At 45.2% G+C, this 70,801-nt stretch overlaps 2 protein-coding genes across 12 annotated transcripts; one reads left to right on the forward strand and one right to left on the reverse strand.

Moving 5' to 3' along the window:
• Positions 1 to 379: 379 nt before the first annotated feature.
• On the forward strand, positions 380 to 14,362 carry MOG (myelin oligodendrocyte glycoprotein). Of its 11 annotated transcripts, XM_010381655.2 has the most exons (9): positions 483 to 674; positions 2,841 to 2,939; positions 2,995 to 3,188; positions 8,020 to 8,133; positions 9,475 to 9,495; positions 9,693 to 9,713; positions 12,324 to 12,440; positions 12,744 to 12,764; positions 13,214 to 13,878. In XM_010381655.2, the coding sequence occupies exons 2-9, from the start codon at positions 2,908 to 2,910 to the stop codon at positions 13,225 to 13,227; spliced, it is 534 nt and encodes a 177-aa protein (XP_010379957.2). In that variant the 5' UTR covers positions 483 to 674; positions 2,841 to 2,907; the 3' UTR covers positions 13,228 to 13,878. The 11 variants fall into 11 exon arrangements, with proteins under 11 accessions (XP_010379958.1, XP_010379950.1, XP_010379953.1 ...); XM_010381648.2 differs by having other exon boundaries at positions 447 to 674; positions 2,841 to 3,188; positions 13,214 to 14,362; XM_010381651.2 differs by lacking the exon at positions 12,324 to 12,440 and adding an exon at positions 12,217 to 12,264 and having other exon boundaries at positions 469 to 674; positions 2,841 to 3,188; positions 13,214 to 14,362.
• Positions 14,363 to 14,501: 139 nt separating this feature from the next.
• Positions 14,502 to 19,374, reverse strand: ZFP57 (ZFP57 zinc finger protein). Its single transcript, XM_010381646.2, has 4 exons — positions 18,921 to 19,374; positions 17,980 to 18,106; positions 17,432 to 17,533; positions 14,502 to 15,777 (listed from the first exon to the last, which is right to left on the reverse strand). Exons 1-4 carry the CDS (start codon positions 19,341 to 19,343, stop codon positions 14,621 to 14,623), a joined length of 1,809 nt encoding a protein of 602 aa, XP_010379948.2. The 5' UTR covers positions 19,344 to 19,374; the 3' UTR covers positions 14,502 to 14,620.
• Between the last annotated feature and the right edge of the window lie 51,427 nt (positions 19,375 to 70,801).

Raw genomic sequence — 70,801 nt, forward strand, 5'->3', positions numbered from 1 at the left:
CAGAGTTTGGATTTGCGATAGAAGAAAGGGAGGTTAGACATCAAGAAGAATGGTCTGGTGATGACAGTTGTGAGATAATAGAAATAGGAAAAAAAAAATCTGTTTTCTTTCTTTTTTGAAGAACCAATCATACTTTCTCTCTTTTGACTAATTGGTAGGGCTAGGGTGGATTCGAGGAACCTTATGTATTCCATAAACGAGCCTCTCCCTGCGGTCCTGTAAGTGATCCTTCCCCACCGATTAGCCCCTGCAAGACCCTTCAAGGGTTGGATCTCCAGGAGGGCGTGGGGGAGGAAAGCCCAGTACCAGGCAGCCTCTGCTCCATTGCTCTGTGGGGGGTGGGGAAGGCAAACCCTGGTCATCCCCTCAGTCTGTAGACCTTTTGTGTGAATGCCTGGCAAGGGTGACGTGGGGCTGTTTCTGCGGGCACAGCTGCAGCACTTACTGGAGTGGAGGCAGGGCCCAGGCAGCACTACCCTCCCAGATCTTCCCTCGGGCTTTTCAGCAGTAAGGGGACATGCACCCCGAGGGCCTCCACTTGGCCTGACCCTGCTGTGGGGGCTTTCTGTCCCCAGGAACGGTGGAGATGGCAAGCTTATCAAGACCCTCTCTGCCCAGCTGCCTCTGCTCCTTCCTCCTCCTCCTGCTCCTCCAAGTGTCTTCCAGCTACGCAGGTGAGACATGTTTTTTTCCTGCCCTGGGGAGACCCTGAAAACAGAAAGGCTAGTTTCCTGGGTCTTAGCTCCTTCAATCATCCTCAAGTTGCTATATTATCTTTCTGAAACATAGACCTGCTGACATAGTTCCCTTCCTCAGAAACCTTCCGTGGGTGGTTCTTACAGCCTTCAAGATGGAGTCCAGACTCTTTTTTTTTTTTTTTTTTTTTTTTTTTTTTTTTGAGACAGAGTCTCCCTCTGTTGCTCAGGCTGGAGTGCAGTGGTATGATCTTGGCTCACTGCAACCTCAGCCTCCTTGGTTCAATCGATTCTCCGGCCTTGGCTCCTGAGTAGCTGAGACTACAGGCACCTGCCACCAAGCCCAGTTAATTTTTTTTTCTTTTTTTGTATTTTAGTAGAGACAGGGTTTCACAAATTGGCCAGGATGGTCTCAATCTCCTGACCTGCTGATCCGGCCACCTCGGCTTCCCAAAGTACTGGGATTGCAGGTGTGAGCCACTGCGCCCAGCCTAATTTTTTTTATTTTTAGTAGAGACGTGGTTTTACCATGTTGGCCAGGCTGTTCTTGAACTCCTGACCTCAAGTAATCTGCCCTCCTCAACTTCCCAAAGTGCTGGGATTATAGGCATGAGCCACTGCACCCGGCCCAGACTCCTTAATGTGACTAACTCAAGGCTTTCCTTGAACTAGTTCTTACTTGTCTTTTCACCTCTCAATTTGAGATAAAAGAATAGCAACCTCTTGGAGTTCCCATCAGGATTACATGAGATGAGATATGTAACATGCTTAGCAGTGTCTGTCCATAGTAAATCTCAAGAAATGTTTGTGGAATTATAATATCTTGTCATGTTTGAGACTTTGCTCTGCATAATCAGGCACCAGTAAGTTTTTTAAAGGAACCCGGCTGTCACATGCAGAGGGGAAATCAACAGAAAGATTCCCATCCTCAGGGAGCCACCTGACTGACAGAGGTACAGTGCATCCACTCCCCAGGTCTAGGGGAGAAAGCAGCTTTATCTCCTAGTAGCTCAGAGTCTGACTTGAGAAACACATCCACATGGAAAAAAACATGGAACTTGTTCAGGTCAGGGTCAAGGAGCCACAGTGAGGTGGAAGATACAGAAGAAGGAAGAGTGAAATAGAGCCATCCCCAGGGTGGAAGATCTCAGAGGAGAATTTGGGAAACAGTGTATGAACAAGGACTGAATAGTGAGAAGTGGTGGAGAGACAGTTAAAGTGGATGGAGTGACAAAAGCAAAACCTCTAAGCGTAGAATAGGCAGCAATTTGGCCAAGTCCTAACAGGGAGGCCCATGGGAAGATTCAACCTCAAGAGGCTGCACCACATTCCAAGAGGGAAACTTAAAGCCTAGACTGAAGAGTCAGAGATGGCTACAGTTGGCAAAAAGATGGGCAGATGCTGAGATGAGATGATTGCTAGAATGTTCTGTCCAGGATATTCACGATATCTCTATAACCAGAGACTTTTTTATTATTGTTGTTCTCAAGAAGGAAACTTGGGGCCGGGTGTGGTGGCTTACGCCTATCATCCCAGCACTTTGGAGCCAAGGAAGGCAGATTACCTGAGGTCAGGAGTACGAGACCAGCCTGGCCAACAGTGTGAAACCTCATCTTTACTAAAAATACAAAAATTAGCTGGGCGTGGTGGCAGGTACCTGTAATCCCAGCTACTCAGGAGGCTGAGGCAGGAGAATCGCTTGAATGAAATAGTGGAGGTACAGTCAAAAGGTGACATCTCCTTCTTTCTATAATTATATTTAGACATTTGCTTTACTTGCTTATTCACTAGGACCATGCGCATGTGTGTGTGTGTGTGTGTGTGTGTGTGTGTGTGTGTGTGTGTGTTTGCAGGGAGGCAGAGGTTGCAGGGAGGTGGAGGTTGCAGTGAGCCAAGATCTTACCACTGCACTCCAGCCTGGGCGACAGTGAGTAAGACTCAGTCTCAACAGTTAAAAAAAAAAAAAAAAGAAAGAAAGAAAGAAAGAAAGAAAGAGAAAAATTGCATTCCTCCCTGGATCTAGAATTTCATTTAAAAGTTGAGTGTCCTCTTCCTTCCCTGTTTTGAAGCAGCCCTTCCCATGACAGGCTTACTTGCCAAGGTTCCCTCTGACCTTCAGTCTCTTCCTTTTGGTGTCTTGGACAGGACAGTTCAGAGTGATAGGACCAAGACAACCTATCCGGGCTCTGGTCGGTGATGAAGTGGAATTGCCATGTCGCATATCTCCTGGGAAGAATGCTACAGGCATGGAAGTAGGGTGGTACCGGCCCCCCTTCTCTAGGGTGGTTCATCTCTACAGAAATGGCAAGGACCAAGATGGAGACCAAGCACCTGAATATCGGGGCCGGACAGAGCTGCTGAAAGACGCTATTGGTGAGGGAAAGGTGACTCTCAGGATCCGGAATGTAAGGTTCTCAGATGAAGGAGGTTTCACCTGCTTCTTCCGAGATCATTCTTACCAAGAGGAGGCAGCAATGGAATTGAAAGTGGAAGGTGAGTAGTGCCATATAATGTTAGGTATTAACTGTTGGGTGGCCAGGAACAATCATTCTCTCAATTAAGATGAGATACCTCAACCCAAACATCTCACTCCTGGGAATGAATTCCATACAAACGTACACATCAATAAGCAGAAACTCATATGCTTAGGGATGTCTGCTGCATCATTATTCAGAGTAGCGAGGAAATTGGGATCAAAGTCAACGCCTTTGAGTAGATCAGTGACTGAATAAACAATGGTAGCCATACTGTGAATAGTATGCAGGCATTAAAAAGATTATTTTAGCACTATGCCAGATGGTTTGGAGGCCTTCTATAAGGTATTGTTGAGTGATAAGAGCAAGCTGCAGAATGTAGGATACAAAAACAAAACCCTAGGGCGTAGTCGCAGCTACTCAGGAGGCTGAGGTGGGAGACTGGCTTGAGCCTAGGGGTTTGCAGATACAGTGAGCTATGATTGCACCACTGCACTCCAGCCTGGGTGACAGAGCAAAGACCCTTTGCCCCCACTCCCTACCCCTGTGTATAAAAAAAACAAAAACAAAAAACAAAACCCTGTATTTATGAGCACACACACACACACACACACACATGCCTGTGTGTGGTCCTAGTGAATAAGCAAGTAAAGCAAATGTCTAAATATAATTATAGAAAGAAGATGTCACCTTTTGGCTGTACCTCCACTATTTCATTCTGCAGAATTTTTTTTTTTTTTTTTTTGGGCGGGGGACGGAGTCTTGCTCTGTTGCCCAGGCTGGAGTGCAATGGTGCCCTCCACCTCCTGGGTTCAAGTGATTCCCCTGCCTCAGCCTCCTGAGTAGCTGGGATTACAGGTGCCCACCACCACGCCCAGCTAATTTTTGTATTTTTAGTAGAGACAGGGTTTCACCAGATTGGCAAGGCTGATCTTGAACTCCTAACCTCAGGTGATCCACTCGCCTCAGCCTCCCAAAGTGCTGGAATTATAGGCGTGAGCCACAGCGCCTGGCCTCAGAATTTCATTTTCAACATGTTTTGCATGATGGGTGTTTGGAGATTATTTTTTGCTCTATCTCAGGATGATTAAGATGTGGACAAGGTGAAGCAGATGGAGGTGGAGCTTTGAAAGTTAATCGCTATTTAATTGAAGAACTAAACTGCTTTGAGGGCCTTGGTGTCAGATCCTTTCCCTTTTCCTCCTCCCCACCTGCAGTGCAAACATCAGACAATTGATCACTATTGTATCTTGGGGGTGTGAGTGACCATTGCACTGCTGGGACCAGAAGACGGCATTGTATGTGGAACAACAAAGCACTACTTCTAGAGACTGCCTGCAGGGATATGGAAATAGCTTTGTGTGTCTCATAATGTTCTTCATACAGCTGTTTTCACTGGGGAAATTCTACTTGTCAAAAAGTTTGATAAAGAGAACCTCTCCAGTTTGCAGATTTTCTTGCTGCTCAACAACTTCCTAGCTCAGTAACTGCATCTCCCAACAAACTCTCTCAGTTTCACCACACCAAAAAAGGAAGACAAGCAGGGTGCAGTGGCTCAAGCCTGTAATCCTAGCACTTTGGGAGGCCGAGGTGGGTGGATCACCTGAGGTTGGGAGTTGAAGACCAGCCTGACCAACATGGAGAAACCCTGTCTCTACTAAAAATACAAAATTAGCTTGGCACATTCCTGTTATCCCAGCTACTTGGGAGGCTGAGGCAGGAGAATCGCTTGAACCCGGGGGGCGGAGGTTGTAGTGAGCCAAGATCGCTCCATTGCACTCCAGCCTGGGCAAGAAAAGCGGAACTCCCTCTAAAAAAAAAAAAAAAAAAAAGACAAAAAGAAAAGCATCTAAAGACTTTGCCTCAGGGGAGAAAGTTGTCTTTTGGGTTGCTACCCACATTCCAGCCTCCTGTTCCCACCTCTTAGTCTGCATGCCTAAGAATCTAAAATAAACTGTTTTACAAGTAAACAAGGGACACTTTGCCTAGGCTTGGGAGCCAGGAAGTTGAGACAAATTTAGGAATGAGATGAAGTAATGGTATTATTGCAAGTCTCAGGTGTAACTACCTCTGCTCTTTCTCTGAAGAGTTTCTAATCTCTCTTTTTTACTTATTTTTTCTTGTCATTTTTGTGATTTTATTACTAGTTGTCTCTAATCCTTTCTTTAAACTCTTCAACAAATGTCAGGCACAGCGGCTCACACCTGTAATCCCAGCACTTTGGGAGGCCGAGGCAGGCTGATCACCTGAGATCGGAGTTCGAGACCAGCCTGATCAACATGGAGAAACCCCGTCTCTACTAAAAACTACAAAATTAGCCGGGTGTGGTGGCGCATGCCAGTAATCCCAGCTACTCAAGAGGCTGAGGCAGGAGAATCGCTTGAACCCGGGAGGCAGAGGTTGCAGTGAGCCAAGATTGTGCCATTGCACTCCAGCCTGGGCAACAAGAGCAAAACTTCGTCTAAAAAAAAAAAAAAGAAAAAAAAACATACAAAGCAGAGAGAATATTATAATGAGCCTCCAAGTGCCTACCACCTTGCTGCAGCACTTGTCAATCCAGGGACCACCCACTTCACCAGCTCCCCACTCATTACCACCCTCCCCTACTCAATTACTGAGGTAAATCCTAGGCAGCATGATCATTTCTTTTTTTTTTCTTTTTATTTTGAGACAGGATCTGTCACTGTCACCCAGGCTGGAGTGTAGTGGCATGACCTCTGCTCACTGCAGCCTCTGCCTCCCAGACAGAAGCCATCCTCCCACCTCAGCCTTCATAGTAGCTGGGACCACAGGCAAACACCACCACACATTGCTAATGTTTTGTATTTTTTGTAGAGACTGGGTTTTGCCATGTTGCTCAGGCGGGTCTCAAACTCCTAGGCACAAGCAATCCTCCCACCTTGGCCTCCCAAAGTGCTAGAATTACAGGCGTGAGCCACTGCACCCAGCAAAGAACACTTTTTAAAAAATACGGTGGCTCAAGCCTGTAATCCCAGCACTTTGGGAGGCCGAGACGGGCGGATCACGAGGTCAGGAGATCGAGACCATCCTGGCTAACACGGTGAAACCCCGTCTCTACTAAAAACTACAAAAAACTAGCCGGGTGAGGTGGCGGCGCCTGTAGTCCCAGCTACCCGGGAGGCTGAGGCAGGAGAATGGCGTGAACCCGGGAGGCGGAGCTTGCAGTGAGCTGAGATCTGGCCACAGCACTCCAGCCTGGGTGACAGAGTGAGACTCCGTCTCAAAAAAAATAAAATAAAATAAATAAATAAATAAATAAATAATTAAATAAATAGGCCGGGCGCGAGGACTCACGCCTGCAATCCCAGTACTTTGGGAGGCTGAGGAAGGCGAATCACGAGGTCAAGAGATCGAGACCATCCTAGCTAATGTGGTGAAACCCTGTTTCTACTAAAAATACAAAAACAAAATTAGCCGGGTGTGGTGGTGGGCGCCTGTAGTCCCAGTCACTCAGAAGGCTGAGGTGGGAGAATGGAGTGAACCTGGGAGGCAGAGCTTGCAGTGAGCTGAGATCGCATCACCACACTCCAGCCTGGGCAACAGAGTGAGACTCCATCTCAAAAAAAAAAAAAAAAAACCCACAAAATAATAAAAATAAATACATAAATAACTACAATACTATTATCACATCTTAAAAACTCAACAAAAATTTCTTAGTATCATCAAATACCCAGTTTGTGTTCAAATTTTCCTGATTGTTTCATAAATATACTCTTACAGTTGGTTTCTTTTAGTGAGATTCAAACAAGACCCACCTGTTGACCTTTGCCCTTAGGGTTTCCCACGGTCTGAATTTTGTTGATGACATTCCCATGTTGCTATGTAATACGGTCCTCCATGCCCTGTGTTTTTCTGTAAACTGATAGATGTGGAAGTGCAATGACATTCGTGTTTGATTTACTTTGACAAGTATAGTTCATCAGTGATACTCTATACTTCTTGTTGATTTACATCTGGAGGCTAATAATGTCTGCTTTTCTCTCTCTTTTAATTATTTGTGAAAGTAAAAATATGGGGGGTTGGGAGAAAAAAACCCTTAAGTATGTACCCACTAAATCACATTGCTACAGGTAACTTCCATTAAGAACTTGAAAGTAAAGTTTGCTGCATTTTCCTCTAGGGAACACAATAATAGACAGGAGCCTTAGTCTACAGCTTAAAGGACTGTAATTATACCTGAGCAACCTTCCTGGACCAGTTTAACGTTATTGGCTGTGATGTATCCTTACCTTTGATGTCAATATCCTTACTTAGCTCCCTTAAAGCAGAGATCAAGATGAAAAGGGCTTCAGCTGCAGCATGGCACATGGAGATTAGAGCAGGGTTTTTGGATGCTGAGGAGCAGACCTAGAATGGGAAATAGATGGGAACCACAAAAGTGAAGGTCCCCCTCCCTCATTGCTCAACCTACTCCATGTCTGCACATCTGGTCAGTTACCAAATCCTGTGTAAGCTACCTTCCTTTTTTTTTTTTTTTTTTTTTGAGATGGAATTTTTCTCTTGTTGCCCAGGCTGGAGTGCAATGGTGTAATCTTGGCTCAGTGCAAACTCCAACTCCCAGTTCGTGCAATTCTCCTCCCTCAGTCTCCCAAGTAGCTGGGATTACAGGCGTGCACAGTCTTGACTTCAAACTACTTGTCATTCTAAATCAATAGCATTTCCTGGAAAAAAACATTTTTCTATCAAGGCTAAGCTCAGGGACCAATTCTGTGTCACCTTCTTTGAATCCTGATGATATTCATTTCTTTATTTGACCTGATTTGTTGGGCCCAGGCACCGTGCTGAGTGTTGAGAATTCAGCTCTGGGCAATGTCGGTCCTGCCTTTCAGATCCCTTCTACTGGGTCAGCCCTGGAGTGCTGGTTCTCCTCGCGGTGCTGCCTGTGCTCCTTCTGCAGATCACTGTCGGCCTCGTCTTCCTCTGCCTGCAGTATAGACTGAGAGGTACAAGGCGGAGGGTGGGTGGATCAGGATCCTTCCTTTAAATGAGCTGGCTTCTTGGAGTTACACCACTAAACATGTATTTGTGAGTGACTTCTGAGTTCAGAACTTCTTCTCACTACTGAGTGATAAAGAAAAAAAATAACTCCATGATGAAAGAGTTTTACATCTCACGAAATGCTTTCATATGAATAAGCAGACCCAGCTTTCCCTATGAGCTAACTATGGCATAGAGTAACCCCATTTTACAGAGGATACAACTGAGGCCAGGAGTAGTTCAGTGACTTACTCAGACCAATATAACTTGTAAGTGGTAGAGTTGAGGCTTCTGTATCATACCTAGCAGCTCCATGTGACTTGGGAGAGTGTGAGCTTCAAAGTCAGACAGGTCTATTAGGAGTTTTGAATAGATACTGAAGTGAAAGTCTCTGCTACACAGTAGGCATTCAAACATTGTTTCCTTCTCCATTCAACACTGAGGACTCAGGTTCAGCTGGTTCAGCTGCTGATGACGCTCCTCTTTTGTGCCTAGAGCTTTCATTCTGAGCCTTCTCCCCCTACCAAGTGTCTCCCCAATGCCAGAGCAGGAAGAGCCTTCACTCCTCCCCATACCCCACCCCTCATTTGTTACTAAGAGGAGAGGAGAAAGTAGCAAGGAGGGTATGGGGAATGTTTTTGGGGGATGGGTGTTGGTGGGATCAACAACAAAGTCCTTTCTGTCACCAAGATGCCTGCTTGTCTACTTCTCCCACATGAAAAAGGCCTTCAGCCCACATGGCTGAGCAGAAAGAATCTGAATGTTAGAGTCAGGCAGCCTGGGTTTGAATTCCATCTCAGGTACTGAACTATATAGCAAAATTCTTAGATTCTCCAAGCCTCAATTGCCTTGTCTGTCAAATAGAGAAAACATCCTCCCTCCTACATTGTAGGGAGGATAAAAGTCATGCAAAGTGCCTACTACAAATCCAGTCACCGAGTAGCTAGCTACTCACTAAATGTTCAGCTCCTCCTTCCTCATTCAGATGGGAAGTGGCAACGCAGTGGGCTGGAGCAGCACTATGAACTGAGAATCCAAAAAGGGGCGAAGAACAGCTGGGAGGTAGTAGATCCTTGTGCTGGTTTGGGGCATTGCTCACATTCTTTATTCGCTATTGTATCTAGACTATAGCTAGAGAAAGAGCCGCAACCCTTGGCTTTAAATCCAGTGCTCTTCCGACTCTCCTAAGGTTGTTTCCGGGCTGCAGAGAAATAGCCTGCACAAGGGGCCCAGGCGCTGGGTGTAGGAGGGTCCCCACCGGGAGTCAGAGCATGCAGGAACTAAAATGTTGCCTTTTTCTATTTTAGGAAAACTTCGAGCAGAGATAGGTGAGTTACAGTCATCCTTTCTCTCAATTCTTGCCTTTCGGTGTTTTGGCATAATGGAAATGGTCACGTTCTCGGACCATCTGTTCCTCTCAATACCCTGTTTTTCCCTTAGTTTCCCTTTCTCTACGGTGGGTGTGTCATGCCTAGAGCAAGTTTTAAGTAATTAAATAACAAAGACTCATTTGTTTCTCTTTCAGAGAATCTCCACCGGACTTTTGGTAAGTTCTGGCACATCCAGGCCCTCCCAGGTCAACTTGGCATTTCACTGTAGTTCCAGTCACCTGGGGGAACAAGGACCCCTGGCTCCTGGTTGGGTCCCTTCCTCTCTTTTCTTTCTTTAAAATAGAAGTCATTTGCATTTAGGATTGGTAAAATCATAATAAAAATACTCATGTACTATTTTTATGTGCCAGACACTATTCTAACTGCTTTACAAAAACGTTATCTTATTCTGCTTAACTCCTTATGCACATGATTTCTCTTTTCAGGAATATAGATCGTTTACACATAAACCTGATGTCTGGTTGGGGAGGTAAAACGAACAGAAAAACAAGACACAACTGTATCACCTGTACTTATATTTCAGGATGTTTCCATGAGTACAGAACATGACTAATCAGAGAAGACCTCATGGACAAATAGAAAAGCCACCAAGCCCCACTAGGAATTGACCCCCCAAGGACATGGTTTCTAGCCTTTTTGTTCACTGAAGTTCACCCAATGCCTAAAGACAATGCCAACAGAAGAGCACCCAAATATCTGTTAGATAAATGTTGCAGAAACTAGAAGGTGTCATTAGGTCACAGATGGTACCTTCTCTGAGCAAACTTCCTTCACAGCCCCTCCTCCCGAGCCTGTAGGTGACTCTAGTTTTGTTCACCTGGCACACAGAGTTCTAACCTACGATTTATAAAATTAGACCAGTTTGTGGAACACACACACACACACACATCTTGACACACCCAAAGAGGAGGAATAGTATTTGTTTTGGAGGACGTGACTATTAAAGGCCTTAACTCCTTTTTGTACCATGAATCTCTCTGACACTCCAGTAAAGTCTAAAGGACCCCTTTGCAGAATAATGTTTTTAAATATACACATAAAATAGAACACATAGGATTGCAAAAACAATCATTGTATTGAAATATAGCTATCAACCAATAATCACATTTGTGATACAGCAACATAAATGTTTCTTTCTTCCTTTTTTTTTTTTTTTTTTTTTTTTTTTTCAAGCAAAGTTTTGCTCTTGTCGCCCAGGCTGGAGTGCAATGGTGCGATCTAGGCTCACTGAAACCTCTGCCTCCTGGGTTCAAGCGATTCTCAGCCTCCCGAGTAGCTGGGATTACAGGTGCCTGCCACCACACCCAGATAATTTTTGTATTTTTAGTAGAGACTAGGTTTCACCAGGTTGGCCAGGCTGGCCTCAAACTCCTGACCTCAGGTGATCTACCCGCCTTGGCCTCCCAAAGTGCTGGGATTACAGGCATGAGCCACCATGCCCAACCATAAATGTTTCTTTAGCAAAAGTAATACATTAAGTAATATAGCAGCAAGTCTAGTAACCTGTAATTTCTTTCTTTCTTTCTTTTTTTGAGATGGAGTTTTGCTCTTGTAGCCCAGGCTGGAGTGCAATGGCACGATCTCAGCTCACTGCAACCTCTGCCTCCTGGGTTCAAGCAATTCTCCTGCCTCAACCTCCCAAGTTGCTGGAACTACAGGCCCAGCTAATTTTTGTATTTTTAGTAGAGACGAGGTCTTACCATGTTGGCCAGGTCGGCATTGAATCCCTGACCTCAGGTGATCTGCCTGCCTCAGCCTTCCAAAGTGCTGGGATTACAGGTGTGAGCCACCAGGCCTGGCCCAATAACCTTTAATTTCAAAATACTAATAAACATACACAGTATTTCAAGATTTCTGCAATAACTCCAATGGGAATGAAACGTATATGGCTTCCATTGGTAAGTCACAGGTACTGCTGATATTGTGGTTAGTTGTAACATGTTTTGCTTTGTTTTGTTTTTTCCAAGACAGCGTCTTGCTCTGTCGCCCAGGCTGGAGTGCAGTGGCAGGATCTCGGCTCACTGCAACCTCTGCCTCCTAGGTTCAAGCGATTCTCCTGCCTCAGCCTCCCTAGTAGCTGGGATTACAGGCATGCACCACCATGCCTGGCTAATTTTTATATTCTTAGTAGAGACAGGGTTTCACCATGTTGGCCTGGCTGGTCTTGAACTCTTGGCCTCGTGATCTGCCCGCCTCAGACTCCCAAAGTGCTGGGATTACAGGTGTGAGCCACCACGCCTGGCAGTTGTTACATTTGTTTTGTTTTGTTTTGAGATAGTGTCTCGCTCTGTTGCCCAGGTTGGAGTGCAGCGGCACAAACTTGGCTCACGGCAAGTTCCGCCTCCTGGTTCACACCATTCTCCTGCCTCAGCCTCCAGAGTACCTGAGACTACAGGTGCCCGCTACCATGCCCGGCTAATTTTTTCTATTTTTTAGTAGAGACAGGATTTCACCATGTTAGCCAGGATGGTCTTGATCTCCTGACCTCGTGATCTGCTTGCCTCGGCCTCCCAAAGTGCTGGGATTACAAGTGTGAGCCACTGTGCCTGGCCAGTTGTTACATTTTTAATGAAAGAAAATGTTAAATCCGGTTAATGAAAATAAGGAGGCAGTACTTTTCTCATCCAAGTTCATGGACTCTCTGAATTCTGTCCCCAGAGTCCTTTGGTGTTCTAGGATCCCAGGTTAAGGAACCAAAAAAGAAAGGTGGGTGGGGCATGAGGGGGGACACATGTTAACCCTGTTTGTTCTGGTGAATAATTCAGATCCCCACTTTCTGAGGGTGCCCTGCTGGAAGATAACCCTGTTTGTAATTGTGCCGGTTCTCGGACCCCTGGTTGCCTTGATCATCTGCTACAACTGGCTACATCGAAGACTAGCAGGTGCAGTGGCTGGGCAGCAGGCAAGACCACCAAATAGTGGGGAACCAAGTCAGCTTTGAATGGGAAGCCAAAAGAGAATAGAACCAGGGCTCAAGATTAGGGGAGCTGGGATCTCCTTATTCCTCTGTCCCCATGCCCAACCCCAGGCTCTTCTGAGAAACTGTGAAGAGAACCACTTACTGGACCTGTGGGGTCCCCCAGTGGAAAGGGCAGTGTGGGTCACTCCAAATATCCACAGGGAGGATGTGGGGAGGGTGCTATTCATCTTCCACTGATCATGTATTTGTTTCTTTTTGTTTTCAGGGCAATTCATTGAAGAGCTAAGTAAGTTATCTTCTCTCTCTTATAAGCGGAGAATAAAAAGCGAGGAAAGGGAGACAGAAGCAACAAGAGGGAAGAGGGGGGCTATTGAGAGATCACAGTCCCAGAGGAAAGGAGGAGCTGGAGAGCCTGGGTGGAGGGAAAACTCCTCCTGGGAGGTACAGGGGCAAGAGGCCAGCTGTTAGACACATTTACAGGTGGCAGAGAAGCTGGAGGCATTCCCATCTGCTGCCTGACGCATTCCTCCTTCACTGCCCCTAAGCAGGAACCCCACCCTAGCTGGTCTCATTGCCCATTCCACAGCAACTGCCCAGTGCCTCGCCTCTCAGACCAATCATTGAGGCAGGCATGGAGACAAGATGACCCCAAGGGCTTTTCTTCTCCCTAGTTCAATGGTTTTATGATACAAACTACTGACATAGATTTTTCAAGTTATTTTTTCCTTCTTCTAGGAAATCCTTTCTGAGTGATGTCACATCTTGGCAGGGGTGGAGGAGAGCCTGGTTGCCCAGGGATTGGTCCTTGGGGACATCTCATCCATCAAGTTGCATACTCACTGGCATCTTTGCTATGGGGACATTCCAATTTGCACTTTCAGGAACACTCTGAATTCCAACTAGAATTGATTTCCCTTCTTCTGTCATCTACCTTTTCTCTTCCTTTGTCTTCCCATTTTTATTATCCTTCTTTCCATTTCTCTCTCCAGTCTTCCACTTGGAAACCCTTCCTGGCTAAGGACAGGCAGGTGCCCCTCTCTCCATCAGAGGACACCTGTGCTGGAGAGCAACACAGATAGGATGGTCTCTGCCATGAACTGGAGGCCAGGAACCTCCTCACTGAAAATTACAGTATGATAACTTTGCAAATGGTGGTTGTTTCTTCCAAGACTCCAGCCCTGATTGCACAGAACTGAGAGGCATGTGAAGGGAAAGAAGAGGAAGAGTGTGAAACATTGAAGAGAGAGCTGAGTGAGCTGAAGAGTAAGGATATGGGTAGCCCCAACCCAAACCTGGAGATGGTGAGAAACCTACAGAATACTAGCCGGAGCTCCACCTTGTCTTGGTAGCCTACTAGGGAACTGGGGAAGCAAGAAATGAAAGCTGGGCAACATGCCTGCTTAGAATGTCTTCCTTTTACTTACACATCTTCCACAGGTCTCAGAATTTCCTTCCTCTCATCCTTTTTCTCCTGTCTTCATATCTACCAGAGTATCCACTGTTTATTCAACAACTACTACTTGATGGTCAGATACAAACAAACAAGCTAGGTGCTAATTAATAATGATATGAGTTTTGGTTGAGCACGGTGGCTCACACCTGTAATCCCAGCACTTTGGGAGGCTGAGGCGGGTGGATCACGAGGTCAGGAGTTCAAGACCAGCCTGGCCAACATGGTGAAACCCCGTCTTTACTAAAAATACAAACAATTAGCTGGGCATATTGGTGGGCGCCTGTAATCCCAGCTACTCAGGAGGCTGAGGCAGGAGAATCGCTTGAACCCAGGAGGCGGAGGTTACAGTGAGCTGAGATCACGTCACTGCATTCTAGCTGGGGTGACAGAGTAAGATTCTATCTCGAAAAAATAAATAAATAAATAAATAATAATACGAGCTTTCATATGCACACTTCTAACCCCTTTTCTTTTATATATTTCCTTCCTTATCCACTCACCTGTCTCCCTCTACTCCAGCCTCCTTACCCCAGAGGTCAGTCCTCAGGAAACCAAACACAAATAAAGACCTCAGTCAGAAAGACCATTTATTTATGTTTCAAGATGCTCACTGCCCCCTTTGTTTTGTCTCCTTTGCAGGCCTTCTCTCTTAGGCCTCTTCTCCTGAGGGTATGGATCCTGGGGGGAGATTATTCACCTCCATGCTTCCATTCCTCCCCAGCCATAGTAGGGGCATCATGAGAGAAGCCAAGCCACTGGCCCAGGATCACCCGGCATTTATGGTGGCTGCTCTGGCACAGTTCCTTGCCTTTATAGCCCCTCCAGTGATCCATAAGGCCCTCTTTCTCCCCAAAGGAGAGGTCACATATAGGGCAATGGTAGCTCTTCTGCTTCCAGTGGGTCTGCTGGTGTCTGACCAGCCTGGAAAATGAACTGAAAGACTTGCTGCAATGGAAGCAGTAGTTGGGCGGCTCTGTGAGGTGGGCCTTCTGGTGTCTGGAGAGAGAGGATTTCTTGCTAAAAGTCAAAGGACAATGCGAGCAAGAGAAGACATTGAGTCTCGAGGGCTTCACTGGATGCAAGTTGGATCTGGCATCCTGACAGGGGGTTCCAATGATGGGTGCCTCGGTCCTGGTCACAGGTGCTTGGTTCTTAAGTACAGATGGCTGGTTCTGGGCCACAGGACCCTCAGTTCTAAATATGGTTTCCTGAGACCTGGCCACTGGTGCATGGTTCACATCCACAAGCCCCTGGATGGACCTCTGGCTTCTGGCGATAGGTGTCTGTAATTCAGCAGGGGTGCCTGGAAGCCTCAAAGTACACTCCTGGTTTCCATCCACTGGCTCCTGGTTTTGGTGTATCTTCTGGTGGCGTTTGAGCTCAGACTGGTCCCGGAAGCTCTTCCCACACACGGAGCATGAATGGGGCCGATAACCCAGATGGACGCGGCGGTGACGACTTAGTCCAGAAGCATCACAGTAGGTCTTGTCACAGAGCGTGCAACAGAAGGGCCTCTCACCAAGATGCATGCGTCTGTGATAGCTGAGGGACTTGGGGCTCCGAAACAACTTCCCACACTGGCTGCAGCTGTTAGTCAGTTTAGGATTGTGAACAAACTGGTGGCTATAGAGGTAGGAGCGCCTGCTGAAACACTTGCCACAGATGTGGCAAAAAAAGGGTGGCCCACCCTGGGATGCTTGAAGCACCTGGGTCCTGTCCATAGACCCAGCTGGGTCAGAGAGGGGGCACTGGCTGGCCCCTCTGCATGCAAGGAAGACCTTGTCATCACTAGTCCCCTCATCTCTCAGACTGGGATGTTGTTCTTGAAGCTCTTTCTTCTCACCTTCTGTAGTGAATGAGAGATAACCAAATTCCACTAAAGAACTAAGGCCCACACCTGTAACCCAGCATGGAGGCTGAGCCACGATCACTAGTAGAGTTGACCTGCACATCCATCCCAACTATTGGAGGCCCGGGATCCCAGTCGGTGGACCTCCTGGTTAACACCGGTGAACCCCGTCTTACTAAAATCAAAACTAGCTAGTGGCGGCGCTGTTCCCAGCACTCGAGGCTGATGGAAGGCGGAACCGGGGGCGAGCTTGCAGTGAGCCAGATCACGCCACTGCATCACCTGAGAGCTCTTTCAAAAAAAAAAAAAAAGAGTTCGAAACCAGCCTGACCAACATGGTGAATCCCTGTCTCTACCACAAATACAAAAATTAGGTGGGCATCATGGCATCTGCCTGTAATCCCAGCTACTAGGGAGACTGACGCAGGGGAATTGCTTGAACCCAGGAGGCAGAGGTTGCAGTGAGCCAAGATGGCACCATTGCACTCCTGCCTGGGCAACCAGAGTGAAACTCTGTCTCAAAAAAAAAAAAGAAGAAGAAGAAGAAGAAGAACTACAACACAGCTCTCCATTCAGCCCAAGACACTTCTTGTCTCTGCCCTAGCTCTCCCACCCAACACATTCATCCTCACCCTTGGGCCTTATAGGCTAGAAATAAGAAAAAATAAATTTGGCGTTTCAAATTAAAAGCAAATAAAAACTTAACTGGAGTCTTCAACACTGTCAGAAATGTAAATTTTAACTTACAACAACATTTCTTGAAATCTATCTTATCTCATTTTCATTATTGCTCAAATTCCCATAGACATTCCACAGACACCCGCATAATAATGCATCATGAACATTGGGCCACTTGCAGGTGAAAAGAGGTGTTATTAATAATCAAGCTAGGATGAGAAGCATAAACCAGCACCGTCCTGGCAAACCAAGAAGTGTAGTCAGCTTGGCTTGATATCTCTCTCAACTATTTACTACCAGGGGCAAGCCTCCCTTACTCCAATGCAGCATGAAGCCTATCTCCTTTGCTTCTCTTTTCTCTTGGACAGAACATTTTAATCAGAACAATGTCATGGACATAAGCAACCTTCATGTCATCTCTCAATCTCTAGAAACTGAAGACATTTACTTCTCCTGAAAGACTTAGATCTTCAGCCCACCAGGCGCGGTGGTTCACACCTGTAATCCTAGCACTTTGGGAGGCCAAGGTGGGTGGATCACTTGAGGTCAAGAGATTGAGACCATCCTGGCCAACATGGTGAAACTCCTGTCTCTACTAAAAATACAAAAATTATCTGGGCATGGTGGCACATGCCTGTAGTCCCAGCTACTTGGGAGGCTGAGGCAGGAGAATCGCTCGAACCCGGGAGGCGGAGGTTGCAGTAAGCCAGGATTGTGCCACTGCACTCCAGCCTGGCAACACAGCAAGACTGTCTCAAAAAAAAAAAAAAAAAAGAGACTTAGATCTTCAACTTGAAGTCGAGGGACTTGAGCCTATGATCTTAAGCTCTCTTTCAACTCCAAGTCTGACCAGGCTGGACAGAGGTTCACTAGGAGAGCATCTGTAGAGCATTTATCCTCCCCATCAGCTCTCCATCCTTTCAGGGGTTATTCTGGGTCCTTTTTACCTTCCTCCCTGCTTGGCAATTCTTACCTGAAAGGCCTTCTGTGTTTGGGAGATGGACAAACTCTCTCCGTTGTTCATCTTCTTGCTCAAGCTTAGTGATTAGCTCTGGCTTATGTAGAAAGATTCTGGCTGATGTGTGGGAATGAGAAAGAGTTGAGTTGGTCCCAGGTGTGGCCCCTTCACATCTGATGGGGACAACAGGTTACCTCCTGTAGCCTTTGTTTAAGAACCATAACCTGGGACATGTAGATGCAGAAAGGAGACATTCAAAAGGTCAGCTGCTAGCAAAGTATCTGGTTTTCAGGAGTGACTTAGTAAATATTTGTTTGATGAATGGAAAAATTTGCATATTTTGAGAACACTGTCATCATGTTATAAGTGTTATCTTTGCCTTCATGCAGGCTATCATTTCTTCTCTTTACCACTGAGCTTAGTGACTCAGATCTTTCATATCTGGAAAGCATAGAACCAGGGGTCAGTGAAACTAACTGTAAGCTGATCTACCTGTCCAGGGAAACCAGATGTTCCAGGGCCCTTAGGACAGGGGGCTTGCTGAGGGAAGCCCAGCCTCTTACCCACAGATGCTAGGTTCTTAAAGATTTCCGACATAACATCCTCGTAAAGGACCCTCTGGCTGGCATCTAGACAGTCCCACTCTTCCTGGGTGAAATTCACTGCCACATCCTCAAAGGTGACTGGCTTCTGGAAGAACAGAAGAGACTCAAGAAGTTTATATAAATATATGTAGGTATGTATATGTGTGCGTGTGTGTGTGTGTATGTGTGTACAAGATTAACATCCAGTCTCAATATTCAGAGAATTAAAACCTAAGAGAAAGATAAAACCATGGAAGGAAGAGAGAAATATTAAAAGAGAGACACAAGGCCTGCAACTGTGAAGTATAGAAAGGAAAGGAGGCCGGATGTGGTGGTTCATGCGTGTAATCCCAGCACTTTGCGAGGCTGAGGCAGGCAGATCATGAGGTCAGGAGTTCGAGACCAGCCTGACCAACATGGTGAAACCAGGTATCTACTAAAAATACAAAAATTAGCCGGGTGTGGTGATGCATGCCTGTAATCCCAGCTATTCAGGAGGCTGAGGCAGGAGAATTACTTGAGACCGGGAGGCAGAGGTTGCAGTGAGCCAAGATCACGCCACTGCACTCCAGCCTGGGTGACAGAGCAAGACTCTGTCTCAAAAAAAAAAAGGAAACGAAAGATGAAGAGAAAAGGAGAAAGATAAGATGTGGGGGAGAGGAAAGAGGATATGCAGAATACAAATAGGAAACCAAAGCAAAAGAAAAAATGCTGCCACTCTAACAAATTTCAGGAAGTACCACATGAAGGATGCCAGGGTGGTGCGGGAGATGGAGAAAGGTTTTGTGGCTCCTTTTTCTGGATGTCGTTCAGTCTGGAACAATCTGAGATTTCATTTGACCTGTAGGCAGGAGCATGCATGAAAGAGCTCCTGGAGTCCCGGACCTGGACCCCACCTCTCTCTAGCTTAGTCTCCTCACCTTCTTCACCCATGCCTCCCTCCAGCAATCTCTCTTCATGGCTTCCTGCAGGGTGGCAGCTACCTTGCCCACCCATGGGAACATCTTCTGTACAGGTTCGATTGGCTTCAGCTGTTCAAACATCTTCTCTTCTGTGGTGTCTCTTTCTAGCTTTATCCACTCCTGGCCTGGCACCCAGGGCTGACTGGATTCCTTCCTGGGGCTATCTACCTCCCAGTAACTGGGCAGATGGAGAGGCTCAGCAAAGGTCCCAGGGTTTGATGTGGCTTCCTGTGACAAATGTATCTGCTCCAAGAGGCTGTCTTTCTTTTTTGTTTTGCTGTCCAAATTCTCCTCTTCCACAATTGAGAACAACTTTGTTTCCCTCAAAGCCTGGGCCACAGAGTTCAGGGCCCTGGTCACCCTTGGCTCACCAGCTGCCATTGTTTAGTAACACCAGGCTGGGCTAGGTGTCTGCCCTCTGTTCTACCCTGCTTCTATATACCTGAGGTCAGAGAAAAACAAAACATATCAGCAAGAGGGAGGGTAAGAAACAGCTTTCTTATTTGGTCAGGGAATGCCATTAGTTATTAAACCCCTGCTGTGTGCCACTGGATGCTCTCAGCAATGAGGTAACAATTACTGGCCCTGTCTTAAGGACCTAATGCAGAGATGCTAAATAATTTTCCAAGGACAAGGGGACATTCTTGATCTACAAAAAATGTTTAAACCTAATGTTAATGTTAGACTCATTACCATTGGAAATCATATAGCTGGGGTAACCAGGCTAGGATCTGTCACAGATCACCTTGAGTGAGTCTCTTTATTCTTTCTGACTTGGTTTCATCAGAAATGTGAGAATAAAGGAGACACTCTCTAAGATCTCTTCCATGACCAAAATTACACACACACACACACACACACACACACACACACACACACACAATTCTGTGATCTGGATTTTCAATACATGTAGTAGTTCCCCCTTATCATGGTTTTGCTTTCCAATGCTTCAGTTACCCATGGTCAACTGTGGTTCAAAAATATTAAATGAAAAAATCCAGAGGACAGGCACAGTAGCTCATGCCTGTAATCCCAGCATTTTGGGTGGCTGACATAGGCAGATCATCTGAGGTCAGGAGTTCGAGACCAGCCTGGTCAACATGGTGAAACCCTGTCTCTACTAAAAATACAAAAAGAAAATAGCTGGGTATAGTGGCACACATCTGTAATCCCAGCAACTTGGGAGGCTGAGGCAGAAGAATCACTTGAACCCTGGAGGCGGAGGTTACAGTGAGCCAAGATTGCGCCACTGCACTCCAACCTGGGAGACAGAGTGAGACTCTGTCAAAAAAAAAAAAAAAAAAAAAAAAAAAAAAAAAAAATCCAGAGATAAACAATTCCTAAGTTTTAAATTGCTTGACATTGAGTAGCATGATAGCATGATGAGATCTTATACCTTTTCTCTCTGGCCTGCCCAGGATGTGAATCATCCATTTGTCTAGCATATCCACACTGCAGACAATACCTGCCCATTAGTTCCTTAGTAGCTAATCTGAGTAGATAATCTCAGTTATCAGGTTGACTACTGCAGTATAGCAGTTGCCTGTGCTCAAGAACCCCTTATTTTACTTAATCATGGCCCTAAAGCACAAGAGTAGAGACACCGGAAATTCAGATATGCAAAGAGAAGCCATAAAATGAAAAGGTAAAATTCTTGTCTTAAGGAAAGAAAAAATAATCATATGCTGAGGTTGCTAAGATTTACAATATAAGTTTTTTTTTTAGTTTTTATTTTTTATTTTTTGAGATGGAGTCTCGCTCTGTCGCCCAGGCTGGAGAGCAGGAGCGTGATCTCGGCTCACTGCAAGCTCCGCCTCCCAGGTTCATGCCATTCTCCTGCCTCAGCCTTCTGAGTAGCTGGGACTACAGTCGCTCGCCACCGCCACCGCGCTGGGCTAATTTTTTGTATTGTTAGTAGAGACGGGGTTTCACCTGGTTAGCCAGGATTGTCTTGATCTTCTGACCTCGTGATCCACCCGCCTCAGCCTCCCAAAGTGCTGGGATTACAGGAGTGAGCCACCACGCCCGGCAATTTAAGTTATTTTGAGAGAGAGAGATACCATATTCACACAACTTTTATTACAATATACTGCTGTAATTGTTCTCTCTTATTACTAGTTATTGTTGTCAATCTCTTACCATGCCTAATTTATAAATCAAACTTTGTCATTAGTATGTATGTACAGAAAAAAAAAAAAAAAAACACCATAGTATATATAGAGTTTGGTACTATCCGTGGTTTCAAAGTATCCACTGGGGTGGGGCGCGGTGGATCACTTGAGGTCAGGAATTTGAGACCACCCTGGTCAACATGGTGAAACCCCATCTCTATTGAAAATACAAAAATTAGCTGGGCATGGTGGCACGTGCCTGTAGTCCCAGCTGCTCAGGATGCTGAGGCAGAAGAATTACTTGAACCCGCGAGGTGGAGATTGCAGTGAGCCAAGATTGTACCACTGCACTCCAGCCTGGGTGACAGAGTGAGATTCTGCCTCAAACAACAACAAAAACAAAGTATCCACTAGGGGTCTTGGAACTTATCACCTGTGGATAAAGGGAACCACTGTATACACAGATCTTTGTACAGAATACTGCTAACAGCCCAAGAGCAATCCCTTATTTAGGGCTCACAATGAACCCAGCACTGGAGTTCCCTGCTCATCCTTGGAAATTTCCTGCTCAGATGCAAACATAGCTGAATGTTTTCCTGCTGACAGCCACTCACCCACATCTCCCTCACTTGAGATAGAAAGAAAAGAATAAAGACCAAAAAACCCTGTTGGCTATTTTTTCCTTTCACTTTTTGAGAAGTGTTAATAGAACTGAAAATACCAGCAAGGAAAAACGCCCTCGAGGAACAGAGTTAATTGGATCTCCAAAATATTGCCATGAATGGGATATGAATTTGATTTCCTTCCTTTCTTCCTCTTTCTTCTCTCTCCCTTTCCTTTCCTAGCTTTCAAAACCATTCACACTCCTTTTATGAGGCATGCAGATCTTGGATTATTCTTCCACTTTCCAGCCAACTGCACTTCAAAACAGCTTTAATAAGGCAGGGCACGGTGGCTCAGCCTGTAATCCCAACACTTTGTGAGGCCGAGGCGGGCGGATCACCTGAGGTCCGGAATTTGAGACCAGCCTGACCAACATGGAGAAACCCCTCTCTAGCTAAAATTACAAAATGAGCCGGGCGTGGTGGCGCATGCCTGTAATCCCAGCTACTCGGGAGGCTGAGGCAGGAGAATCGCTTGAACACGGGAGGCGGAGGTTGCAGTGAGCCGAAATCGCGCCACTGCACTCCAGCCAGGGCAACAAGAGCGAAACTCCGTATCAAAAACAACAACAACAACAACAAAAACAGCCTTAGTAACAATGCCCTCAAGAACCTGGTCTTCCAGTTATCTGGCAGAGAAGACCTACTGCTGCCGCTAGTCCTCAAGATGGCCATTTGCTGGAGGCGGTAGGAAGAGGCTCGAAGTGTGACTCCTAACCCCTATGGGGACTGAATCTCTGCAGCTGTTGCTTGCCCAGGCACGTTTGCCGCCCATGAACTTCCTTCGTCCACGGGGCCCCAGACCTCAGGCCGGCGGGAGGAGGAAGAAGACTGGGCATAATTCATCAGACTTTCGACTGTAAGAGCTGGAGGCCGCCTGCGGGCTTATCTGTACCTGGGCCTGTCCCCACCCTTCCAGAATGTAAATCCTCTGAGGGAATGTGTCGTCGCCATCTTTCAGTCCTTTGAGTGCACCCAATCTCTTTCCAACCCAAAACTCTCTATCCACAGCAATTCTGAGAATGAGAATCCCCCTCACCCCTCACACCCTAAACAGCTTCAAGGCTTAGCGGGATTCGCCCTTGTAGTCACCAACCCTGCTACTCCAGCCACGTGAGTTTTCCGCCTGTCAGTCAAGCAAAATGGCCTTCCTGCAGGTCGTGCTGTCCTTGGGTCTCTGCTCAGAGCTTCAGGGACCCTTTCCAGCCATTGCCCTGCCCCTACCCACCAGATCGCGGCCCTGGTAGGCGCTCCTGTTCCGGTCCTCGGCGCTTAGTTTGCCATTGCGCGCCCAGCTCCGGAACCCCAGCCTTGAAGCTTCCGGCGGCCAGGAACAAAGCCGGTTTTGCTCACTGTTGCCTGGCAAAGCAGGCGCTTGTTAGCACCCATTGAATAGGCTTACGTGCTCAGAAACGGGCCCATTGGTTGGGACTGCCTTCCCTGATGCCCATCTGCCCAGAATCTTCCTTCTGGGATGCCGACTTTTTCAACACGTGCCAGGAGCTCTTCCCCGGCCCGGAATCCCCAGCGTGCCCACAGTGAAGAGGGCACCTGGCTACACCCCAGACTAACCCACGTTTCCCCGGAGGACCCCAGAGGTTGAAAGCCCCTCCAAGATTTGGGGCGCGGTGCTCCCCTGGCCTGCCGAAGAGTCAGGGGAGTGGGGACAACATCCAACATCAGCCTCTACCACCGCCAACGCGACTCCCAGCCCCCGCTCTACTCACCTGACCCCCGCAGTGGACCGCGATTTAGGGGCGTAGGGTCTCCCGGGAACTAGCGGCGGGAGCGCTCCAGCCCAGCACCCGCAGCCCCGGCGCCGCGGCCCCGCCCAGGCCCCGCCCGGTTCCCCTCCCTCCCAGTCCTCGGGCCACCGAGAACCTGCCCTTGACTCAGCTAAAAGGGTGGGCCTGCCAAGGTCAAGCTTCCCATCCTAAGAATCATAGACAGCCCAGCCATGCAGCACCACCTGGAGCCTCCCACCAACTGATAACTGCTGGTCCCAAAGAGCGCTAGGATTTTCCTTTTCCCAGTCTTAATTGACTGTAGAAGAAAAAAAAAAAAAAAAAAAAAAAGGCCAGGCCCAGTTGCTCACGCCTGTAATTCCGGCACTGTGGGAGGCTGAGGTGGGTGAATTACCTGAGGTTCAAGACCAGCCTGGCCAACATGGCGAAACCCCGTCTCTACAAAAGTATAAAAATTAGCCCGGCGTGGTGGCTGGCGCCTGTAACCCCAGCTACTCAGGAGGCTGAGGCAGGAGAATCGCTTGAACTCAGGAGGCGGAGGTTGCAGTGAGCCGAGATCACGCCATTGTGCTCCAGCCTGGGCAACAAGAGCAAAACTCCATCTCAAAAAAAAAAAAAAAAAAAAAAAAAGTATTTACGAAAAAAAAAAAGATGAAAGTATTATGATTAAAACACACGGCCGAGAGTGGTAGCTCACACCTGTAATCCTAGCACTTTGGGAGGCCGAGGGGGGCGGATCACCTGAGGTCTGAAGTTCGACCTCAGCGTGACCCGTATGGCGAACTGTTATCAGCGTGGCCAATATGGAGAAACCCTGTCTCTATTAAAAATAGAAAAGTTAGGCCGGGTGCGGTGGCTCACGCTTGTAATCCCAGCACTTTGGGAGGCCGAGGTAGGCGGATCACGAGGTCAGGAGATCGAGACCATCCTGGCTAACACGGTGAAACCCCATCTCTACTAAAAATACAAAAATTAGCCGGGAGTTGTGGTGGGCGACTGTAGCCCCAGCTACTCTGGAGGCTGAGGCAGGAGAATGGCGTGAACCCAGGAGGCGGAGCTTGCACTGAGCCGAGATCACCACTGCACTCCAGCCTGGGTGACAGAGTGAGACTCCATCTCAAAAAAAAAAAAAATACAAAAGTTAGTCGGTCGTGGTGACTCACGCCTGTAATCCCAGCTACTCGGGAGGCATTGCCATTACTGGGCAAATGTTCTTTTAAGAGCATCTTGCCGGGTGCGGTGGCTCAAGCCTGTAATCCCAGCACTTTGGGAGGCCGAGACGGGCGGATCACGAGGTCAGGAGATCGAGACCATCCTGGCTAACACGGTGAAACCCCGTCTCTACTAAAAATACAAAAACTAGCCGGGCGAGGTGGCGGGCGCCTGTAGTCCCAGCTACTCGGGAGGCTGAGGCTGGAGAATGGTGTAAACCCGGGAGGCGGAGCTTGCAGTGAGCTGAGATCTGGCCACTGCACTCCAGTCCGGGCGACAGAGCGAGACTCGGCCTCAAAAAAAAAAAAAAAAAAAAAAAAAAAGAGCATCTTATCTGAATTACTGTAGTACTAAAGAATGTCTAGGCTGGACCCCATGGCTCACGCCTGTAATGCTAACACTTTGGGAAGCTGAGGAGGGAGGATTGCTGGAGGCCAGGAGTCCAAGACCAGACTGGGCAACATAGCAAGACCCTTTCTCTAGAAAAAATGAAAACAACTTGGCCAGGTGTGGTGGTACATGCCTTTAGTCCTAGCTACTTAGGAGGTTGAGGTGGGAGGATTGCTTGAGCCCAGCAGTTTGAGGTTCCAGTGAGCTAAGATTGCACCACTGCATTCCAGCCTAGGCAATGGAGTAAGGCCCTATCTCTAAACAAAACAAAACAAAACAAAAATGTCTGCTGATAAACCTTGTGACAGGACATTCATGAAGGATGAAGAAAATATTTCTTTTTTTTTTTTTTTTTTTTTGAGACGGAGTCTCGCTCTATCGCCCAGACTGGAGTGCAGTGGCCGGATCTCAACTCACTGCAAGCTCTGCCTCCCGGGTTTACGCCATTCTCCTGCCTCAGCCTCCCGAGTAGCTGGGACTATAGGCGCCCGCCACCTCGCCCGGCTAGTTTTTTGTATTTTTTAGTAGAGACGGGGTTTCACGGTGTTAGCCAGGATGGTCTCGATCTCCTGACCTCGTGATCCGCCCGTCTCGGCCTCCCAAAGTGCTGGGATTACAGGCTTGAGTCCACCGCGCCCGGCGAAAATATTTCGTTTATTTTTTTATTTTTTTATTTTTGAGATGGAGTCTTGCTCTGCTGCCCCGGCTGGAGTGCAGTGGCACCATCTCGGCTCACTGCAACCTCCACCTCCGGGGTTCAAGCAATTCTCCTGCCTTTGAAGAAAGAAAAAGACCTTCTCACATTGTTTTATACTGTTTTATACTCATTTCCTATTTAAACAAAAACAAAAACAAGGAGGTAAAACCAAACACAGGCAGCCCGGCGCCAGGCCTGAAACCAGCCCTGGGCCTGCCTGGCCTAAACCCAGTAGGTAAAAATCCACTCATAACTTAGAAACCGATGTTATTCATAGATTCCAGACATTGTATAGAAGAACATTGTGAAACTCCCCGCCCTGTTCTATTTCACTCTGACCACCGGTGCATGCCGCCCCTGTCACATACCCCCTGCTTGCTCAAATCAATTACGACCCTTTCATGTAAAATCTTCAGTGTTGTGAGCCCTTAAAAGGGACAGAAATTGTGTACTTGGGGAGCTCAGATTTCAAGGCAGTAGCTTGCTGATGTTCCCAGCTGAATAAAGTCCTTCCTTCTACAACTCAGTGTCTGAGAGGTTTTGTCTGCAGTTCGTCCTGCTACATCTTGGCCTCCCGAGGAGCTGGCATTACAGGGCCGTGCCACCATACCCGGCAATTTTTTTTTTTTTTTTGTATTTTTAGTAGACACAGGGTTTCACCATGTTGGTCAGGCTGGTCTTGAACTCCTGACCTCATGATCTGCCTACCTCGGCCTCCCAAAGTGCTGGGATTACAGGCATGAGCCACCACACCCAGCTAGAAAAGATTTCTTGTGGAGTTTTTAAAAATTCTTTTGAAACAATTCTTTTTCTTTTTCTTTCTTTCTTTCTTTCTTTCTTTCTTTCTTTTTTTTTTTTTTTTTTTTTTTTTTGATACAGAGTTTCGCTCTTGTTGCCCAGGCTGGAGTGCAATGGCACGATCTTGGCTCACTGCAACCACCGCCTCCCGGGTTCAAGCGATTTTCCTGCCTCAGCCTCCCAAGTAGCAGGGATTACAGGCATGTACCACCATGCCTGGCTAATTTTGTATTTTTTTGTGTACTTAGTAGAGACAAGGTTTCTCCATGTTGGTCAGGCTGTTCTCGAACTCCCGACCTCAGGTGATCTGCCTGCCTCAGCCTCCCAAAGTGCTGGGATTATAGGCGTGAGCCACCACGCCCAACAAAACAATTCTTACTTCCAACCTGTAAGCATGACTTTTCTCTCCTTCATGCCTTCCTGGCCCACCCCCCCCTTTTTTTTTTTTGAGACAGAGTCTCACTTCTTCACCCAGGCTGGAGTGCAATGGTGTGATTTTGGCTCACTGCAACCTCCACTTCCCAGGTTCAAGCAACTCTCCTGCCTCAGCCTCCCCAGTAGCTGGAATTACAGCAACATGCCAGGATGCCCTGCTAATTTTTGTACTTTTAGTAGAGATGGGGGGGGGGGTCTCACTATGTTGGCCAGGCTGGTCTCGAACTCCTGACCTCAGATGATCTGCCTGCCTCGGCCTCCCAAAGTGCTGGAATTACAGGCATGAGCCACTACGCCTGGCCTGGCTCTATTTTATCTGGGTCTGACAAAAGTTATTTCATCCTACTACCTGCAATTTTTCCACAGAAAATTGTAGAGACACACAGTGAGTGTGAAAGGAGGGAAATTAACAACGGCTGTTGGCAGAGCCAACCAAATCATTTCACTGTAGGTGGATCACCTGTGAGTTGAGATGGTGGGAGGTATAAGGAGGTAGAGTGTCAATGCTTGTTAAGAAAGAATGGCAACAACTGTGCTGCCTTACAGAGCAGCACCTCCTCCAGTCTGTGGGTCCAACCTTAGATCCATTTCTAGGCAACAGTAAAAGGTCCCATATTTTCATTGCAGTGAGCCCTGGCTGCCATCAGGAAGATTTGGCCCTCTAGGTAAGATTTCCCTGAGACAAAGTACTATGGAAATCAAGTGCATATTTGGCCTCTTAGTGTCCTGGGTTGGTGTTACCCTACTGACGAAGGCGATCCATTGATGAACGACAAACTGACCTAAAGAAATGTAAATAAATGCTTGCAGTCAGCCCTATTCCTCTGAAAAATTCCCCTAGCCCTTGTGTTGAAACCTGATGAGAACTTAAAAAATGTTAACTTGGTAATGGATGGAATCCTTCTCATTCAATGTTACCCCTATGCAAGTCAAGCTTAAGTCAGCCTGAAAGTGCAAACCCCATGGCCTCAGCCAGAGCCTACGGCTGTGGGTGCTAGATCCAAGGCCAAAACCGATGGCATCAGCCATCAGGATATCGCTGCCCTATATAAAGTACTGGGTGGTCTGAGAACACTGAAATCTTGCCATGCAGCAAGAAACTGAAAGTAAATGTGGAACTGTAATGAAACAGAACTGGTTTCCCCCTCCATGCTCCCAATCCCTTTAGATCCCTTTATCTCACCTCAGCCACTTTAAGACAAAAGGTGATTAGAGGTATAAAGAAGTTCTAATGGGATACATTCATTTGCAGTAGCCCCCCAAGGTACTGTGATAAACAGAATTCTAAAGATGCCTTCCCCCTCAAGATTCCTTCCCCTGGTTATTCAGTCAAATACTAATATAAGTACAGATGCTCTTCAATTTAAAATGGGGTTATGTTTTGATAAAACCATTGTAAGTTAAAAATATTTTAAAGTGGAATATGTATTTAATACACCTAACCTACTGAATATATTAGCTCAGCCTAGCCTACCTTAAATGTGCTCAGAACACATTTGCCTACAGTTGGGCAAAATCACTTAACACAAATCCCATTGTATGATAAAGTGTTGACTAACTCATGTAACTGGTTGCATACAGTACACTGTAGAGTACAGTATCAGTTGTTACCATCATTATTGTGTGGCTGATGGGAGCTGCAGCTCACTACTGCTGTCCAGCACCATCACAGAGTATCATACTCTCTAACCCAGGAAAATATCAAAATTCAAAGTACAGTTTATACTGAATGTGTGTTGCTGTCACATCATCATACAGTTGAAAAACCCTAAGTTGAGCCATCATAAATCAGGGACCATCTGTACCACAATGCAGGGATTATGTTGTTGTAATTGAAGTCCCAAGACAATTGACCATATAATAGGTTATCTGGTTGGGCCTGATCTAATCACATGAACTCCTTAAGAGGCAGAAAAAACAAAGATCAAAGAGAAGTTGGGAAGATTCAAAGCAAAATAAGTATTCAGTGTACCATGGCTGGCTTTCAAGATGGAGGTGGCCATGAGCAAAAGAATGCAGGCAATTTCCAGAAGCCGAGAGCAACCCTTGGTTGACAGTTAGCAAGGAAACAGGAACCTAATTCCTACAATCACTTCTTCTCCCCTTTTCTTCCCTTTCTTCGTGTGTAAGCACATTATCCTATCTCTGTAAGCACAGAAAATTGCCTAAAATTTAAGTGCAGTTTTCTGATTGCTTATAAAACTGACACAGCAGTAATTATCATCCATGCAAAAAACACCGCCCCAGTTAGAAACCTGTGAGCTTCTCCCCAAGCAGAACCCATTGATCCTACACAGGTGTCATCAGAGCTGATTCCTTTCTATGCCCCTTTATCTCTAATGTCCCTATTCTGTTCCTGTTTTCACTTCACCAGCAGCCTCTCCATCTCCCCAGGCCAATGCCCTGAGAATTTCCTTTCTTCTCCCCCATCCCAGGGATGGAGAGTAGGGGTTGGTCCCCAGGATAAGCCACATTTATCCCTGGAAGCAGCAGCAGAAGTGATAGTATGTTTGTGGGGTCCACTTGCAACCTGGGAATCACCTGTTTTGGCCTGGAAACCTTGCTCTCTTCCGAGGTCAGAATCCATGGTCACTAGGTGGAGAGGAAACATTTATGTCAGTGTGGATTTGGGAAATATTTCAAATTCCAAACCTAACACAGGACTGGGGCGCCCCCTTGGGTATGTTGTCCTGTCCAATTGCTGAAAGCCAGGGATGACAATGGGGAGGTCTCAACCTGAGGAGGCCAAAGGGGTCGGTCTTCTGTTCTCAGCCCGGTGACCACACATGGGTGCCGATATTCTGCTCTCTTGGATTCAGATTGAGCAGACTGGGAGAGGACTGGGCTGCAGTCTAAACTGGATAGAGGTGGCTGGCGTGGAGGCTGGGTGTCAATGAAGAGGTGAAGGTGAGCCACCTGAAAAGTGGGTAATTTTTACTTCCACTTTCTTTTTCTTTCCTAAGCACCAGTTATAAAAATATCCTTTTAAAATCTAAAATATTGGCTGGGCACAGTGGCTCACACCTGTAATCTCAGCACTTTGGGAGGCTGAGGCAGGCGGATCACCTGAGGCTGGGGGTTCGAGACCAGCCTGACCAACATGGAGAAATCCCGTCTCTACTAAAAATGCAAAATTAGCTGGGCATGGTGGTACATTCCTGTAATCCCAGCTACTCAGGAGGCTGAGGCAGGAGAATTGCTAGAGCCCGGGCAGTGGAGGTTGCGGTGAGCCAAGATCACGCCATTGCACTCTAGCCTGGGCAACAAGAGCAAAACTCCATCTCAAAACAAAACAAAATAAAACAAACAAACAAAAAAAAAAAAACCCACAAAATTAGCCGGGCGTGGTGGCGCACTCCACTAATCCCAGCTACTTGGTAGGCTGAGGCAGGAGGATCACTTGAACCCAAGAGGCGGAGGAGCCAAGATCACGCCATTGCCCTCCAGCCTGGGCAACAAGAGCAAAACTCCGTCTCAAAAATCAAATCAAATCAAATCAAATCAAATCAAATCAAATCTATAATATTTTTGGATTTACAGAAAAGTGGCAAAGATAGTACATAGTACTCATATGTTCCAAAGTCAGTTTCCCCTATTATTAACGTCTTATTTTATTATACATTTGTGACAGGTTATGAAACAATATTGATACATTGTTACTAACTCCTATTTTATTTGGATTTTATTATTTTTCCTAACGTCACTTTTATGTTCCAGGATCCCATCCAGGATACATTACATTTAGTCCCTTTCATAGCTCCTTAGCCTCCTCTGGTCTGTGACAATTTCTCAGACCTCATTTTTCATAATTTGGTATTTTTTGAGGAGTACTGGTGAGGCATATTGTAAAACATCCCTTAATTTGAGTGTGGTTGACAGGGCTATAGGTTTGGGGAAGAAGAGCACAGAGATGAAATGCAATACTCTCAATACAACATACCAAGATTGTATATTACCCAGTAGATTTATCAAATGATTATGTTAACCTCCATCACTAGGCTAGGGCAGTGTTTCCCAGTCTATGGTATATATTTTTTAATAGCAGCCCAAAGAGACTAAAACACTTGTCCTTGCATGAAGAACCCTGTCTGACTTCTGGGAGCCCAAGGATACCCAGGGGAGGTCCACAGTGAGAAGAAAAGAGGGCTCAGGTCATCTGTCCTCAGGCTTATGGCCACATAGGGGTGCCACCTCTCTGGTGTCTCAGACACAAATCGAGCAATCAGAGAAGGCTGGGATGTCTGTGGTCTGAGTTGGGCAGAGGTGGCCGACACTGGAGCCTGACATCAACAGGGGGATGAAGACAATTTCTGAGCAGCCCCAGTCTCCCCAGGAGTCAGAGGACAAGAGAGCTCTGGAGCCCTGCACTGTCCCTGAGGTTCCAATCTTTTCTCCCTCTTCCCAGCCCCTTGATAGAAAACCCTGGGAAAACTAAAAAGTGCACAGTCTTTTCTTTAACTCCCAATTCCTTTCCTCTTCTGAGGATTGTTTGTTTTTTAATAAACTTATTTATTTTAGAATACTTTTAGATTACACAAAAGTTGCAAAGATAATACATGGTTCTCAGATATGTCACCCTCAGTTCCCCATTGTTAACATCTTTTTTTTTTTTTTTTTTTTAAGAAGGAGTCTCACTCTGTCACCTAGGCTGAAGTGCAGTGGCACGATTTCGGCTCACTGCAACCTCTGCCTCAGGGTTCAAGCAATTCTCCTGTCTCAGCCTCCTGAGTAGCTAGAATTACAGGTGCAAGCCACCATGCCCAGCTAGTTTTTGTATTTTTCATAAAGACATGGTTTCAAAACATTGGCCAGGCTGGTCTCGAACTCCTGACCTCAGGTGATCTACCTGCCTCAGCCTCCCAAAGTTCTGGGATTACAGGCATGTGCCACTGCCCCCGGCCCCATTGTTAACATCTTACATCACTATCATATATTTTTTCACAACCAGTGAAACAATATTAGTACAGTATCACTAAACTTTATTTCCATTTCATTAGTTCTTTCTGTTTTGAAACAAAGTCTTGCTCTGTCACCCAGGCTGGAGTGCAATGGCATGATGTCCACTCACTGCAGCCTCCACCTCCCTAGTTCAAATGATTCTTAAGCCTCAGCCTCCCAAGTAGCTGTGACTACAGGCACATGCCACCGTGCCCGGCTGATTTTTGTATTTTTAGTAGAGACAGGATTTCACCATGTTGGCCAGGCTGATCTCTTACTCCTGACCTAAAGTGACCCACCCACCTTGGCCTCTCAAAGTGCTAGGACTACAGGTGTGAGCCACCATGCCCGGCCAGGTTTCATTAGTTCTTTTAACTTCCTTTTTCTGTCACAGGATTTCATCAAGGATATCACATTGTATTTAGCCCTAATCATGTCTCCTTAAGGCTCCTCCGGTTGACTTTGTTTTCAATGACTGTCTTAGTCTGTTTAGTATTAACAGACTAAGTATTAACTGTAACAGAATAACTTGAAACTGAGTAGTTTATAAAGAGAAGATGTTTATTTAGCTCATGATTTTGCAGGCTGGGAAATTCAACAGGATAGTGCTGGATCTGGCCAGCTTCTGGTGAAGGCCAAATGTTAGGTCAAAACATGGTGGAGAAGGGGAAAAGTGAGTGGTATGTGCAAAAAGATCATGTGGGCAGACAGGGTAGCAAGAAAGAGTCTAGGAACCCAAACTTGCTTTTATAACAACCTGCTCTTTGGTAACTAATCTAGCCCCAACAGAGTAAGAAATTACTCACTCATGTGGGACGGCATCAATCTATTCATGAAGGATCTGCCCCACCTCCAACACCACTGCCACATTGAGAATTTTTTTTTTTTTTTTTTTTTTTTTTTTTTTTTTTTTGCCTGAGGTTGTGCGTTTGAGACCAGCCTCACCAACATGGAGAAACCCTGTCTCTACTAAAAACACAAAATTAGCCAGGCATGATGGCACATGCCTGTAATCCCAGCTATTCAGAATGCTGAGGCAGGAGAATCACTTGAACCTGGGAGGTAGAAGTTGCAGTGAGCCAACATCATGCCATTGCACTCCAGCCTGGGCAGCAAGAGTGAAACTCTGCCTCAAAAAAAAAAAAAAAAAAAAAAAAGGATTAAACAAAATTCAGTTTTCCTAATGGAAAAAATTATGGTGTACTCCATAACAATAGAGGACTCACAGAAAACTTATGCAGATAGATATATCAATAGAGCAATGAAAACAAAGGTATGTAAGTAGTAAATAGAAACTTCAGAGTAAATAGGTAAGACTTCCACAAAACTCAGTGTACTGAAAGTTTATTTTACTCTCTAAAGGAGGAAGAATAGTCGTGATGATGGGTATGTTTAAGGGGCAATGATTATGACGGAGTCTCAAATATTTCCTGACAGATTTTCTGATGTGTAACAATTTTCCTGAAAATGCAAATGATTCAGAACTTTTCTTTATCTTTCATTATTTGTTAATATCATATAACCACCAGCCTGACCAAAATGATGAAATCCCATCTTTACTAAAAACACAAAAATTAGCTGGGCGTGGTGGCGCATGCCTGTAATCCCAGCTACTCAGGAGGCTGAGGCAGGAAAATCCCTTGAACCTGGGAGGCAGAAGTTTGCAGTGAGGCGAGATCGCGCCACTGCACTCCAGCATGGGCGACAGAGTGAGACACTGTCCGCCCCGCTCACCACCAAAAAAAATATAAGCAGCAGAACACCTTAACTATGAAGAGAATACAGTATCATTCATTTGCCCTCTTTTTTTCTAGTAGTATCGTCTATCACACACACACACACAAACACACACACACACACACCCTCACATCTTTTGCTCAATAGGTAAACATCTCTTTCATTTCTGTACCATTTTCTCCACTTTGAGACAGTCTCAGTAATCCTAACTGTGGTTAAAATATGTTACTTCTGCAAAAAAAAAAAAAAAATTTTTTTGAAGCAGAGTCTCGCTCTGTTGCTCAGGCAGGAGTGCAGTGGCTAGATCTCCGCTCACTGCAAGCTCCACCTCCCAGCTTCACGCCATTCTCCTGCCTCAGCCTCTCGAGTAACTGGGACTACAGCCACCTGCCACCACGCCCAGCTAATTTTTTTGTGTTTTTAGTAGAGACGAGGTTTCACCGTGTTAGCCAGGATGCTCTCGATCTCCTGTCCTCGTGATCTGCCCTCCTCGGCCTCCCAAAGTGCTGGGATTACAGGCGTGAGCCAACGTGCCTGGCCTTTTTAAGACGGAGTTTCACAGTTGTTGCCCAGGCTGGAGTTCAATGGCGCGATCTTGGCTCACGGCAACCTCTGCCTCCTGAGTTCAAGTCAAGCGATTCTCCTGCCTCAGCCTTCGGAGTAGCTGGGATTAAAGGCATGCACCACCATGCCTGCCTAATTTGTATTTTTAGTAGAGACCGGGTTTCTCCGTGTTGCTCAGGCTGGTCTCAAACTCCCAACCTCAACTGATCCACCAGCCTTCCTGGGATTACAGGCGTGAGCCACCACACCCGGCCTGGTTTAAAACTTTTTATTTAGTGGCAGGATGTCCAGGAATGAATTAAAGTCATTAAATGAGGACTCAGTTGCTCTGCACTTGGCTCTTTCTGGACTTTCTGTGCTGTTCCATTGGTTTGTCTGTTCATTCACCAGTGCCACACTGTTCTAGTGACAGGGAATCTGTAAAATATTTAACTATTAGGCATAATAGACACCCAATTCTCAATTTGTTTTTTTCCCCCAAGGGATTTTCTAATTATTCTTATTTATTTTTCTATGTGAACTTTATAATCTACTTGTCTAGCTTGAGAAAAAAAGTAGTTGTTGGCATTTTGATTAGGAGGTATTACATTTTAAAATTTACTCTGCAAATGTGCTGTATAGTCTTGAGAATGTTCTTCTGTACTACACAACCATAAAAAGGAATGAATTAACAGCATTTGCAGTTACCTGGTTGAGATTGGAGACTGTTATTCTAAGTGAAATAACTCAGGAATGGAAAACCAAACATGATGTGTTCTCACTGATATGTAGAAGCTGAGTTATGAAGACACAAAGGCACATGAATGATGCAATGGACTTTGGGGACTTGGGAGGAAGAGTAGGAGGCGGCAAGGGACAGAAGATTACAAATATGGTGCAGTGTATACTACTTAGGTGATAAGTGCTCCAAAATCTCACAAATCACCACTAAAGAACTTACTCATGTAACCGAGTACCACCTGTACCCCAACAACTTATGGAAAAAAATGTTCTTCCATTTGTTCTTTTTTTTTTTTTTTTTTTTTTTTTTTTTTTTTTTTTTTTTTGAGAGGGAGTCTCACTCTGTCTCCCAGGCTGGAGTGCAGTGGCCCAATCTTGGCTCACTACAACCTCCGCCTCCCGGGTTCAAGCGATTCTCCTGCCTCAGCCTCCCGAGTACCTGGGACTATAGGCGTCTGCCACCACTCCCGGCTAATTTTTGTATTTTTAGCAGAGACAGGGTTTCACCATATTGGCCAGGCTGGTCTTGAACTCCTGACCTTGTGATCCACGCGCCTCGGCCTCCCAAAGTGCTGGGATTACAGGTGTGAGCCACCGCACCTGCCCCATTTGTTCTTTTTTTTTGAGGTGGAGTCTCACTCTGTCACCCAGGCTGGAGTGCAATGGCACGATCTCGGCTCACTGCAACCTCTGCCTCCCAGGTTCAAGTGATTCTCTTGCCTCAGCCTCCTAAGCAGCTGGGACTACAGGTGTCTGCCACCATGCCCAACTAATTTTTGTTTTTAATAGAGGTGGGGTTTCTCCATACTGGTCAGGCTGATCTCTAACTCCTGACCTCATGATCCACCCACCTCAGCTTCCCAAAGTCCTAGGATTACAGGCGTGAGTCAGCGTGTTTGACCGTTTTTTTTTTTTTTTTTTAAGACAGAGTCTCACTCTTGTTGCCCAGGCTGCAGTGCAATGGCGCAATATTGGCTCACTGCAACCTCTGCTTCCTGGGTTCAAGCAATTCTTCTGCCTCAGCCTGCTGAGTAGCTGGGATTACAGACTCGCACCACCATGCCTGGCTAATTTTTGTACTTTTAGTAGAGACGGGGTTTCGTCATGTTGGCCAGGCTGGTCTTGAACTCCTGACCTCAGGTGATCCACCTGCCTCGGCCTCCCAAAGTACTGGGATTACAGGTGTGAGCCACCGCGCCCGGCTCGGTCGCATATTTTTTAATTGAAATAGTGGACTTCTTTATCTTGTTCCTAATGTAGCACAAATGCATTCAGTGTTTCCCCTTTCAAGTCAAATCCTGAGGGGGTTATGTGTGTGTGCATGTGTGGTGTGTGTGTGTTTTAATGTTAGGAATTTTTTTCTTTTTAACTCCAGAAAAATTCCTGAATTTTGTCAAATGGTATTTTAGCATCTTTGGACAGTTCATTTTTTTTTTTTTTTTTTTTTTTGAGATGGTCTCGCTCTGTCGCCCAGGCTGGAGTGCAGTGGCACGATCTCGGCTCACTGCAAGTTCCGCCTCCCGGGTTCACACCATTCTCCTGCCTCTGCCTCCAGAGTAGCTGGGACTACAAGTGCCCGCCACGATGCCCGGCTAATTTTTTTTGTATTTTTAGTAGAGACAAGGTTTCACTGTGTTAGCCAGGGTGGTCTTCATCTCCTGACCTCGTGATCTGCCCGCCTCGGCCTCCCAAAGTGCTGGAATTACAGGCGTGAGCCGCTGCGCCTGGCCGAGAGTTCATTTTTATTCTTTAGGTTTACTACTAATAAATTATGGTGCTGGATTTATCTAATAGTGAGCTATACTTGCCATCCTACAATAAATTTTATGAGGCTAAAGTGATATATTTTTGGCTTACGCCTGTAATCCCATCACTTTGGGTGAGTGAGGCGGGCGGATCACAAGGTCAGTTCGAGACCAGCCTGGCCAACATGGTGAAATCCCATCTCTACTAAAATTACCAAAAAAAAAAAAAAAAAAAAAAAAAATTGCTGAACATGGTGGCTGGTGCCTGTTATCCCAGCTACTCGGGATGGTGAGGCAGGAGAATTGTTTGAAGCCAGGAGGCGGAGGTTTCAGTGAGCCAAGATCGTGCCATTGCACTCCAGCCTTGGCGACAGGGCGAGACTCTGTCTCAAAAAAAAAAAAAAAAAAAAAAAAAAAAGGCATATTTCTTAAAATAGCAGAGGCTTTTCTTTTTGCCGTGATTTATTAAATATGTTTGCACTCACATTCACATTGTTTTCTAGTTATCTCTTTGTACAATCTTCCTTAGATTTTGCTATCAATATTATTCTTGCTTAGTAAAATGAACTTGCTGTGCTTTGTAATAATTTAGTTACCATTGGGATTTTTAATTCTCAAAGGTTTGGAAAAGTATTGTGTGACTCTTCCTGAGGAATCATGCTTTTTCACGAAGAAGCTCTTTAATAACTTTCTTTGTTTATGGAAATTGACTTGGTTAAACTTTCTTTGCCTACTGGGTTTCTTGGTTAAACTTTCTTTGTCTACTGGGTTTTGTTTTCCTAAGTAATATTTTTGTAAAACATCAGTTCTTTATGTTGTCAAAGTTCTTTGCATACATGTATACAATCTTGTCTCATGACTGATAAAATGTTCTTGGTTCTTTTTTGTTTTTATAGATTCAATGGGTACAAGTACAATTTTGTTACATGGATATATTGCATAGTGGTGAAGTGTAATCATCACCTAAATAGTTTACATTGTATTCACTAGGTAATTTTTCATCCCTGACCACCTTCCCAGTCTCACACCTTTCCAAGTCTCTAATGTCTATTGCTCTACTCCCTATGTCCAGGTGTTCACATTATTTAGCTCCCACTTACGAGAATATATAGTATTTGACTTTCTTGTTTCTGAGTTATTTCACTTAAGATAATGGCCTCCAGTTCCATTTATGTTGTTGCAAATGACATGATTTCATTCTTTTTTTATGACTGAGTAGGATTCCATATATACATACATGTATATGGCTGAGTAGGACTGAATCCTATTCAGTCATACACACAAACACACACACATATGTACATATATGTATATACACACACACACCCAAACACCAAATATTCTTTATCCAATCATCTGTTGATGGACACTTAGGTTGAGTCTGTATCTTTGTTGTTATGAATAGTGCTGCGATAAACGTATGAGTGCAGATGATTTTTTCCCCTTTGGGTAGGTACCCAATAGTGGGATTTCTTTCCTTCTTTTTTTTCCCTCCATTCTCTCAGAATGTGAGATGTTTCTTGGTTGAATATAGTTTTGTTTTTAGTTCTTTGGGAAATTTCCGTACTATTTTCCATAGAGGTTGTCCTAATTACATTTCCACTAACAGTGTATAAATGGTCCCTTTTCTCTGCATTCTTGCTAACCTGTCTCTCTCTCTCTCTCTCTTTTTTTTTACTTTTAATACTAGCCATTCTGTTTTACTTTTAATACTAGCCACAGTGCAGTGGCTCATGCCTATAATCTCAGCACTTCGGGAGGCCAAGGCGGGTGGATCACTTGAGGTCAGGAGTTCAAGACCAGCCTGGCCATCATGTTGAAATCCCATTTCTACTAAAAATACAAAGATTAGCTGGGTGTAGTGGCTCATGCCTGTAATCCCAGCTACTCAGGTGGCTGAGGCAGGAGAATCACTTGAACCCAGGAGGCAGAGGCTGCCGTGAGCCGAGATTGTGCCACTGTACTCCAGCTTGGACAACAGAGTGAGACCTTGTCTCAGAAAAATAAATAAATAAAATAAATGATAGCCATTCTGACAGGTGTAAGAAGATATCTCATTGTGGTTTTAATTTTCATTTCCTTCATGATTAATGATGTTCAGCATTTTTCTTTTTTTTTTTTTTTTTTTGAGACGGAGTCTGGCTCTGTCTCCCAGGCTGGAGTGCAGTGGCCGGATCTCAGCTCACTGCAAGCTCCGCCTCCCGGGTTTACGCCATTCTCCTGCCTCAGCCTCCCGAGTAGCTGAGACTACAGGCGCCCGCCAGGTCGCCCGGCTAGTTTTTTATATTTTTTAGTAGAAATGGGGTTTCACCGTGTTAGCCAGGATGGTCTCGATCTTCTGACCTCGTGATCTGCCCGTCTCGGCCTCCCAAAGTGCTGGGATTACAGGCTTGAGCCACCGCGCCCGGCAGCATTTTTCATATGCTTATTGGCTATTTGTATGCCTCTTTTTGAAAAATGTTAATGTCCTTCAATTACTTTTTAATAAGGTTTGTTGTTGTTTCTTCTTGAGTTTCTTGCAGATTCTGGATATTAGTCCTTTGTTGTGTGCACAGTTTGCGAGTATTTTCTCCCATTCTTCAAATTATCTGTTCACTCTGTTGATTATTTCTTTTGCTGTGCAGAAAATTTTAAATTTAATATAGCCCGATTTGTTTATTGTTTGTTTTGTTGTGTTTGCTTTTTCGGTCTTTGTTATGAATTATTTGCCTAGGTTAATGTCCACAGAGGTTTTTCCTGGGTTTTCTTCTCTAATCTTTATAGTTTCGGGTCTTACATTTAAGTCTTTAACCCATCTTGAGTTAATTTTTGTATGTGGTGAGGTATGGGTCCAGCTTTCATTCTGCATATGGCTATCCAATTTTCCCAGCACCATTTATTAAATAGGATGTCCTTTCTCCAGTGTATGTTTTTGTGAACATTGTCAAAGATCAGTTGACTGTAGGTATGTGCCTTTATTTCTGGATTCTCCATTCTGTTCCATTTATCTATTGTCTATTTTTATACCAGAACCATGCTGTTTTTGGTTACTACCACTATCTAGTATAATTTGAAGTCAGTTAATGTGATACCTTAAGCTTTGTTCTTTTTATTTCTGATTGCTTTAACTATTTTTTTTGTTGTTGTTGTTGTTGAGACAGAGTCTCGCTCTGTCGCCCAGGCTGGAGTGCAGTGGCGGGATCTCGGCTCACTGCAAGCTCCGCCTCCCGGGTTTACGCCATTCTCCTGCCTCAGCCTCCCGAGTAGCTGGGACTACAGGCGCCCGCCACCTCGCCCGGCTAGTTTTTTGTATTTTTGGTAGAGACGGGGTTTCACCGTGTTAGCCAGGATGGTCTCGATCTCCTGACCTCGTGATCCGCCCGTCTCGGCCTCCCAAAGTGCTGGGATTACAGGCTTGAGCCACCGCGCCTGGCCCCTGCTTTAACTATTTGGGCTCTTTTTTGATTTCACATGAATTTCAGGATTGCTTTTTCTAATTCTTTGAAAAATGACATTTGTGTACTTTGATAGGCATTGCATTAAATCTGTAGATTTGTTGGGCACTGCGATCTTTTAAATGATATTGCTTCTTCCAATCCATGAGCATGGGATGTTTCCCCGTTTGTGTCATCTACAACTTCTTTTATTAGTGTTTCATAGAGTTTCATAGATTTCCTTGTAGAGATCTTTCATCTCCTTGACTAAATGTAATTTTAAGTATTTTTGTATCTATTGTAAATGGAATTGACTTGTTGATTTGATTCTCAGCTTGATTATTATTGATGTAAAGTGCTTCTGACAGGCTGGGCATGGTGGCACATGCCTGTAATCCTAGCACTTCGGGAGGCTGAGGCAGGAAGATCACCTGAGATCAGGAGTTCAAGATCAGCCTGACCAACATGGTGAAACCCCATCTCTACTAAAAATACAAAAATTAACCAGGCATGGTGGTGCATGCCTGTAATCCCAGCTCCTCAGGAGGCTGAGGCAGGCGAATCATTTGAACTCAAGAGGCTGAGGTTGCAGTGAGCCAAGATCACACCACTGCACTCCAGCCTGGGCAAAAGAGCAAGACTCTGTCTCAAAAAAAAAAAAAAAAAAAAAAAAAGAGAGAGAGAGAGAGAGAGAAATGCTACAGATTTGTTGTTGTTGTTGTTGTTGTTGTTGAGACAGGGTCTAGCTCTGTCACCCAGGCTGGAGTGCAGTGGCATGATCTCGGCTCACTGTAGCCTCTGCTTCCCAGGTTCAAACGATTCTCCCACCTCAGCCTCCCAAGTAGCTAGGATTACAGGTGTGAGTCACAGCGCCCGGTTAATTTTTTTGTATTTTTAGTAGAAACGGAGTTTTGCCATGTTGGCCAGGCTAGCCTCAAACTGCTGGCCTCAAGCGATCCAGCTGCCTCTGCCTGCCGAAGTGCTGGATTACAAGCATGAGCCACTGTGCCCGGGCACTACTGATTTTTGTACATAGATTTTGTAACTTGGAAATTTACTGCATTTGTTGATAAAATCTAGGAGTCTTTCAGAAGAGCCTTTAAGGTTTTCTAGGTATAAAATTATATAATCAGCAAACAGAGATAATTTGACTTACTGTTTTCCAATTTGGATACCTTTCATATGTTTATCTTGCCTGATTGCTCTGGCTAGGACTTCCAGTACTACAATTAGTAGGAATGTGGGACTCCTTGTCTTGTTCCAGCGGAGGAATACTTACAACTTTTCTCCATTTAACATGATGTTGACTGTGGGTTCATCATAGATGGTTTTTATTATTTTGAGGTAAATTTCTTCTTTGCCTTGTTTCTTGAATTTATTTATTTATTTATTTATTTATTTATTTATTTATTTATTTTTAGACAGAGTTTTGCTCTTTTTTTACCCATGCTGAGTGCAATGGCATGATCTCGGCTCACTGCAACCTCCACCTCCTGGGTTCAAGTGATTCTCCTGCCTCAGCCTCCTGAGAAGCTGGGATTACAGGCATGTGGCCCCATGCCTGACTACTTTTGTATTTTTAGTAGAGATGGGGTTTCACTATGTTGGCCAGGCTGGTCTTGAACTCCTGACCTCAAGTGATCTGCCCACCTTGGTCTCCCAAAGTGCTGGGGTTACAGGCGTGAGCCACCATACCCGGCCTGAAAGTTGTTTTTTCTTTTTCTTTTTCTTTTTTTTTCTTTTTCACTCTTGTCACCCAGGCCGGAGGGCAGTGGCACGATCTCAGCTCACTGCAACCTCCACCTCCCAGGTTCAAGGGATTCTCCTGCTTCAGCCTCCTGAGTAGCTGGGATTACAGGTGCCTGCCACCATGCCCAGCTAATTTTTATACTTTTAGTAGAGACAGGGTTTCACCATGTTGGTCAGGTTGATCTTGAACTCTTGACCTCAGGAGATCCACCCACCTTAGCCTCCCAAAGTGCTGGGATAGCAGGTGTGAGCCGCCACGACTGGTGGAAAGTTTTTTTTGTTTTTTTTTTAATCATAAAAGGATGCTGAAATTTAGCAAATACTTTTTCTGCCCCCATTGAAATGGTCATGTGGTTTTTGTTTTAAAGTCGTTTTATGTGGTAAACCACATTTATTGATTTGTATATGTTGAATCATCTTTGCATCCTGGACTAAAACCTATTTGCTCATGGTGTATCTTCACTGGGCTGTTGGATTCATTTTGCTGGTATTTTGTTAAACATTGCATCAACGTTCATTGGGTATATTGGTCTGTAGTTTTATTTTTGTTTTTCTCGTGTTCTTGCCTGGCTTTGGTAACTGGGTGATACTGGCTTTGTAGAATGAGCTAGAAAGGAATCCCTCCTTGTTGACTTTTTTTTTTTTTTTTTTTTTTTTTTTTTTGAGACAGAGTCTCACTCTGTCACCCAGGCTGGAGTGCAGTGGCACGATCTCAGCTCACTGCACCCTCCATCTCCCAGGCTCAAGAAATTCTCCTGCCTCAGCCTCCCAAGTAGCTGAGATTACAGGCGTGCACCACCATGCCCGGCTGATTTTTGTATTTTTAGTAGAGACGGGCTTTCACCGTGTTGGCCAGGCTGGCCTCGTTGACTTTTTGAAACAGTTTTGGTAAGATTGGTACCAGTGCTTCTTTGTGCCTCTGATAGACTTGGGCTGTGAACCCATGTGGTCCTGGGCTTGTTGTTGTTTTTCTTGTTGTTGTTGTTGCTGTTGGGAGATTTTTTATTACTGATTCGATCTTACTCCTTGTTGTAAGTTTGTGCAAGATTTCTATTCCCTCCTGGTTCAATTTTGAGAGGCTGTATGTTTCCAGGTATTTATTCATTTCCTCTAGTTTGTGAGTGTAGAGGTTTTCATAGCAGTCTTAATAATCTTTTGTATTTCTGTATTGTCAGTTGTAATGTCTCCTTTTTCATTTCTGATTTTGCTGATTTAAATCTTCTTTTCTTGATGATTCTGGCTAGCAGTCTATCAATTTTGTTTATCTTATCTATTTTCTTGTTTTGTTTTTTACTTTTTCTTTTTGAAACAGGGTCTGGGTCTGTCCCCCTGCATGAAGTGCAGTGGCACAATCTTGGTTCACTGCAGCCTAGACTTCCTGGGCTCAAGCAGCTCTCCCACCTCAGCCTCTCAAATACCTGAGACTACAAGTACATGCCACCACACCTGGCTAATTTTTGTATTTTTTGTAGAGATGGGGTTTCACCATATTGTCCAGACTGGTCTTGAACTCCTGAGCTTTCAGCCTCCCAAAGTGCTAGGATTACAGACATGAGCCACCATACCCAGCCTTGTTTATCTTTTCAAAGAACCACTTATTTCATTTCCTTTATCTTTTGTACTTTTTAAAAATTGTTTTTGTTTTTATATTTGAGACAGAATTTTGCTCTTGTTGCCCAGACTGCAGTGCAATGGCATGATCTCGGCTCATTGTAACCTCCACTTCCTGGGTTGAAGTGATTCTCCTGCCTCAGCCTCCCGAATAGCTGGGATTACAGGCACGCGCCACCGTAGCCGGCTAATTTCATATTTTTAGTAGAAATGGGGTTTCACCATGTTGGTCAGACTGCTCTCGAACTCCTGACCTCAGGTGGTCCGCCTGCCTCAGCCTCACAAAATCCTGTGATTACAGGCGTGAGCCACTACTGCACCCAGCCTGTATTTTTTTTTGTTTGTTTTTTTGTTTTTTGCCTCAATTTTATTTAGTTCTGCTCTTTCTTATTTCTTTTCTTCTGCTAATTTTGGGTTACTTTTTCTTTACTGATAATAAAAAAAGTACTTGGTGTGCAATGTTAGGTTGTTAATTTGTGATCTTTCTTCTTTTTTTTAAATGTGGACATTTCATTAACCTCTGTCTTAGCACTGCTTTTGTGATATCCCAGATGTTTTGGTATGTCGTGCTACCACTTCTGTGGTATTCCAGAGGTAATTGGTATGTTGTGTCTCCATTTTCATTTATTTCATAAAGCAAAAAGTTTTAAAATTTACATCTTAATTTCATTGTTGACCCAAAGATTATCATTCAGGAGTAGGTTGTTTAACTTTCATGTATTTGTATAGTTTTGAGAAATGCTCTTAAAATTGACTTGATCTCTAATTTTATTCCACTTTGATCTGAGAAGATACTTGATATGATTTTTTTTTAATTTATTGAGACTTGTTTTGTGGTCTAATATATGGTCTATCTTGGAGAATGTTCCATGCACTGATGAGAAGAATGCATGTTCTGTGGTTATTGGATAGAATAGTCTGTATATGTCTATTAAGTCCATTTGATCGAATTTAAGTCCATTATTTCTCCGTTGATTTTCTGTCTTGATGATTTGTCTCCTAGTGTCAGTAGTGTGTTAAACTTCCACACTATTATTGTATTGTTGTCTATCTCTTTTCTTTGGTGTAGTAGTATTTGTTTTATTAATTAGCATGCATCTGTGTTGGGTGCATATTTATATTTAGCATTGCTATATCTTCTTGTTGAACTGCTCCATTTAGTATTATATAATAACCCCCTTTGGCATTTTTTATTGTTTTTTATTTAAAGGTTGTTTTACCTGATATAAGTATAGCATTCCTGCTCACTTTTGATTTTCATTTATGTTGAATATCTTTTTACATCCCTTTGCTTTCAGTCTATAAGTGTCTTTGTAAGTTAGGTGAGTTTTCTTTTACTTTTTTTTTTTTTTCCTGAAACAGAGTCTCGCTCTGTCACCCAGGCTAGAGTGCAATGGCATGGTCTCAACTCACTGCAACCTCCGCCTCCCAGGTTCAAGCAATTTTCCCACCTCAGCCCCCGGAGTAGCAGGGACTACAGGCGCATGCCATCACGCCCAGTTAATTTTTGTATTTTTGGTAGAGACAGGATTTCACTATGTTGGCCAGGCTGGTCTCGAACTCCTGACCTCATGATCCACCCACCTCAGCCTCCCAAAGTGCTGGGATTACAGATATGGGCCACCGTGCCCGGCAAGGTGGGTTTTCTTTAAGCAGCATATGGTTGGATCATGTCTTTTTAAGCTGTTCCACCAATCTACATCTTTTAAATGGAGTATTTAATTCATTTATGTTTAAGGTTAATATGGGTATGTGATGTTATATTCCTCATAATTTTTTTTTTTTTTTGAGACAGAGTCTTGCTCTGTTGCCTAGGCTGGAGTGCAGTGGTGTGATCTAGGCTCACTGCAATCTCCACCTCCTGAGTTCAAGTGATTCTCCTGCCTCAGCCTCCTGAGTAGCTGGGATTACAGGTGTGCACCACCACACCTGGCTAATTTTTGTATTTTTAGTAGAGATGGGGTTTCACCATGTTGGTCAGGCTGGTCTCAAACTCCTGACCTCATGATCCGGCCACCTTGGCATCCCAAAGTGCTAGGATTACAGGTGTGAGCCACCGTGCCCGGCCTGTATTCCTTATAATGTTGATTGTTATTTAGTTCCTTTGCAGTCTCATTTGCATAATTGTTTTCTAAGGCCTATGAGTTTACACTTTTGTGTGTTTTTTATGATGATAAGTATCAATGTTTAAAACTCCCTTGAGCATTTCTTGTAGATGCAGTATAGTGCTGATGAATTCCCTAAGCATTTGCTGGTCTGAGAAATACTATTTCTCATTCATTTATGAAGCTTATTCTAGCAGAATACAAAATTTGTGGTTGACAGTTTTTTTCTCTAGGAAGTCTGAAAATATGATTCCAATCTCCTTACTTGTAAGGTGTCTGCTGAAAAGTCCACTGTTAGTCTGATGGAATTTCCTGTATAGGTTTTTAGAACACTTTTCTCTTCTCTTGCTGATTTTAGGATTTTTTTCCCTTTACATTGACTTAAGATTGTCTAGTGACTATTTGTCTTGAAGTCTATCTTGCAATGTATTTTCCAGGAGTTCTCTGAGTATCTTCTATCCTGGATTTTAAATCTCTAACTAAGGTTAGGGAAGTTTTCCCCAATTATTTCCTCAAGTAGATTTTCCACACTTTTTACCCTTCTTTCTCCCTCAGGAATACCTGTGATTCATGGGTTCAAATGTTTTACATAACCACATACTTCCTGAAGGCTTTGTTCATATTTTAATTCTCTTTTCTTTCTTTTTCGTCTGACTGGGTTAATTTGAAAGACTTGTCTTCAGTCTCTGAAATTCTTTCTTCTTCTTGGTGTAGTCTATTGTTAAAGCTTTCAGCTGCATTTGCAACTACTTTGATGAATTTTTTATTTCCAGGTGGTTTGATTTTTTTTTTTTTGAATATTTATCTCTTGGTACATTTTTATTCATATGCTGAATTGATTTTTTAAATTTCTTTGCATTGTCTTCAACTTTCTCTTGGATTTCATTGAGTTTCTTTATCATTATTTTGAATTATTTATTTTGTATTTCAAAGATTTTATTTTCATTAGGATCTATTGCTAGAAAGTTAGTGTAATTTTTGGGGGGTGTCATAACATTCTATTTTTTCAGAGTATTTTTTCTTTTTCTTTTTCTTTTTTTTTTTTTTTTTTTTTTTGAGACAGAGTCTCTCTCTGCTGCCCAGGCTGGAGTGCAGTGGCCAGATCTCAGCTCACTGCAAGCTCCACCTCCCGGGTTCACACCATTCTCCTGCCTCAGCGTCCCAAGTAGCTGGGACTACAGGCGCCCGCCACCTCACCCGGCTAGTTTTTTGTATTTTTAGTAGAGACGGGGTTTCACCATGTTAGCCAGGATGGTCTCGATCTCCTGACCTTGTGATCCGCCCGTCTCGGCCTCCCAAAGTGCTGGGATTACAGGCTTGAGCCACCGCGCCCAGCCAGAGTATTTTTTCAAAACATTTTATTGTTTTCAACAGAGAAAGGACTTAAAAAATAGAAAAAATAGAGACTTCCAGAATCATTTCTTTGGTTCCTTCTCATGTGTAGAAACTATCTCTTCTTATTTTTGAATTTATTTCATTTGGGCAGGATTTTTTTTTTTTCCGTTTATGATGTGACTATAATGTTGCATAAAGTCCTTTGCATTTTGTTGTGGATGCTTTCAGTGGCAAAGACTCTATAGTTGTTCCTTGGTTATAGATGGACTTTGTGTGGTGGCTTTCTCAAATGCCAGCTGTGGTAGTGATGTACTGGGAGTATGAACAGGCTCACAGCCTCCTGCAGGGCCAGGATGGCAGAGATTTAAGAAGTCTATCTCATTTCCACTTTTGGAAGAGATGAGAAGTTTATTTCCACTCATGTGCCCTTTTGTCAACTGATTTGCATTGAGTTTCGTGGTTCAGCCTCCAGAACAGTAGGTGGGCTTATGCCTAAAGGCCTATGTGGCAGAAGCAAGTGAGTATATGCTTTATCATTGTATACCTAGAAAAATTCTCTGTTGCCTCAGAAAATGTGCTGGTAAATGGAATGTACAGCAGCCTGGGCTCCCTGCTCATGCTCAACACCAGAGAGGGGGCCATAACTGAGTAGAGTTGGATCCCCAAGGCTGCCCCACGATGGTGAGTATAGGCAGCAGCTTTCAGGCAGGAGAGGTGGCATGGGAAGTTTCTGGTGAAGCATGCCTAGGTCTCCACAGATGAGGAGAGGGCTGCCCCAGCTTCATGACCTGGCCAGGCAGGAATGCCATCCGTTTTCCTGTCATTCCCCAGTCCTGGCATCGGGACACTCAGATTGACCAGACACTACTCTCTATCTCCAAGCTGCAATGTAGTTGAGACTCATTAAAGATGTCTTCTCCTCAGCTCACCATTTAAATGTCTTTGGTGCAGAGCATCCTCCCTCAGCTCCAAACACATAGCTTTTCAGCTCTCCCTCTCTACTGCAGGAATGCTGGCACTCCCCATAGAGAGGGGAAAGGGCCCTGTCTTTCACACAAGACTGACCCAAATGGCCACACTGTCAATGGAAGCACAGTCACCCCTGATAGCCCTAGAAAGGCTCTTCTCTGGCACACGTGTGCCAGTTTCCCATGGGAGTGGCCATGCTGTGTCTGAAGCAGTGGTGAATGGGGGAAGGGCAGAAGAAGTTCCCCTTTCCGTGCCTGATCCTAAGCACTGGGGCTGCTTGGCTGCTGGGCTGGAACTACACTCCTTTGGCGCAGAGCTGAAAACTGTCCACAACTCTGCTAGAAGTGGTGCAGTCACTCAGCCCACAAACAAGGAGCTCTTGGACACAGAAGAACACATGATCTGGCCTCCTTTGTCCCACGTGGTGCCTTTTTTGTGTACTGCAGTCTCCCTTCCTTAGGAGCAGCAATCCCTGCTGGCTAGACCACTGGGAACCCTGCAGCTCCACTGGGTCCAGCCAGCCCTGTGTGGCTGCCACAGTCCAAATGGGCACTGGGGAAATGGCTGAAGGAGCTTCTGTGATGTGAATATACAAAGATTGGGGTTCCCTGGGAAGGACACAGTCCCCTGATGGCTACACTCCCAATATGGCACCCTGCCAACACTGCCCGAGTCTAGGGGAGGGACAAGTGACCCAGCACAAGTTGGTTGTCTGGTGTGATGCCCTCAAGAAGTTCCCAAATTGCCATGCACATCAGCGTTTGGCTTTGTGAGGAAAGAGGAGCTCTCCGACAGTTCAGATACTGGTGGTCTTCCTTAGGGATGAGGGGAGTCAAAATACTCCTATCTTACCTTTCAATGAAAGTCTGTCAAGTCTCTCAAGGTTCCTAGCTGATTTCTTTCTTTCTTTCTTTCTTTCTTTCTTTCTTTCTTTCTTTCTTTCTTTCTTTCTTTCTTTCTTTCTTTCTTTCTTTCTTTCTTTCTTTTTTTTTTTTTTTTTTGAGACAAAGTCTGGCTCTGCTGCCCAGGCTGGAGTGCAGTGGCACAATCCTGGGTTCACACCATTCTCCTGCCTCAGCCTCTCGAGTAGCTGGGACTACAGGTGCCCGCCACCGCGCCCGGCTAATTTTTTGTATTTTTAGTAGAAACGGGGTTTCACCATGTTCACCAGGATAGTCTCGATCTCCTGACCTTGTGATCCGCCCGCCTCGGCCTCCCAAAGTGCTGGGATTACAGGCGTGAGCCACCGTGCCCGGCCTTCCTAGCTGATTTCTGCCAGCCCCTTACTTTCTTCTTTTTTTCTGTCTCAGCTTTTACCCATGAGTTCTGAAACATTCTGACGTGATTCTGACAGCTATTTCCACACTCAGGCTGGGCCCCGGAGGAGTGCCCTCTGCTGGTTCTCTGAGACCTGTGGCTGGGATCATCTCTGATAAGGTTTGGAGGTTTGTCCCCTCCAAATTTCATGTTGAAATGTGATCCCCGGTGTTGGAGCTGGGGCCTAGTGGGAGGCACTTGGGTCATGGGAGCGGTTCTTTCATGAATGGCTTAGTACCCTGCCCGTGGTAATGAGTGAGTTTTCACTCTTCGTTCACACAATAGCTGATTATTTTAAAAAGCCTCGCAGCTCTCTTGTTCCTTCTCTCTCCATGTGACACAACTCCTCCTCCTTTGCCTTTTGCCACAAGTAAAAGCTTCCTGAGACTTCACTAGAAGCCTAGTGGAGCTGGCACCATGATTGTACAGCCTGCAGAACTGTGAGCCAAATAAATCTCCTTTCTTTATAAATTACCTAACCCCAGGTATTCCTTTATAACAACACAAATGGACTAATGCAGTCTCCCTCTGCTGCCTCCAGGGTCACGCCTTGATCTTCGCTGCTTTAGGCGGCCTTTCATCCTGCTTTGTAGTTGGAGCTTCAAGGGCTTAACATCCTAAAAGTTTTAAAAATAAACTTTGGCCAGTCTTGGTGGCTCACACCTGTAATCCCAGCACTTTGGGAGGCCGAGGCAAGCGGATCACCTGAGTCCGGGAGTTCTAGGCTAGCCATGGGCAACAATGGCAAAACCCTGTCTCTACAAAAAATAAAAATATGCATATACATATATATGTGTGTGTGTATACATGCATATATAAATATATATATAAAAACATTGAAAATGAGAGTAACACATGCAAACAAAATTTCTCAGCTCATAACTGTACAGCCCAGAGTCTACTCAAAGTTCTCCACAGTGATAACCACTTCACAGGCCAGGACAGAGAAGGTTGCCAGCATCTCGCCCCTGCTTCCTCCAGACACGGACTGCTGCCCTCTGAAGTAACCGCTCTCCCCGCTGGTAATGCCATGAAGAAGTTTGTTCTGATTTTGAATTTATATATCTGGAATCATAGAGCATCTACTTTTCCTGTGCCTGGCTTATGTTGCTCAACTTTATCTATCTATCTATCTATCTATCTATCTATCTATCTATCTATCTATTGTGAGATCATCCATGTTTTGTGGATAGCAATAGTTCACTCATTTTCATTTCTGTAGAATATTCTATTCTCTATTTTCAAGTCTCTCTACCAGTAGAGGCTGCTGAAAGTCCTACCAGCTTCTGGGGTTCTGAGCCTCCACTCTGAACTTGACAAATACTTTGAACCAGAGTGTACCAAATACAGGGCTCTCATATCTGGGGATTTCCTCTTTCTCAACTCTGGCTCCATTAAATCCTCACTGCCTGGGCAGCTCTCCAGACTTTCTGTGGATGTTCTCACCTGCTGAAGAGCGCTGGTAATTGTTCTTGGAGGGAATTAGTCTGAAATATGCTGGTATGCCATCATTAGAAGTGGAGCCCTGTCTGGTTTATTTGAAGACAGAGTTAGAGTTTCTGAATCTTCACATTCTAACTGCCTGGACCAACATCTGAGAGGAGTGGAGGAAACCTGCATAAATCAGCCCATACACTGAATCCAGTAGGAAAGGAGATGTGCCTACAGCTGCAGGAGGGGAGTCAGCTGGGCCTCGGGGCAGCTCCAGATGGCCATGGCCTTTACCCTGTATTCACTGCTGTAGACACCTCTGCTCTGCATTAATCCCATTGCCATACTGCCAGAGGAGCACTTCCTCAAGAACATCCACTGGGGAACAGACCAGAGAATCGGTGGATTCTGAGAGGAGCCAGGAATTAGATCTCAGCTAATAAAACTTACTCAATCTGTAAGAATCTAACTTTTTGTATTTTTAGTGGAGACATGGTCTCACTATGAGTGAGACACGTGGTCTCAATCTCCTGACCTCGTGATCTGCCCGCCTCGGCCTCCCAAAGTACTGGGATTATAGGCGTGAGCCACAGCGCTCAGCCCAAAAGATTTTTAAAAAATAATTACTATGTATAAAATAATAAATAGGTAATTTAGGTAATTTCATTTTGAACTCTTTGGTTAAATATTTTATGTACATATTGTCTCAGTAATCAGGAATTAAAATTTATAAACACTATTGACAACAATACTCTCTGATTTTAAGGAGAATCTGATTTGGAAGTCAGTCACATGATGATTGTGTTTTAAAGTTTTTTTCCATGCATTTGTTATTTTATGAATTGGTCTGAGTGATGAGGCCAGGCAAGTGTATACATCTTTTCATTGGTAGAAAAATCTGTAGAAAAGCCTTTACCCTTTTTACAACAGTGACTTTCTTTTTTTTTTTTTTTTTTTTTGAGAAGAAGTCTCACTCTTGTCACCCAGGCTGGAGTGCAATGGCGGGCGCCATCTGGGCTCACTGCAACTTCTGCCTCCAGGTTCAAGCGATTCTCCTGCCTCAACCTCCCAAGTAGCTGGGATTATAGTCGCCCACCAACACGCCTGGTTAAGTTTCGTATTTTCAGTAAAGGCAGTGTTTCACCATGCTGGCCAGGCTGGTCTTGAACTCCTCACCTCAGGTGATCCACCCGCCTTGGCCTCCCAAAGTGCTGGGATTACAGGCATGAGCCACCACACCCAGCCTGGATTTTGACAAATGTATAGAATCGCATATCCACGACCCTAGTACCATATACAACAGTTCCTTCATCCTAAAAATTTCCCTTTGAATATTCTTTATCCCTTCTCCCTCCAACCTTTGGTAACCATTAACCTGTTTTCTGTCCCCATAGATCTGCTTTTTCCATAATGGTATATGAATTGAGTCAGATAAAATGAAGCCTTTTGTGTCTGACATTTTTTTCACCTAGTAAAATGCATTTAAGATTAATTGATGTATGGATTAATAGCTTATTTACATATATAAATATTTTGAGACAGAGTTTTGCTCTTGTTGCCCAGGCTGGAGTGCAATGGCATGATGTTGGCTCACTGCAATCTCCGCCTCCCGGGTTCAAGTGATTCTCCTGCCTCAGCTCCCTGAGTAGCTGGAATTACAGGCATGTGCCACCACTCCCGGCTAATTTTGTATTTTTAATAGAGACAGGGTTTCTTCATGTTGGTCAGGCTGGTCTTGAACTCCTGACCTCAGGTGATCCACATGCCTCAGCCTTCCAGGCATGAGCCACTGCGCCCAACCTATTTTTTTTTTTTTCTTTTTCTTTCTTTCTTTCTTTCTCTTTAAAATAAACATAGCATCTTAGTATGTTGCCCAGACTGGTCTTGAACCCTGGCCACAAGTGATCCTTCCACCTTGGCCTCCCAAATTGAGTCCCTGCACCAGGGCAATAGCTTTTTTTTTTTTTTTTTTTTTTGAGACAAAGTCTCACTCTGTTGCCCAGGCTGGAGTGCAATGATGCAGTCTCAGCTCACTGCGACCTCTGCCTCCCAGGTTCAAGTGATTCTCCTGCCTCAGCCTCCCGAGGAACTGGGATTACAGTTGCTCGCCACCACGCCTGGCTAATTTTTTCTTTTTGTATTTTTACTAGAGATGGAGTTTTGCCATGTTGCCCAGGCTGGTCTCAAACTCCTGACCTCAGATGATCCACCTGCCTCAGCCTCCCAAAGTGCTAGGATTACAGGTTCACACCACGTCCGGTCTGACAATAGTTCATTTCTTATGATCCATATGGTTATGCCACAGTTTGCTTAGTCTTGCATGGCTGAAAGATATCTTGGTTGTTTACAGTTTTTAATGAACATATGTAAAGCTGCTATAAATATTCATGAACAGGTTTTTGTGTGGATATCAACCTTGAATTAACTTGGGTAATATCTAAGAGCACGACTGATGGTAAGTCTCTCCTTAATTTTATAAGAAACTTCTAAACTGTCTTTCAAAGTGGCTTTACCATTTTCCATTCCCATTAGCAGTGACTGGGAATTTTTGTTGCTCTGTATATTTTCAGCATTTTTTATTGTAAGTTTAAAAATGTTTAGCTATTCTAATAGTGTAGTAGTACTTTGTTGTGGTGTTTTGTTTTGTTTTTTGAAACAGAGTCTCGCTCTGTTGCCCAGGCTGATTTAAAATGATGCGATCACAGCTCACTTCAGCCTCCATCTCCCAGTTTCAAGCAGTTCTCCCGTCTCACCCTCCCAAGTAGCTGGAATCATAGGCGCATGCCACCACACCTGGTTAATGTTTGTTTGTTTGTTTGTAGATACCTTGTCTCGCCATGTTACCCATGCTGGTCTCAGCTCCTGGGCTCAAGTGATCCTTCCGCCTCAGCCTACCAAAGTGTTGGCATTGCAGACATGAGCCACTGCAGCCTATTGGCATTTCCCTAATGACAGATGATCTTAAGCATATTTTCATGTATTATTTACCACCCATATATCTTCTTTGGTGGTATCTGTTGAGATCTTTCACCTACTTCTTTTTTTTTTTTTTTTGAGACGGAGTCTCGCTGTGTTGCCCAGGCTGGAGTGCAGTGGCCAGATCTCAGCTCACTGCAAGCTCCACCTCCCGGGTTTACACCATTCTCCTGCCTCAGCTTCCCGAGTAGCTGGGACTACAGGCGCCCGCCACCTCGCCCGGCTAGTTTTTTGTATTTTTAGTGGAGACGGGGTTTCACCGCGTTAGCCAGGATGGTCTCGATCTCCTGACCTCGTGATCCGCCGTCTCGGCCTCCCAAAGTGCTGGGACTACAGGCTTGAGCCACCGCGCCCGGCCTCCACCTGCTTCTAAAATCAAGATTTTTTCCTCAATTATTGTGTTTTAATTTTATTTACATATTATCTTTACAAGCTCTTTGTCACATCTGTAACTTCCCGTTTTTTTGACAGTTTCTTCCAGTCTGTGCCTTGTCTTTTCATTCACTTACCAGCGTTTCTGTAAAGCAAGAGCTATTAATTATGATAAAGTCTAATTGGTTTGTTTTCTCTTTCATGGATTGTACTTTTGGTGTTTTATCTTCAGACTCAAGGTTAAGACTTTCTCCTTTATATTCTTCTAGAAGTTTTATGGCTGTACATATTATTTTTAGATCTGTGATACATTTTGAGTCACTTTTTTATAGGTGTGAAGTATTGTCAAGATTTTTTTTTTTTTTTGAGATGGAGTCTTGCTGTGTTGCCCAGTTTGGAGTGCAGTGGCATGATCTTGGCTCGCTGCAACCTCTGCCTCCCGGGTTCAAGTGATTCTTCTACCTCAGCCTCCCGAGTAGTTGGGATTACAGGCATGAGCCACCACACCAGCTAGTTTTTGTGCCTTTAGTAGAGGAAGGGTTTCACCATGTTGGCCAAGCTGGTCTCAAACTCTTGACCTCAAGTGATCCACCTGCCTCAGCCTCCCAAAGTAGATGGATGCCAATTGTTTCAGCATCATTGTTGAAAGGAGATTCCCTTCTTCATTGGATGACCTTTGTACTTGTATTTCAAAATCCGGTGACTGTATTTTTCTCCTTCCATTTCTGGCCTCTCCATTCTATTCTGTTGATCTATGTGTCTGTCCTTTTGCCAATACTACACTCTCTTGATCACCGTCCTTTGCAGAAAGACTGGAAATAGTATCTCATAATTTTGAAAGGTATATTTTCATCATCATACAGTTGAAAATATTGTCTAACTTCCCTTATGTTTTCTTCTTTGATCCATAGGTTATTTAGAAGGACGATTTAGAATTTTCAATACTTTTTTTTTGGCCCCTAGACAACTTATTATTGATTTCTAATAAAATCTATTTTGGTCGGAGAACATATCCTGTATAATTTCAGTCCTTTGAAATATATTGTTATTTGTTTTATGTCTCAACATATGACCTGTGTTAGTGAATGTACCATATTCACTTTACAAAATATATATTCTGGAGTTGTTGAATACAGTGACTGTACATGTCAGATCAAGATGGTTGATAATGTTGTTCATTTGTATTTTTAAAAAAGTAAGAAAAAGTCGGGTGTGGTGGCTCACACCTGTAATCCCAGCGCTTTGGGAGGTCAAGATGTGCGGATCACCCGAGGTTGGGGGTTCGAGACCAGACTGACCAACATGGAGAAACCACGTCTCTACTAAAAATACGAAATTAACCGGGCATGGTGGCACATGCCTGTAATCCCAGCTACTCGGGAGGCTGAGGCAGGAGAATCGCTTGAACCCGGGAGGCAGAGGTTGCAGTGAGCCGAGATTGCACCATTGCACTCCAGCCTGGGCAACAAGAGCAAAACTCCATCTCAAAAAAAATTAATTAAAAAAAACTAAGAAAAAAATAGAGCATCTTTAACTTCCCACCATATATTTGCCTTTTCCAGTGTTGGTCATTCCTGTCTGAAGACTCAAGTTACCATCTGGTATGATTTCTTTCAACCTGGGAACCTCCTTCAGTATTTTGCTTGTAGTAGAGTTATGTTTACAACAAATTATCCTAGTTTTATTTTATCTGGAGACACTTTTTCATTTTTCTTCCCTGAAAATATTTTTACTGGATGTATAATTCTGAGTTAGGTTGTTTTCTTACAGCACTCAAAAAAACGCCATTTCATTGTCTTCTGACCACCACTGTTTCTGATGACAAATTTTAAACACATTGAGGGGTCATTCTCATAAATGTTCCCAGGTATGTAAAGTGTCATTTTTCTCTGGTTATTCTCACGATTTTCTGTGACCACAGGCTGCTCGGGCTGGACTTGAATATGGCCATGAAATGATACTACAGGAAGTGAGACCCTGAAATTAACAGGGCTGGGCCCCTTAACACCTGCCCTTAGCTTTCCTTTCCCCAGGTCCCTAGAAACACCCTCCTGATCTGCACACATACACACACACATGCACACACACATGCACACACACACAACTTCTAACAGGACCCTTCCCATTTTTCTCTCCCCCCTGGTTCCTTCCACTCTCCCCCTTCTCTTATGATCCATTTCTTCTCCCTTCTGCTCTCTGGACCAAGGGCCCAGGGCCGGACTCCAGGGTTGGAGCTCACAGGCTGATTCCTGGGATGAGCAGCCTCCACCTGCAGGAGCAGCAGTAGGAACAAGGGAGAGGACAGGAGGGCAAGGCCCCATTTTGGAGGATGAGGGACTGGGTCATGTGGTAGCAATGGTTTGGAGGTGGGTCAGCCCCAGATATGATCCCGCTGTTTTGGCCTGGAGGTATCTCTTCCCTGAAGCCAAAATCCAGAATCACTCAGTGGTGGGAGGAAATGTCAGTGTCAACATGGATTTTGGGAAGCTGGATGGACTCAGAGCCTGACTTGAGACCGGGAAACCCCCTTGTGTGCAGAGCCCTGTCAAGGTGCTGGGAGCAGAAGGAGAGCCTGGGAGGTCCTGGCTAGGGAGAAAGGGGAGCAGGGTCCTCGCTCTTCGGTCCTGTGGCCACACGGGGGCGCCGCTGCGCTGCTCTCGGATCCCGACTGAGCGCTCTCTGGGAGGGGGCTGCGGGCTGAGTGGGCAGACGGGGCTGAACCTGAGGTTCATCCACGCTGGGATGGAGGTTCCCCCTGAGCAGCCCTGGAATCCACAGGACTCAGGTTAGATTTGTTTGTCTTGCAACGTGAGGCAATTGTAGTGTAGCAAGATCTAGGTCTAGAATTCTTATGGCAAAATAGCTGTCATAGAATCCAACCAGAATGAGAGTCGAGGGCCTGTGTTGATCGCCCTGGGCACACCTGACTCTGATGGGGCTGCCAAAATGTAGCTTGGCATTTACAAAAGTTATTTCCAAAGATTGCATCAAAGTCCAAAAGGAAGTACGTACAATTTCATTTCTGATGTCTCTGGCTGTGCTTTCAAAAGGGCAGGAAGAGCCATAGAAAGAGGCTGAAAGGCCCCTGTGGGAATTCTCAAATCCCTTTTCATAGCGGTAACTTGGACCTAGACAGCAAATGCCTGAAAGACACAGGTAGAAGGATCGGGAGGCGCAGTCCTCCCCTCTGATCAGCACGGGCATGGCTGTCTGGGCGTTTTTGCCCTTCTGTGTTCAGCAGGATGGACTCTGCAGTGAGGTGCAGCCCCTGCCTCCCCACTGCCCCACGTCAGAAGCATCTATTTCCCTTATCTTGTTTTCCACACACTCCTTTCCTTTTTCTATCTTGTGACCACGAATAGAATAGACAGGCAAGGTCCTATAAGACCAGGTAAGAGATGTTACTGATGCACTTTGGAAGGCTGAGGCAGGCAACTCACGAGGTCAGGAGTTCGAGACCAGCCTGGCCAACATGGTGAAACTTCGTCTCTACCAAAAAAAAAAAAAAAAAAAAAAAATCCAAAAATTAGCCAGGTGTGGTGGCGTGCACCTATAATCCCAGCTACTCAGAAGGCTGAGGCAGGAGAATCGCTTGAACCCGGGAGATGGAGGCTGCAGTGAGCAGAGATCATGCCATTGCACTCCGGCCTGGGTGACAGAGTGAGACTCCGTTTCAAAAAAAAAAAAAAAAAAGATGTTACTGATGATAGTGAAACCATGTTTGTGAAGGAACAATGGAAAACGGAGAGAAAGAGCAGAGAGACAGACATAGAGATAGATACCCCCGTACACACACACATAGAGAAAATGAATATCCATCCATCAATCCATCCATCCATCCATCCATCCATCCATCCATCCATCCACCTTTCTATCTCCTTGCAAGGTAAGTTCACCAACACTTTTACATTTATGCCCCAACAAAATATTTTTTGGCTCACATCTGCCCTCTTTCATCCAGCCAACTGACGTATTTGCTGAGGTCTTGCCATGTGCCACACTGGGTGCTGAGCATTGGAGTCTGAACAGGAACAGACCCCTGGGATGCACTCCCATGGGGCCCTTCACTGTCCCTTCCCTGGCTGTGAGACATCCTCATCTCCCTGAGGCTCTTCTTTCTGGTCGCTGGGAAAAGTCCCCAGCCCACCTCTCTATAGACACCTGGGAGACTCTGACTATCACTACTTTGAATCAAGCACTGATTTTCAGCATTTATTCTGTATCCACCACTTACTAATGCCCTGTCAATGATTTTCTCATTTAGAGGTTGTTACAAACTGGAGGGGTTATAACCTTAGGCACGTTGTTTAAGAGAATTGTAAAAATAAGGAAATATGATGGCAATGGACTTTTCTGCTCTCTCCCAGAACACTTCATATTCATTTTCTCATCTGGGTTTGCTTGGTTGCAAGGTGGCTTCCACACCCCCGAGTTTATTTCAAGTCACAGAAACATTTGCTTAGCAAACAAGTACTTTGGGAAATGCAGGGTCTCAGGCTCTGTCCTCGGGACTCCACACATCAGAAAGACATGTGCATCTCCTCCCGCAATCCTGGAGGTGCCCGTGGACTGCAGGTTCGCTCCTCACTGACTTTACTCACGTCCTACTGGAAAAGGATGGAGCTTCTAGAAATGTCCCAGTGGCTTGAAACACTCAATTTCTCTGTGTGCACTGCAAGTAAACTGACAGTTTGACTTTTCAATTCTATTCAATATCTGAAAATAAACAGAATTTTCAGTATATTTCCTTCCAGAGAGTAAACTGAAAAGGGAACCTTTCTAAATTCAGTTATGATTTCCTGAAACATCGAAGAAGGCAAATGTGGGGACCTTAAAGACAAGAGAATTCTCTGACCTCAAATTTCATGTGGCAGCTGTAAGGTAGAGCTGGCAGCATCTGTCCCCACCTCTGGGTACACAGCAGAATGTGCCAGCTTTGGGGATCCTGGAGGACACAGCCACACTGTATCTGGGGACAACCAGCAAGCAAACCCTCAAGAAGGACTCAGTCTACGCAGAAGCCTCCTTAAGCAACTTCTCCCTGAAGAAACCCTGAAGTCTTAGAAATTCATAAAGAAAAATGATATTCATGTCTCTGATAAAGAAAAGAAATGCCAGCAATCCAGCACTGAGAAGGGAAGCTATGCGATCACATTTTCTGCATGTGGAGGAGACACCTCTAATGGAGAAGTGGGAACTTGTCTCAAAAGTGTTGGTCCGCAGTGAGAGGATGTGGTCGTCACTGCCACCACCCGCTTCTCACTCAGTGACCCCTCCCCATTGTAACTAATGGGCCAATGAAGAGAAACCTTTTTCACCTGCCTGTACTGAAATAAGACTATTACAATCAATCATCTCTGTGGTTGATTTTTCACTTAAGGATGGGATAACTTGGCCGGGCGTGGTGGCTCAAGCCTGTAATCCCAGTACTTTGGGAGGCTGAGACAGGTGGATCATGAGGTCAGGAGATCGAGACCATCCTGGCTAACACAGTGAAACCCCGTCTCTACTAAAAAATACAAAAAACTAGCCGGGCGAGGTGGCGGGCGCCTGTAGTCCCAGTTACTCGGGAGGCTGAGGCAGGAGAATGGTGTAAACCCGGGAGGTGGAGCTTGCAGTGAGCTGAGATCTGGCCACTGCACTCCAGCCTGGGCAACAGAGCAAGACTCCGTCTCAAAAAAAAAAAAAAAAAAAAAGGATGGGATAACTGGGGTAATTGGTGCCTGTAGTGCAGGTTTTAAAGAAGTTCCCAGAAGCTCTTCTGAGACCATCTCCGGAGGCTGCCCCAGCAGGAATGAGGCCTTGTACTTCTGCCACCCTGTGTGTCCCCGTGATGGAATTTTGGCCCAGCTAGGGATGGCAAGTGGCCAGGCCATCGCAGGTGGTCTGCAGCCCTGGTGAGGAAGGACAATGACAGACGGGGAGGCGGAAATGCACACACACAACCAGACCTCCCCCTGGGTCCTGCTCCCATTCCTCTGTCCATCGCTCTTGCTCTGTCTGCCCCAGGGGAAATTTCCTGAAGGAGACAGGAAAAGGAACCTCTATTCCTGGCTGCATATCTTTTATGTAGGCCTTTCCTGTTATTCAAGCAAATCCCCAGCAGATGGCAGAGAAGACATTTCAATTTCATGCCTCTACTTTTCCTCCCCCTCCTCCAACTGGGAAGTCAGGATCAAGGGAGTGGGTGGAGGCATTAAAGGTATAAATGAGCATGGGTGATAATTTCCCTTTCTCTGAGCTGGGGAGTCCCATTACAAGAGTGGGGATATAAATGTCCAGTGTTACCACTCAGAGATGCCAGATACCGCTCTGAAAACAGCCAAAAAATTAAAACATGATGTGCCTCCCCGGGCTCCTTGGCTCTGGGCTGCTGCTTTCTTCTATTGAGAATCTAGGAGGTGTTGAGCATTCAGTTAAAAGGTGGCATGAGGGTTCCTGCATTGTCCTCTGCCTTAATTGCATTTGAAAATACATTTTGTCAGTTCAATCCTTCTCCCACCCCTCTCTGTTTCTCTTTTTAAAGAAGCTGAACATTGGCATCTTCAAAAGAAAACTGCTAACATGTGAAATAATATATTGTATTCTAGGATTTAGTTGAAAATAACCTGGTGTTGGGTTATGGTTGAGGATATAGATAAATCAAGAGTGGATGTGACTGAGTGAAGGGTACAGTGAAGGTCACTGTACTCTTCTCTCTACTTTTGTGTTTGTTTAAAATATTTGTGCAAGTTTAAAATAATAAGGCCGGGCAGCGGTGGCTCACGCCTGTAATCCCAACACTTTTTGGGAGGCCAAGGTGGGTGCATCACGAAGTCAGGAGATCAAGACCATCCTGGCTAACATGGTGAAACTCCGTCTCTACTAAAAATACAAAAAATTAGCTGGGCACGGTGGCGGGCGCTTGTAGTCCCAACTACTCAGGGAGGCTGAGGCAGGAGAATGGCATGAACCCGGGAGGCAGAGCTTGCAGTGACCAGAGATCAAGCCACTGCATTCCAGCCTGGGCGACAGAGTGAGACTTCGTCTCAAAAAAATAAAAATAAATAAATAAATAAATAAGTACCAGTGTTACCAGGGGGTATGGTATATGCTGAAGAATCATGAGATACTGGTTATAATTTCAAGCAAATCTCCAATAAAAATAATTTAAAGTAAAACCACAGGGACAAAATGTTTTTAGATATCTCCAAATTCCTCACTTCCCTCCTCTAAATTCAGGTGGGTCACTTCATACTTTCTCCCATCCGCAGTTCCCAATAGGCAGGTCCTGGAGCCCAACCGTGGTGAGGCAGGGAGTGGGGATTTAAAAACTGCATGATGAACACCAGCAGGAAAGAGGATTGGCGCTGAGAGGGGAGGAGGGGCAGGCAGGGAGACCCCTGGGGAGTTGCTGCTCCAAGGAACTTCTTTTTCACCCTCTGAGAGAAAGTGTCACAGGACCACAGACCCTTGGTCTTCACGGGTCCCATAACCTCCCCCAAACTGCATGTAAAATTGTGTGGGAATGCAGGTGAATGCATTTCAGCTGGGGCTGGCTTTGGCAAGGCTGTGGCCTTCAGTAGATATCAAAGCAGTCATCTAGGTCTCGTGCAGATGATGGAAAACATGGTGCCTTGACCCAGAGTCAATGCCAAAGAACTCGGCTAGGACATAGTACCCAGTCATTTAATTAAACCTAATCTAGATGTTGCTATGAAGATATTTAGTACATGTGGTTAACATTTACAATCAGTTGACTTTATGAAAAGGAAATTACCCTCAATAATGTAGATGGGCCTCATCCAATCAATAGAAGGCTTTAAGAGCAGAAACTACAGTTTCCCAGAAAAGAAGAAATTCTGCCTTAAGACTACAATATCAACTTCTGTCTGCATTTTCAGCCTGCTGGCTTATCCTGCAGATTTCCTACTTGCCACCCTAATAATTGCATGAGTCAGTTTCATAACACGAATAAACACACACACACACACCCTATTGGTTCTGTTTCTCTGATGAATCCAGAATAATACAGAATTTGGTACCTAGAGTGATTCTAGAGGAAGATAATCCTTTTAAAACTGTTTATAGCCAACAATAAAAAATCTTTATTAAAAATGTTGAAAAGCGTAAAACAGTAATTATAAATTAGCAAACACCCAACAAGAAGAGCAGTTATTTTCTTTTCCTTAGACAGTACAAGCAAGAGTAATTGGGATCTTACTCACTTTCAGCCACCATTTGCCCTAGATGTCTTTCACTTAAAACAAGTTGTTAGCTTGTGTTTTTGGAGTGGAAACTCACATGGCTACTAAGAAACAACTCTAAAAATGTAACTTAGGCACTCAAAATTCCATGTGCCATGTTAACATGTAATGTTGGTTCACATTACAGCCTCTCACAATAGGTAAGCATTATTTCCAAAGTAAAATTAAGTCACGTTTGTGGCTGCTAGTGAATGCGGCACAAATGGACCCTGAAGATTCAGGCATCGTTCTGCTCTGGAGTAGGGCTTCTGTGGCTCCAGCAAACTATACAAAGGCTTTTTTCTTTCTTTCTTTTTTTTTTTTTTTTTTTTAGTGTATCTTCTGTGATACTTCAATTATTTTACCCCATTAATCATTTTCTTTCTTTTCTTTTCTTTTTTTTTTTTTTTTTTTTTTTTTGAGATGGAGTCTTGCTCTGTCGCCCAGGCTAGAGTGCAGTGGCACATTCTCTGCTCACTGCAAGCTCTGCCTCCCTGGTTCAAGCGATTCTCTTGCCTCAGCCTCCTGAGTAGCTGGGATTACAGGCACCTACCACCATGCCTGGCTAATTTTTCCATTTTTAGTAGAGATGGGGTTTCACCATCTTGGCCAGGCTGGCCTCGAACTCCTGACCTCGTGATCCATCTGCCTCAGCCTCCCAAAGTGCTGGGATTACAGGTCTGAGCCACCGCACCTGGCCTATTTTCTTGCAAACAAAACTGAAAATATCAGTTCATAATGTGTTTCCGTATACCTTGCCCTTATTCAAATGGTTATGAACAAGTGGCCTTCCATTTTCTATTGCCGCTGTAATTATTTGTTCCTGATCTGACAACACCTTCTTCAGCTCCTTTCTCTGGCCTCCGAGATTAACAGTCCAACAAGCAGTCTTTTGATTCACTAAGTGGCTTAATAGGGCAAGGTTGATTTGAGCCAATACTTCTGGAATGTTCATTTCGATTTGTAACATAAGTTTTTTTTTTCTGAATTCATCCCCACAAGGTGAGCTGGAAAACTGCAACAATAACCAAAGCTAGAAAATACTGGAAATAGCCAATATTTCTTTTCATCACCAAAGACTTGTCTCCAATTTTTTTTTTTTTTTTTTTTTTTTTTTTGAGGCGGAGTCTCGCTCTGTCGCCCGGACTGGAGTGCAGTGGCCGGATCTCAGCTCACTGCAAGCTCCGCCTCCCGGGTTTATGCCATTCTCCTGCCTCAGCCTCCCGAGTAGCTGGGACTACAGGCACCCGCCACCTCGCCCGGCTAGTTTTTGTATTTTTAGTAGAGACGGGGTTTCACCGTGTTAGCCAGGATGGTCTCGATCTCCTGACCTCGTGATCCGCCCGTCTCGGCCTCCCAAAGTGCTGGGATTACAGGCTTGAGCCACCGCGCCCGGCCTTGTCTCCAATTTTTACTATTGTTCTATTTTTTCCAGCCAGCCAACAGTAGTAGCTGAAAAGCGAGAGGACACTGATGAAGAACTTTGCAGGCCCAAAGAAAAGGAAAAGTATGTGGAGCTTTGCTGTGTATCTATCAGTTCATTCTACTCCAGTAGGACATGGCGTTCTCAAGACTTGATGTCCTGCAGGCCGCCAGCTGAGGGCAGCGAGCACCCTGAGAGCCAGCTGGACTTACCTCTTGGTGTGTAACTACACAGCCACCGCATCTGGGTGGGGAGTTGTCCTGCACTTCTGGAATCATCTTTCTTGGTCATGGTGGCTACTGCTGTACTGTCCTTCTGAGGTAGGTGAAATAGGGTGTTCACAGCCTCCCTTGAAAGGAAACAAGAGACTTGTCAGGTTGATGGAGAGAACAAGCTGTTCGACAGTGCACAAACCATATCCTGGGCTTGTGGTTAGAACATCCTGCAGCAAGGAGGTGGAAGAGCCAAGGGAACATCCCAAAATCTAAACAAGCACAGAAACCCTTGATTAGTGTCCTTGGGCTGACCTATGCTCATTATAATAGTAGAAAACATACCCCTGAGTGGGAAATTAAGCAGCTAATGAGACATGAGATGTATGTGCTCGTATGTGCAACCACAGTGCACGCACGTCCAAGGGACCACAGAACATGCTTAAAACAATACCCCTTCCCACCTATTCATGAATAATCATGTAAGACTCCCGTAAGGGGAGGGTACTGTCTCACTTTTGAGCAGCCTGCTCTGATCAGCTGTCAGAGTGTACTTTCACTTTGCAATAAATTATCTTGCTGACTTTTACTTTGGACTCGCTCTCAAATTCTTTTGTGTGGCAAGTCAAGAGCACGAACCGACCCATCGGCTACACATCCTTCCTTTTTTCTTTCTTTCTGTATCTTGTTGCTAGGGATAACTTTGCCCCTGCTGGCAGCATGCCCCTGAGGATGGTGTGCTGTGGCAGGTGTCCTCCTCGGCTTGGCCTTAGGTCACTAAGCATAGCCCATGGCAGGAGGTTCTGAGAATGAGTGGAACTGCCTCATGCAATGGTTCCCATGGGAGTGGCCCACAAGGTGCTTGCATCTGTGGCATTTTCACAACTGTTTAAAAAGACTCAGGAATGTACTGTGGGAGGAAAGCAGGTCTGGGGCCTCACCTGTGTCCCCCACCTGCTCATCTGCATGGCCGTGCACCTGATGTGGTCAGAAGTGAGAAATGCTGCTGCGCCTTTGCAAAGCACTACTTAGTTTTTCTCTTCTTAAAGGTGGTGGCACAATGCCCAGGTTGAGATGGACGCAGGAGTCGGCATCCTAAAGTAAAAGGAGAGACTTTAATAGAAATACCTGAGCTTTTCAATGTGCATGAACAGGGCCTTTTACCCTCTGGCAACCATGTGTTTCTCATGGAGATGTTTCTTGTCCTCAGAGTGGTTTTTCCTTCTTGCAGGTGGTTTATCAAAACAGGAAAGGACAAAAAAGAAAAAGCAGGAGAAGGTGTATGGGGAGCTGGAACCCTGGCCCCGTGCAGGTGACATACAAGATGCTTCTGGGGAGGCTGCCGCCATCTGGGGCACTGGCACATGGGGCACGGCAGGGCCTGCCTTCCTGATGATGCCGCCTGTCCCAGTTGCTCGCCAGAAGTTGCAGTGCCCAGATTAGTTTTGTATTGATGGGAATTTTAAAAAAATACTGTATTACATAATTTTATGCTTTTTGAAAATAACTAATAAACTTTTCTGGCTAAGTTGTTAGTAACGGTAATCTCTCTAATGTGCTTAAAGACAGGCAAATCTACAGGGTTCCCATCTTCACTGGATGCCTGTGCTTCCTGCTTGGTCTGTTTTCAGGTGTCTTTGCCTGTTTGTTGCCCCCATGACTGCTGACATCCTGCCTTTTGGTGGAAACCACACTCTTCCTTGCCCATTGAGGGTTGGAAAATTGGATGACTAAACTCAATGAAGATAGAAGATAACATTTGTTCTACATGGGTGTCTTCATCACCTGCACTTGAAAGCAAGGCTGAGGTGCAGAAGGCACAAAATGTGGCCACATCCCTTGGCTGGCAAGTGGCCTATGAGCAATGTGAGCCTGAGTGGATGACACTGTGACACAGTTCAGGGTGCATCACAATGTTGCCCATTGTGACTGCAGGGCCAAAAGGAACCAGGGCTGAGAGGAACCTGGAGACATGCTGGGGTGGGGCCAGATGAGGGCCTGGAGAGAGCCTCCACCCACCCTCACAGGGCCTGGGGGAGACAGATTGAGGAGAGGCACCTGCCCCTCTCTCTTTGCAGAGTGGAATGATAGCTGATGACATCATTGTGAAAGTCACAGTACTACAGAGATGTTTGGTCAGTTCATCAGAGGCAGGCCTGTTGTGGGAAACTCAGGGCTCTGGTGAGGAAACCTGAGACTCTGCAAACTGGAACCGGGTTATCCTATGGGTGCCCTTTAGAACCCTCTGGGCATGCAGAGGAGGCTCTTCTCTGGTAATAGTTCCCACTTCTTACACTGGAATATGCTGCAGAAGCCTTACCCCTATGATGCAATGAGAATCCCACTCAGTAGTTTTGCAGTAACTAGCTGGTAGGTATGTCCCCGTAGGAGCCTGAGGAGCAGTTCTGGGATTGGAATTTGAGGGTGTTTGATCAAAGGGCCAGAATCAAGCTGGATAAATAAAAAACACCTTTGGCTTAGGAGCACTTTCTCAGGGTATGGGTTTATCAAGGACCTTAGGGCATGGGGCAGACCCACTGCTGGGGTGGACCCATGTAGACTGGAAAAAATGATGCCCAACTCTCAGTAAGTTAGACATGACTTAGTTGTAGGAACATGTAGAGGATGGATAAAGAGGCCGAGGGAAGTTGTTGTGTGGGATGGAGACATCATGCGAGACCAGAAGGCCCCCTAGGGCCATGATCCACAGAGGACCCAGAGGGTACACCTTCCACCAGAGTCTCAGGAACATACCGGTAAGAGGGACCTGCATTCCTAAGAGGCGTCAGGGTGGTGTCATCTGCAGGCTGGGTGTGATGGCAGGAAGGAGGTCCTTAGTTGGGCTCATTGATATTCCTGGGGAAAATGTGGCCCTGAAAAGATAGAGAACCAAATGGTGGCAGTGACCTGCAAAAGCCAGAGGGCACAGTTACCATGATAATCTCAGAGGAGCATCTGAGGCAGCTTGATCTGCAGGGAGTTGTGGGGAAGGTTAATAGAGGGTGGTATCAGAATAGACAGGCAGCCAACAAGGGTGCTGCTTGATATCCATGATAAGAAAGCAAGAATTGATGAGCAGGAGGCTGAGGGTGTTTAATTCAATACAAAGTCATGATCCCACTCTCAATTCCTAAACTTCAACCAAGTTTCATATCCCAGTTCTAGAGGAGTCCCTACCCCAGGAGGAAGGACACTGGAACCTCATGGCAAGTATATGCTGGAACAATTCCTTCTGTCTTTCTGCCAAGGAGTCTACAGCTATTTACTTGGGGGACTGTACACTTGGAAAGGGAAACAGGCAGAATTTGGGGGAGTATTGACACTGGGTCTGAGCTGATATTGATGCCTATAGGCCTACAGAACCATCATGTCCCCATCACAGTGGGACTTACAGAAGCCGGGAATAAACCTGGACACATCACAGTGGAACCACCGGGTCCACAGACCCAGCCCTGTTTATCTCCCCATTCCCCAAGTGTTTAATTGGTATTGATGCACTGGCAGCTGGAGTAACCCCCACAATGGGTTCCAAGTCTCTGAAATAAGGGCTTTCATTGTCTGAAACCTCTGCAACTGACTTCATCCTGGCCAAATAAAAAATGATATTGAGTCCCAGGGTGGGTCTTATGGAAGGTACTGTAGGTATTGTAGGTGTAGCACTGCCATTAGAGAGCTGAAGGATGAGGGGTGGTGTTGGGGTTGCTTATTATCTTCATGTGACCCAGAAATCTGTCCCCAAAGAAGCCTGATGGGGCCTAAAGAATGAATGGGATTACTTCAGACTTGACAGAGTAGGAGTCATAATTGCAGCTGCCATGCTGGCTGGATATCACTGGTAGAGCAGATTGATAAGGCCTCAGGCACACAGTGTGCAGCTGTGGATTTGGTCAGTGCATTCCTTTCCACTCCAATGAGAAAATCTATACATGAATTGATTCATGTGGGATCCACAACATGTTTCTTTATAGTTGACCTCAGGGTTATTGTCACTGACCTGCCCTCTATAGTAGAGTCTTCAGAGATCTGAAGAACCCGGCATCCTATAGAATAGTAAATCAGCTCATTTCATCAACACATCATGTTGACTAGGATAGATGAGTAGGAGGTGGAAAGTATGCTGAAGGCCTTGGCAAATAACGTGCTCTTCAGAAGATGGAAGATAAACCATACAGAGATTCAGGAGTGGCCCTTGCAGTGAAGTTTTATTCGTCCGGTGGTTGAGGACATCCAGGAGTTTCTCCTCCAGAGTAAAAGACAAACTGTTGCATCTTGCATCCTCACGACAAAGAAGGAAGCACACTGCCTGGTGAAACTCTTTGAGTTCTGACAACACCACATCCCACATCTATTGCTTTGGCCCACACTCTAGGAGAAATAGGAGGGGACTTACTTCAATTGGGCCTACCGAGGAAAAGACACTGTGGCAGATTCAGGCCATGAGGGAGCACCATCCCTCAGACCCACCTGGAGGTGTCAGTCGTGGGGAAAGATGCAGGATGGAGCTGAAACAAGCACCAGTGGGGAAGTCACACAGAGGGCCTGGGATTCGGGAGTAAGGCCGTGCCATCCACGGCAGAGCCATATGCCCCTGTTAGAAGCAACTTTTGGCATGTTACTGGCCCTGATAAGAGAATACTTGCCATGGGACATCAAACAACCGTGTGATTTCAAATGCCCATATGAATTGGCTTCTGTAACTCAGGAAGTCATAGATTGGACAGACCCCAAAGCATTCATCATGAGATGGAAATGGTCCATCTGGGTTGAGCATGAATCCTATGTTGACACCTCCAGAAAACACCCGAACCTGAAGTGGCACTAAACAACCAAGCAGACAAATTGAAGTTAGCCAGCCCTCAGCATGAGTCAGCCCAGGCCTGGCAGAATCAGTGCATCAGTGGAGCAACCATAGTGGCAGGGGTGAGGCTAAATATGGGTCCAGAAGCACTAACTGCCACCTTCCAAGACAGATCCAGCTGCTGCCACCTCTGAATGTCCAACTCATTAGCATTTGAGGCCAATGATGTGCCTCAAATGCTACATTTCTTTAGGTGACTAACTCGCTGATAAGTGATGAGTTGACTACATTGAGCCACTTCCATCCTGGAAGGGCCAGAGGTTCATCTTCACAGGGTTAGGCACCATTCCATGAGTGGGTTTTCCTGTCCTGCTCTCAGACCCTCAGTCAACACCATTCTCTGGGGACTGTTGACGTTCCTGATCCACAGGCTTGACATTGCTCTTAGCACACTGTCTTCCTGGGGGAACCCACTTGACAGGGAAGTAAGTGCAGCATTTTCACGGCCATGGGATCCACTGGTTCTATCACCATCTGCACCACCCAGGGTCTGCCAGCCACAAAGAATGCCGGACAGGTCTTCTACAGGCACAACTCAGTGCCAGTCTGGAGGAAGCACTCTGAGGGCTGGGTGCTGTCTTTCAGGGCATGGTGCATTTATTAAATCAGAGACATGTCTACAGTGCTGTGTTCTCAGTAGGGAAGAACATGTGGGTCAAGAAACCAAGGAGTGGAAGTGGGTATGGCTCAATGTCTCATTCTTTGGATTCACCTGCTGTGGGATTTTGCACTTCTCATCTCCCAAACCTGTGCTCTGCAGGGTAGAAGGTCCTGGATTCTAAAGGAGGGTACTCTTCAATCAGGACAAATGAGAGCCCACTGAACAACACATTACTATTGCCCGCAGGGAGATTTGGACAGTATGTGCCCAGAGACTAGCAAGTGAGGAGTCCCCTCCTCTCCAGGCACAGGTAATAGATCCTAATCTCCAGGAGGAGGTTGGGCTGCTGTCACACAATGAGGGCAGGAGGAATGTGTGTGGAATCCAGTGATCCATTTGGGGGGGTCTCCTGGTTCAATTTTAAGTGTTAGTGGAATTGTCCAGCAACCAAGCCTGAGAGAATTTGATTTCCAAGGGCCCAGAAACCTCAGGAAGGATTTGAGACATGCTCCCGGATAATCTCCCAAGGCCCCACTCCTGTGCTCTGACATCCTCAGCAGCATTGGTGCAGATGCCCTGCTTCCCACGGGCTATTCCCAACCAGTGATGGGTGACAAGAGGGACACTAAGGGAGACCCATTTCTGGAAGACAAGGGCCAACTGTGGTTGGAGGACTCCTCCATGGCCTTGCTCAACTCTTCTTAGATTGCCTGTGATTTAGAATGTGTCCAACAAACACTCTCCTTCTGTCCCTCACTTGGTGGTCACGCTTGCATCTCAGTCTGCTGCCCTTCCCAGGGTTTCCTGGATCTTTTCTCATATTGTCTGGCAGGTGTGTCCTCTAATAAAATACTGCAACTTTAACCTCATGTCATCTGCTTCTTGGAGAATATGGACCAACAAATCATTTCCATTTACACAATGGTGACCTCTTACTTATTCCAGTTTGTAAAATCCTTTTGTTTATCCACCTTCTTCCACCTGCAGTGGCTCCAGTGTTGCTGGTATTTGTATTGTTTTCTTTGAGTCAATTGATGTTCATTGTTTCAAGCCATTAAGTCTTTGGGTAGTTTGTTACACAGCAACAGGTAACTAATAAACCTCTCCTATATTTCCATTATTCCATAGTGGTTATCTACATCTGATTCATTTCCTTCTATTTTTATAATATTATCCATACATGATGTTTCCCCTTTCTCTACACCTATTCTCTTCTTGATTTTTCTCTTCCTTCCCACCACTTTTTCCTTTTTCTCATGAAATATTCCTAACATATAAAATAACCCTATGTAGTTATGACATATAAAGCATTTTCTGAATCTGTGTGTTAAAAGTTTAATGCCACAGTATATGGGATACAAGTAAAGAACAGGAAGCTATTAACAGAGTCTGAGTAAAAAGTGCCTGTTGTCAAGACAGTGACTTAATAATTGCAGTTTTTGCCATTACAAGAATTCTTAGCAAGAACTAAGCCAATTGTAATTATCC

Source organism: Rhinopithecus roxellana, chromosome 4 (genome assembly GCF_007565055.1).
Source record: "Rhinopithecus roxellana isolate Shanxi Qingling chromosome 4, ASM756505v1, whole genome shotgun sequence".
NCBI lineage: Eukaryota > Metazoa > Chordata > Mammalia > Primates > Cercopithecidae > Rhinopithecus > Rhinopithecus roxellana.

What these genes read in the sequence shown, in the direction of transcription:
- MOG (XM_030929342.1), top strand. Translation starts at nt 587, where the DNA reads ATGGCAAGCTTATCAAGACCCTCTCTGCCCAGCTGCCTCTGCTCCTTC. An exon ending in AATGGAATTGAAAGTGGAAG is followed by an intron (nt 3,189 to 8,019) that starts GTGAGTAGTGCC and finishes CCTGCCTTTCAG; the next exon opens with ATCCCTTCTACTGGGTCAGC. An exon ending in AAAACTTCGAGCAGAGATAG is followed by an intron (nt 9,496 to 9,692) that starts GTGAGTTACAGT and finishes TTTCTCTTTCAG; the next exon opens with AGAATCTCCACCGGACTTTT.
- ZFP57 (XM_010381646.2), bottom strand. Translation starts at nt 19,343, where the DNA reads ATGGCAGCTGGTGAGCCAAGGGTGACCAGGGCCCTGAACTCTGTGGCC. An exon ending in TAAGAACCTAGCATCTGTGG is followed by an intron (nt 17,534 to 17,979) that starts GTAAGAGGCTGG and finishes CCCACACATCAG; the next exon opens with CCAGAATCTTTCTACATAAG. An exon ending in AAACACAGAAGGCCTTTCAG is followed by an intron (nt 15,778 to 17,431) that starts GTAAGAATTGCC and finishes CATTCACTACAG; the next exon opens with AAGGTGAGAAGAAAGAGCTT.